This window comes from Myotis lucifugus, unplaced genomic scaffold, assembly GCF_000147115.1.
Source record: "Myotis lucifugus unplaced genomic scaffold, Myoluc2.0 scaffold_719, whole genome shotgun sequence".
NCBI lineage: Eukaryota > Metazoa > Chordata > Mammalia > Chiroptera > Vespertilionidae > Myotis > Myotis lucifugus.
The window spans coordinates 130,208-200,830 of record NW_005871767.1 but is presented as its reverse complement, the minus strand read 5'-3'; the positions used below and the strand labels follow the sequence as shown (position 1 = coordinate 200,830).

General features: G+C 47.6%; 2 protein-coding genes, 2 non-coding genes and 1 pseudogene across 14 annotated transcripts in view; 3 read left to right on the top strand and 2 right to left on the bottom strand.

Moving 5' to 3' along the window:
* SLC44A2 (solute carrier family 44 member 2) overlaps positions 1-2,014 on the top strand; it is a 28,754-nt gene extending 26,740 nt beyond the window's left edge. Inside the window, exons 22-23 of one of the 2 annotated variants that reach the window (XM_014447831.1) lie at positions 344-461; positions 721-2,014. In XM_014447831.1, the coding sequence (XP_014303317.1) occupies positions 344-461; positions 721-742 (140 nt within the window). In that variant the 3' untranslated portion in view covers positions 743-2,014. The remainder of the gene's footprint in view (positions 1-343; positions 462-720) is intronic. The other variant, XM_006105738.2, reaches the window with a different exon arrangement.
* Positions 2,015-17,760: 15,746 nt separating this feature from the next.
* On the top strand, positions 17,761-65,405 carry ILF3 (interleukin enhancer binding factor 3). Of its 10 annotated transcripts, none has more exons than XM_023746680.1 (21): positions 17,764-17,923; positions 35,058-35,154; positions 36,027-36,256; positions 36,417-36,594; positions 39,351-39,498; positions 40,864-40,955; positions 41,344-41,439; positions 42,087-42,198; positions 42,621-42,718; positions 43,291-43,402; positions 43,502-43,612; positions 43,944-44,143; positions 44,514-44,681; positions 45,132-45,257; positions 45,364-45,540; positions 45,636-45,789; positions 45,933-45,986; positions 49,320-49,679; positions 50,335-50,463; positions 50,851-51,035; positions 65,267-65,405. In XM_023746680.1, exons 2-20 carry the CDS (start codon positions 35,152-35,154, stop codon positions 50,985-50,987), a joined length of 2,685 nt encoding a protein of 894 aa, XP_023602448.1. In that variant the 5' UTR covers positions 17,764-17,923; positions 35,058-35,151; the 3' UTR covers positions 50,988-51,035; positions 65,267-65,405. The 10 variants fall into 10 exon arrangements, with proteins under 10 accessions (XP_023602450.1, XP_014303316.1, XP_023602452.1 ...); XM_023746679.1 differs by lacking the exon at positions 65,267-65,405 and adding an exon at positions 52,272-54,212; XM_014447827.2 differs by lacking the exon at positions 65,267-65,405 and having other exon boundaries at positions 50,851-51,521.
* On the bottom strand, positions 30,123-30,270 carry LOC111823840. The gene has a single exon (XR_002826953.1). It is a non-coding gene; the product is annotated as a small nucleolar RNA SNORA81 (small nucleolar RNA).
* Positions 55,601-55,724, bottom strand: LOC111823839. Its single transcript, XR_002826952.1, has one exon. It is a non-coding gene; the product is annotated as a small nucleolar RNA SNORA16B/SNORA16A family (small nucleolar RNA).
* LOC102433019 lies at positions 63,412-66,718 on the top strand (annotated as a pseudogene).
* Positions 66,719-70,623: the final 3,905 nt, after the last annotated feature.

Below are 70,623 nucleotides of genomic sequence, written 5' to 3'. Positions count from 1 at the left end.
CTTCCCGTGGGGCTACACGTTCACCTGCCACATGCCCCCAGCTTCCCAGGGGCTGGCTGTCCCTCACCCGGGCCCTGGCATGCCCTCTCAGCTTCCTCCCTGCGCACAGAGCTGCTGCAGCTGGAACGCCCTGCCCTGGGCCCTTGGTTTCCAAGTTTTCAGCTTTGTTTGGGGGGAATCTGTGGCTGCCACTAACTCTGGTCTCTCAATCTGTCTGTTTTTGTTTTCTCTTTTCTCTTCCTCTCTTCCATGCCTGCTGGCTTCCCTGTTCTTCCCTGCCTCCCTTTTTCCCTCCCCTTCCTGACCACCCCATTTCCCCTGCCGGTTCCTGGGGGGAGCCCAGGTGAGGACCTGGAAAGGAATGACGGCTCTCAGGAGCGACCCTACTTCATGTCGCCTGAGCTGAGAGACATCCTGTTGAAGGGGAGTGCGGAGGAGGGGAAGCAGGCAGAAGTCGAGGAGTAGGAGGAGTAGAGAAGGAGGGAGGCCAGCCTCCTGTTTCCTCCCTGTAGACGGGGGTGCATGCGGGGCTTCCTTGCCTGGGCGTGGGGGAACGTGTGCGTCCCATTCCCGAGCCCACTGTAGCCGCCCCTCTCCAGTCCCCGTGTGTCTTGCTTCCTAACCCTCTGAGGCTTCTGTGGCCCCTGCCCGCCCTGCCCCCCCGAGGCCCCTGCCTGTGAGCTCCCCTCATGCCACCTGCTCTGGGGTCTCTCTCTGCAGTGGAGGACCTAGAGAGGAATGATGGCTCGGCCGAGAGGCCTTACTTCATGTCTTCCAATCTCAAGAAGCTTTTGAACAAGACCAACAAGAAGCCGGCAGAATCCTAAAGGCCCCACCTTCCCCCCACCTCCCCGCAAGGTCTCACGCTGGGTGCTCCGGCAGCTGGGTCAGAACCCCCAGCCCCTGGGGCTGACCGGAAGTCCTGTCACTGCCACACACCCCCCATCATCCAATGGGGACCCGGAAGATTGGTGGCATCTCCTCCCTATGCCAAGGGGCAATCGGGCTTTTCGTGGCGGCCCCCCCAAGACTGCGCAACCGATCGCTCCAGCCCTCACTGGCCGGGGTGGGAAGGAGTCCCGTCAGGGCTCTTGATGTGTCTGGCCTGCGATGGGGCCCAGCCTCTGTGGGCTGCCTCCCGCTTCCTGTTCCCTCTCATGGCGGGACGGTGTTTGTGTCTGCGGGAGCCGTGGGCACCGTCAGCTCCAGCTCCTGAAGGCCCCCCGTCACACGCATCTGCTCAAGCCAGGACGGAGCCCCCTCTCCAGAGCTGAACAACTGGCACGCAGGCTGCCACGTGTGTTTCTTTACTATTTTTTTTAACCTGGCTATGCATTAAAGGGTCTATTAGTTTTTTTCTGTCTCGACAGCTGAAATGGGGCCGCTGAGGAGTGCCTTCTGTTATCTGGTATGGCTGCAGTGGGTGTGTATTTCGTGCCCAGGGGGTGTCTCCTGGCATGGGGGCAGCAGGGCACCCTGGTGGTTGATGGGAGATGAGGGAGTGAGACTATTCTGGGAGGCTGCTTGGAGCAGGAGGGAGGAGACCACTGATAGCTGCCTGATGGGAACCGGCTGGCCGGCTGGCTGGCTGGCGGGCGGGCGGGCGGAGCTGGGCTGAGTTTCTTCCCTTCCTCTGCCAGTGATGGACACAGCTTTCTTTGTAAGGAGAGAAAAGAAACTGAATCCACCCAAGGGACAATTTCAGGGGAAGGGGTGCAAGGCAAATGCTGCCTGCACGCCGGACCTCCCTGCCCAGTCACCTCATCTTGAGGATCCTTTTGCCAAATTGGTTGAACTCAGGACCTGGTTTCCTGGTTTCCTCTCTGCCATATCCTAAGGCCCCCAACTTCATGTCTTTGTTCATCAGCACAGTCCCAGGATCCCTGAGAGGGAGAGATTCCCGCCTGGGGTCTCCATGTCCTGCGCCTGTCGCCAGTCCTCCCTCCCTGTTCTGTCCACACATCCCTGCGTGTAACTGCATTCCAACCACTAATAAAGTGCCTATTGTAACAGAGCCCAAGCCTGGAGTGTTTGTGGGGGCCGCGGGAGGCTGGTAAGAAGAACCCCAGCTGGTATAGCCCTGGAATTCTCTGAGCTGGGGTGACTGTATCCAGGGGAAGGGGGCCAGGAAGCCCTGTCTGCTGGCCCCCGTCTCCGCCTGAATTCCACCGTGCAAGCAGCTCAGGTTTCTCCTGAACAAATGTCCCTTATTAGGTTCTGGTGCCTGGACTCCAGAAGGCGGCCACGGGCTATTCACCTCCCACCCCACCCCGCTCTCCACTTCCCGCCTCCCCCTCTTCGGTCACATGGCCTGGACATGTCCCGAGGCCTGCTTTGTCCCCTGGCCCAGGCACCTCAGGTGCCACCGTTTAGCTCATTTGGATCTGGAAAGTGGCACCCTGCCAGGCTGCCTGGAAGCTCGCTGCTGCCCCCTGCTGCCAGCTGTCACCATCACCTCCAAGCCAAGTGCCCCACCATGTTAACTGCCTTTCTTACTCCTACTAGTATGTGCCCTTGCCTGGAATTTTTTCTTAAGTAGCCACCATTTTTTATTTATTTATTTTTTTAGTACTTCCTATCTGCATATCATACCTTGCTTCATTGCTCTCCCACTAGTAAGTTTATTAAGGCAAAGAGGTTGCCTAGCCAGCAGGAACGGGGCCAGGGTTCCTTGACCCTAAAGCCCATACCCGCTAACCTGTACTAAGGTTCTCTGGGTTCCTTGTTTATCTCCAGCTTCAAGTATGTTTTTTCACTTTACCGCAGCTCCTGTTAGCCTCACCTCCAAAATATTTCCTAAACATGCCCACTTCTCCCCATATCTTCAGCCCTCAGCCCTCATTATCACTCCCCTGGACCATACAGTCCCTCGCGCTGGTCCCTAGCTCCTGCCATCATGTTCCCCCGACACGTGCAGAAGGGGACCTGTGAACAACTGAATGAGTTCACACCTCTGCTCAAGAACCATCCATGGCTCCCACCTTATTCAGAGTACAAGCCAAAGTTCTCACTGCAGCCCATAGGCCCTGCCCCATCACCTTCCCCTTGCTGGTTCATCCAGCTACTCTGGCCCCAGGGCTTGTGCCTCAAATGCTCTCCACCTGGTTTTTTGCATGATTAGCTCCTCATTCCTTCCACTTTCAGCTTAGGGATCACCTCCTCCAGGAAGCCTTCCCTGCTCCCCTAAAGTTGGCCTCTCTTGGTGACAACCACGTCAACCTGTTTTGCGGGAAGCCATCCACTGCCAATACTATCATGAGAGTGCACCAAGGAATGAGGAAGGCCGATGGACCTCGGGCATTAGCAGGGCTCATGCCAAGCACCATTGTTCTGTTGACTTAGTGGTGGCTCGAAGCAATTTCCTGACCTAACAACATCAAAGTAAATGTTTACTGGACCTTACTGGTCTTTACTGAGCTTTATTGACCTTAGAGACAGTCTGCCTGCTACCTGTTTGCTGTGCTTTACTGAGGACAAGATGTGTATCTAAAATTGAATAAATAGCGGACAAGGCCAGGTTTCGGTGTGCCTCTCCAAGAGAGAGGTCTCTGCCTGGCCCCCGTGCCTTCTACATTCATATTTCTTGTCTAATGTTTTCATTTGTGCGTCGGCCCCTCCTTCAGACCCTGAACCCTAGCCGTGAAGGTCGCGGCATTGTTTATTTTCTTCATGGCGCTGGTCACAATCTGCAATTATTTATTTGTGTTTTTACTTACTACATATCAACCTTCTTGCCCAGAATGTCAGCTCAAAGGGGACCCAGGTTGTGCCTCTTCTTCTTCTTTTTTTAAATGTTTTTATTGATTTCAGAGAGTAATGGAGAGGAAGAGAGAGAAACGTCAATGATGAGAGAGAATCATTGATCGGCTGCTTCCTGCACGTCCCCCACTGGGGATCAAGCCTGCAACCCAGGCATGTGCCCTGACCGGGAATCGAACCCAGGACCCTTCAGTCCCCAGGCTGACGCTCTATCCACTGAGCCAAACCGGCTAGGGCTCGTGCCTCTCCTTTACCACCTTATCCCAGGGCAGGATGGAGTGCCTGGTACACAGCAGGCACTCAGTATACAGGCATGCAACGACTGAATGAATGTAAAGAGCTTACTTAGCATAGCGCCTGCCCCAGGGGAAGGTGCACAGTATTAGTGACTGCTGTTAGCATTGAAGTTCCCTGTCTTTTGTGCATGCTCACAGCCCTCTGGCTGCTGTGTGCAGACTGTCTGATAGAAAACAGAGCACTGAGACCAATTAGGAGGCTACTGCACTAGTTCCGGCACACGCTGATAATGGGCTGGACGTAGGTAGTCTTGGTGAGGGTGATGAAAAGCGTGCCAGTTTTGGATGTCATTTGATGATGGAGCTGACCTGCTTGATCATAGGTGACATGTGAGAGGGAAAAAAGGAGTCAAAGAAACAAGAGTAAAGCAGAGCTGTTGGGGAGCAAGCTCAGGCAGAATCCTGCAGAGGGCACCCGTCGCCTGACCCTGCAGGGAGCTCTGGAGGATGTTATATTTTCGAGTTGTCCTACATTGGTAAGTCCTTGACTGAAGGTCACCCAAGGGGAACATTTAAGCTCCCAGGCACTTCTGATCCTCTGAATGTGTAGCAAACGGCCCAGAGCCCAGGGTAGTGCTCCCCCAGGGAAGTGCTCCCCCAGGGTAGTGCTCCAAGAGTTACAGGTGCAGGCCATCAGACAAAAGCACACAAAGCCCTGGCAATTATGCAGAGAAACAATAAGATCCAAAGGGATCCGGGCAGGACAGTGTTCTGTACAGGGAGGTTGATTTTGGACCCGCCGAATGTAACATTTCCAAGGGAAGTCGTCACACAAATGGATGGTTGGATGTGTGTGCCTGAACTTCAGGGGAGGGTTCCCAGGCTGGAGGCATGCAACCAGGAATGCTCAGTGTTTTGAAGGTCTTTCAAGTCAGCTGGCTTCCTGAGGTCACCTGGGAAGTGAGTGCAGACCAAGCATGTCAAACTCAAAGGCTAACACGGGCCAAATAAACAAGGTGTAAGTGTATGTGGGCCGCAAAAAAACAAAAGCTTCAGTTTTCCTAGAAACATAGGTTTATTTCGATAGAGACATGCTGAATACAAAGGGTTGAAATAAATGAGTAATCGTTAACATAAAATAATAGAACATTTTAATAAAAATTAATATTTTTGCTTGAACATTAACTTACCAGACACTGAATAACTGCACAAATTAATAAGCATAACGCAAATAAACCTATTTTTCTTGTTCTCCGAAAGTGAAATATTTCTGTCGTGCACACCAAACAAGTCAGTACAAGACAAATGATGTGGCAATCGGCTGCTAAAATATTCGCTGCTAGTTTTAGTATTCGCTGCATGTAAGGCGCGTAAGGGAAATGAATGCAACACGATTATAGTAATCAGTCATTAGCGAACATTGTAGTTTGTTATTAATAATTATGTATAACAGGATATTGTAAAACTTAAGGTCCAAAATTTTAATTAAAATGTTTCTTACGTTATATTGGCTGGGCCGCAAAAATATTCGTTGTGGGCCGCATGCAGCCCGCGGGCCGTGAGTTTGACGTGCTTGGTGTAGACAGAGGTGAAGTCTGAGCCCTGGGGAGAGAAGAAGAAAAAGTGGATGCAGGGGAGAACCAGAGAGGGGCCTCTGGGGCTAAGTGGAAGGTAGGGAATATGGGCACAAGTGCTCCTGGCTATGGTGGCAGAATAATATGCTCACAGGGACTGTTTTCTTGGGAAATAAGAAGCAAGGCCATCAGCTGAGTGTGGAGTGTAGGGAGGTGTTGGAAGTTGTGAGAAGAAAGTATGAGAAATCATCCAGTTGCATGGGAAAGCACCACATAAACGAGGACTGTTAGGGAGGTTTTGTGTGGGGTTTCTTCCCCCTCCCCCCCCCCAACTTTCAAGGTGAGAAGTGCAGGCAAAGAGTTGGATTTAGCTGGGATGACAGACGTGCAGACACTTGAAGGTGTGTGCAAGGAAGGGGTGCAGGACGGATCCGATCCTTTCACTGCCCCAAATCCTCCCACAGCTCTCAGTGCGCTCAGAGTGAAAGCCACTGTCCGCATGTGGGTCCACAGGGCTCTGCCAGGACTACCTGCTGTCTCCTGAATGCTTTCCTCCCCGCCTCCCTCACTTGCCCACTCCAGCCCCTGGATCCTCCTTGCTGCTGCTTCTATAAGCACAGTCCACCTCTGGGACTTTGCACTGCCCGTTTTCTCTGCCTGGAATGCTCTTCTCCCAGTAATCTGCTTGCCCTCCATCCCTCAGCTCCCCATAGGGATTTTCCTGTGCGCTGTCTGACTTAGAATTGCACCTACCCCAGCCCAGCACCCCGCCCACACTTATTTTTGTCCGTTGCTCTTGCCTCCAGGGGACATATGATGTACTTCGATTATTGTGTATTGCCTGCCCCCCCGCCCCCCCCCAGTCAGCTCCATGATGGTTTCTTCACTGTGTCGCCCGACAGCTGCCCTCCTGGATGGTCTGTGAGTTACCAACAGACTTTACTCAAGATCTTTTCCCCTTGGATTGGCCAGCATTCATTTCTGTGGTTTGCAACTCTGAGAGGTACAGACCCCGAGTGACCCAGGATGAGGCCAGCGGGAGGGGAATCCCTGCCCTTTCAGAAAGGAGGCGTGCAGGCACAGGTATGCCAACCAGTTACAGGCTGGCCGAACACCCAACGTGGCCCAGAAAACCAACTGACACAAAAAGGCCATGCTGTATGTTTCCAATCCTGTAACATTCTACAACAGGTAAAGCTAATCCTGGTGATGTAAGAAAGGGGCTGGGGATTGGCTAGGACGGGCAGGAAGGAACTTCCTGGGGTGGTGACAGTGTTCCTCATTTTGATTGGGGTGGTGTTTACACAGGTGTGTACTATGAAAATATATGCCAAGCTGTACACTTATGATTGCAGATATTACACCTTAATTTTTAAAAAGTGGATTAAGAGCTTTGGCTCAGTGGATAGAGCGTCCGCCTATGAAATGAAAGGTCCCAGGTCCCAGGTTCGATTCCGGTCCAGGCCACATGCCCAGGTTGTGGGCTCGATCGCCTGTGGGGGGCTTGCAGGAGGCAGCCCATCAATGATTCTTTCTCATCATTGATGTTTCTGTCTCTCTCTCTCCTTCTTCCTTCCTCTCTGAAATCAATAAAAATATATTTTTTAAAAAACACAAATGTATAATAATAAAAAAAGTGGATTAAGGGATGTGGGGAGTTCCCTTTGGCTCATCTATCTGTGAGGCTGGACTGACGTGGGCATAGTGGGGCACAGGTGTGGGGGAGACCCATGCATTCCCTCACCTGCTGTTGCGAGCGCTCTAAGCCAGACACTTCACATAGTAGATATACAGGCGTGAACAAGGACCTTGTTGCCTGGTCTCGTCAAGTTTACCATCTATCAAGGGAGACAGCAACTAAATATGTATCAGTGGTTCTCAACCTTCTGGCCCTTTAAATACAGTTCCTCATGTTGTGACCCAACCATAAAATTATTTTCGTTGCTACTTCATAACTGTAACGTTGCTACTGTTATGAATCGTAATGTAAATATCTGATATGCAGGATGGTCTTAGGCAACCCCTGTGAAAGGGTCGTTCGACCGCCAAAGGGCTCGCGACCCACAGGTTGAGAACCGCTGTATAGGTGATAATAAACACTTGGAAGAAAAATACAGCCGGGCAATTGGATAGTGCCCTTTAAGAAATGATGATCAGGGCAGGAGAGTTGAGAGCTGAGAGAAGGAGGGAGCTCTGTACATGGAGGGAAGAGTGCTTCAGACAGAGGAAACAGCCAGGGCAAAGGCCCTGAGGTGAGAGGGTGCTTGAATGAACATTTGGAGTGAGGTGTTAAAGGACACATCAAGCTGTGTACCATGGGCTTGCATCCTCCCAGGCCAGTGGCACCAGCAGAAGGAACTTCTAAGATGATCGGAGGCAAATTCTAGAGCTGCCTCTCCTTTGGCCCATTTCAGCAAAATGTCATCTCCAAGCAGTCACTGGCCCAGGGGAGCCATGGGCTTCTGAGGGGCCAGACCCAGGGCGAAGGCAGGGAGGCAGGACAACGTGGAGGAGAGGTTGCTCCCCAAAGGCAAGTCTCAGTCCTCAGAACGAGGAGGACCAGCAGGCAAAAGTCACAGATAGCTGCTCTGTGGGATGAAAGAGCAAGACCTAGGGCAGCAGTGAGAATCCTGGCAGGTGAAGATGACCATAAGGTGGTTTAGGGCCCACACATGGCCCAAAGCTAGCATCACTGTGTCTGACTGTATGTGTATTTTCCCCCCACAACTCTCAACATCCTGTAGCTCAAATGAGGTGGCCACAACTTAGTTTCACTTTCACTCCATTTTTTATTTTAATTTTAAAAATTGTTATAAAATACACATAAAAGCACCGTAACGATTTTTTCTTTTGTTGTTTTTTTTTCACCTTAACCATTTTTAAAAAATGATTTTATTCCAGAAATACCAATCAGAAAGGATATATGCATCCCTATGTTCATAGCAGCACAATTCACCATAGCTAAGATCTGGAAACAGCCTAAGTGCCCATCAGCAGATGAATGGATTAGAAAACTGTGGTACATCTACACGATGGAATATTATGCTGCTGTAAAAAAGAAGGAATTCTTACCATTTGCAACAGCATGGATGGAACTGGAGAGCATTATGCTAAGTGAAATAAGCCAGTCAATGAAAGAAAAATACCACATGATCTCACTCATTTATGGATAATAAAGACCATTATAAACTGATGAACAAAAATAGATAGAGGCAGAGCAGCATCGAACAGACTGTTAAACTGCAGCGGGAAGGCTGGGGAGGGTTAGGGGGCGGGAGGGGTGGGTAAGAGATCAACCGAAGGACTTGTATGCATGCATATAAGCATAACCAATGGATACAAGACACTGGTGGGTAGGGGAGGCCGGGGGAATGTCAAGGGGGGGGGGAAGGAGACATATGTAATACTCTTTATAATACTTTAAGCAATAAAACAAAATTAATTTTAAAAAAAGACGTTCATAGGTCGACGACACTCAACCACTAAGCCACACCAAGCAGGTGAAACCAATGACTTTTTAATAAAGGCCAATTAATCTAAAAAAATGATTTTATTGATTTCTTAGAGGGAGAGGGAGAGATAGAAACATCAATGATGAGAATCATTGATGGGCTGCCTACTGCCCGCCCCCTACTAGGGACCAAGCCCGAAAACAAGACCTGTGCCCTGACCAGGAATTGGACCATGACCTCCTGGTTCATGAGTCGAGGCTCAACCACTGAGCCACACTGGCTGGGCTCACCTTAACCGTTTTTTGAGTGTACAGTTCAGTGGCATTAAGTACATTCACACTGCTGTGCAATCATCACCACCATCCAGATCCAGGACTCTTTTAATCTCCCCCAACTAAAACTGTGTCCCGTTAAACAACAACTCGTTCCCCCTCCCCTGGCACCCTTCATTCTTTCTGTCTCTGTGAATTTGACTCCTCTAGGGACCTCCTATAAGTGTAATCATACAGTAGTTGTCCTTTTGTGACTGGCTTATTTCACTTAGCATGATGCCTTCAAGGCTCATCCATGTTGTAGCATGTATCAGAATTTCCTTCCTTTTAAAAAAAAATTTGAAATTTTTATCTATAAGGTTACAACTGTTTTTGAAATTAATCAGTGCACGAAGCAACAGTTTTTTTATTCACATTCACACTAATAACTACTATAAATGAGATATTCATAATTTCTCCAGTTTCGATCTAAACATTGCATTTGTAGTAACAAGATGCGGGTTCAGGCACAGATTTTCTAACTCACCGTATGGCCCCAGACAAGCGACCTTGGACCTCTGCCTTCACCCACCTCTCACAGGGATAGTACCTTCTTAAACCTACTTTATAGGCAAATAGGCATAGACTTTATATGAAAACATTTTGCTAAGGTTGCTAAACAGACAGAAGGTAAACTATGTAGCATTTTATCATGCGTTTTCTAACATTTGATTTGTTTTTTATAATTTAAACAAAATAAAGATTGCATCCTTTCAGACTACAAAATTCAGCAGTTATACAAGGTGAGTTAAAGTAGTAAAGGGTCATCCTCGTAAACCCATTCATCCATGCTCTCGGTTAATTAAGAAATAATAATTATAAAAATAGGTAACACTTTGTGAAAGTATTCCCATTTATTCTACCCTAGGAGGTCTCGCCCATGTCCATGGACTGTCTGGCATCCGGTACTTGAACAGTCATTTTGCCCACAGTCTTTGTCTAGCAGATTTGGCAGCCCAGTCGCGGTCTGCGTGTTGGTCCGCACCCAGCCCACGCGTGTCTTTCCCACGGGCGATGGCTTCCAATTTCTTCCAATTTCTCTACATGTGCTTTTCAACGATGAGGTGGCAGGCGGAGCAGCCCAGGCTCCCTCACGCACCCAAACCGTCCACATCTAGATTATTTGCACCGACTTTCCTTTGGTTGTTAACATGTCACCGTCACGGTTTGAAAACGTGGACTGAGCGCGCGGGGGCGACAGGCTCAGCGGCCGCCTCCCCGCACCTCTGCCCAGGCCCGGCTCCCGCGGAGGCCGCCGGCTGCACGCGGACCCCGGGGACAAGCAGCTCCCGCCGGCCGCGCGCCCCGGGCCGCGACCAGCGCGCAGAAGCCGGCGCCCCCCGCAGCGCCGCAGCCAGCGGGCCCCACCTGCCGGATGCGACGCGGGCCGGCGGCTCCCGAGGGCGGGCGGCAGCTGCGGGCGTCGCCGGGCCGGGCGGGCTGGAGCCGGAGAGGCAGCTCCAGCGCCCTATACAGTAAACCCGTCCGATTTCCTTCCTTTTTTAAAAATATATTTTATTGATTTTTTACAGAGAGGAAGCGAGAGGGATAGAGAGTTAGAAACATCGATCAGCTGCCTCCTGCACGCCCCCCACTGGGGATGTTCCCGCAACCCAGGTACATGCCCTTGGCCGGAATCTAACCTGGGACCCTCCAGTCCACAGGCCGACGCTCTAGCCACTGAGCCAAACCGGTCAGGGCCGATGTTAAGGCTAAATAATGCTCCACTGTATTCATTCATCCACTGGTGGACGCTTGGATTGCTTCCATTTTGGGCTATTGTGAGTAAGTGAGCAAGACTATGAACACGGGTGTGCAAATATCCCTGCTTTCCATTGCTAGACCATGTGGTAATTCTAGGTTTAATTTTTTGAGGAAACACAATCCTGTTTTCTAGCTCCATCTTTCGGCTCAGCTTTCTTCTGGGCTGGTTTCATTCCCTGCGAGTTCTTTCATTAAGTACACTCCCCATCCCTTAACCACACCTTGTATTTCCTTGGCTTCAACATCAGAGAAACCAAGGCTTCTTTTGCTCCAAAGTCTCATGACCTGGTGACCACTGGCTCCCGCTGGCCAATTTTGTCACTTACTACTAAACTAATTACTGTGGCTAGGTCATAGGCCTAGTTTTTTTTTTTAAATGTGTTTTGGGGTTTTTTAAAATAACTTTTTAGAGAGAGATAAAGGGAGAGGGAGAGATAAAAATATTGATGAGAGAGAAACATTGATTGGCAGCCTCCTGCACACTCCCTACTGGGGATCGAGCTTGCAACCCGGGCATCAAACCAGTGACCTCTTGATTCCTGGGTAGACGCTCAACCACTGAGCCACACCAGCTGGGCTCATGGGCCTAATTTTGGAGTCAGGCAGTAGGAATCTGAGATGGAACTACAGATTGAGCTAGGCAGAGGGGTGGTCCCCCATAGCACTGTGGTTAACCCATGTCCACCTTGAGATGGAGGGAAGGCAGCTCGCATGATTCAAAAAGCTTTCAAGGAGAGGAGTTTCTTGGGTATAATCAGGGGAGTTGGCAGGAGAAATCTGTGAAGATTGTAAGAAGTGAGCGAGCCCCCCAGTGCAGGGGTCCTGGTAGAACCCAAAACGTACTCGGGAGCCAGGCGTCAAGGTAAATAAATATCTTTACTTCTACATAGAAGGGTGCACAGCACATGGCCTGGAAGCACGGGCACACCCAGCAGGTGGTCTGCTCCGCTTTTTAATCCTGAGGCCCGTGACCTGTCCCTCACTCTTGATTGGAGCTCGTTCGCACAGTCTTTCCCGATTGGCTAATTCAAAGGGAGGGGCTGGCCTTTGCCATTTTAAGATTGCGCCCCCCAGGGGGGCTGCAAGTCATGCGGCCAGCATGGTGGCTGCCAAGTCACACAGTCCCAAATGGCAGCTGTCTAAACTGTTCTTTGACAGAAAAGATGACTTGTTTCTTCTCACAAGATGAGGAAGACAAGGGGATGATGTTCCTGAGGACAGTGAAGTCCTGAGGATGGCCTGACCAATGTGGCTCAGTGGTTGAGCTTTGACCTAGGAACCGGGAGGTCATGATTCTCAAGTATAGTAACCTCCATCTGGGTAAAAACTGCTGTTTAATATTTTAACCCGGCTATTCTGGCTTCTGTAAACACTTGCTTGCTTAAATAATAGGGAAAATAATAAGATACTCCCCATTCCAGAGAGGCCATAAACTATGCTCCAGACAGAGTTGTCAGTGCTGGCGCCAGGCCAGGCTTTGAGATACAGTCTCATGGCCCTGTCCCAGCATGCAGGCCTTCTTTCTCAGAAGGTCTGGAAGTCTCATTCCAAATTTGGAAAAGAGCTGAAAAACATATAAATTGAAAAGACTTCCACCATATTGGGCCCCAGAATTTGAGAAGCAAGAGTTCCTCTGGGCCTGCTAGCGCTAGCGAAAATGAACAGGACTCCAAATAAATTTGGCTTATTGATTAAGGCATCTTCTGATTTACAATATAACAATTCGATTCCCAGTCAAGGCAAAGCCCGGGTTGTGGGCTTGATCCCTAGTAGGGGGCATGCAGGAGGCAGCCAATCAATGATTCTCTTTCATCACTGATGTTTCTCTGTCTCCCTCTCTGAAATCAATAAAAATATATTTTAACGAAACGAAACAAAACCCTGAGGATGGCAGAACCTGTTTAGAGGAAGTGTAAGAGGATGCACAAGAGGATGGGGACAGGCCTTAATCTTCAGCCAACGAGGGGAGGGTGTATGGGGAGGACAGGGGTGTAGCCAGATGACAGGGGGTGTCAGTTAAGGCAAGGAAGTAAGAGGATGGCTGTGCATACAGAAATTGTTAACTATGTTGTAATGGAAAGGCAAAGGTAGGAGGCTGGGTTAGGGTGGAAATACAGGGATAAGAGAGGGAAGATGGCTTCTGGAGTCTCCATCTTGTATGGTAACCAAGAAGAGACCACAGACAAGGAGCATGACAGATGTAGCATGTCAGAGGTTGGGCTGAACACCTCTTGTGCAGCAGCTCCTGGTGGGTGGGGAAGGTGTGGGCCCTGATAAACTACACTTTTAAGGGCGTTTTAGTTTCCTCTACACTTTCACTGCAGCCCAGTGGATCTTCTCAATGAGAAACACCAGGTTGGCCCGGCCGCTATGGCTCAGTGGTTGAGCATCTACCCAGGAACCGAGAGATCATGGTTCCATTCCCGGTCAGGGCACATCCCCAGGTGGTGGGCTCGATCCCCAGAAGGAGGTATGCAGGAGGCAGCCAATCCATGATGTTTCTTTCACCAATGTTTCTATCTATCCCTCTCCCTGAAAACCAATAAAAACATTTTAAAAATTAAGGGCTCTATTAAAACAAAACACGACACAACACACACCATCAGGTTGAATGGGGCACAAATCTAGTAGGCAATAGTCACAATCATTAACTGTTTCTCCAGCATCCACTCCAGGCTGGCTGCTCCAGCAACCCTTTGAGGTTGAAAAACTGACCAAAGCTGTCCAGGAATCCTCCATAGAGGTGGTTGTTGGGAATCAGGATCCTACCTGCCCCTTACTTTGCTTGGGGCCCCTTTGATAGGGGCTGCCTTAGAGGAATAAGATCCTCAAAAGCAAGTTCTTTAAAAAATGTAACCTTGGGCCTCTCCCAAGAAAGGTCTACAGCAGTGATTTTCAACCTTTTTTAATCTCATGGCACACATAAATTAATTAATTACCAAAATTCTGCAGCATACCAAAAAATACATTTCTGCCCATCGAACAAAAAAAATAGGTATAATTTTGATTCATTCACTCTGGATGGCTATTGTGTTGGCTGTTACCGTTTTATTTTTTAGTGATTTGAGAGAGAAAAACATTGATTGGTTGCCTTCTGCATGAGCCCCGACCAGGATTGAATTCAAAGCCTGGGTACATGCCCTGACCAGGAATTGAACCCTCCACCCTTTGGTGTATGGAAAGATTCTCCAACCAACTGAGCCACACCAGTGGGGGGTGTGCAGGAGGCAGCCAATCGATGATTCTCTCTCATCATTGATGTTCCTATCTCTTTCTCCCTCCCCATCCTCTCTGAAATTAATAAAAAAAATTCTTGTGGCACACCAGATGAAAAATCACTGGTCTGCAGACTTGGAGTCAGAAAACTAGAAACCTTTCCTGTTCTACCACTTGGTAGCGCTGTTAGCTTAGCCAAATTGCCCTGCTTCTGAGCCAGTTTGTGTGGAGACATTGCTGATCTTTAACTTTAGAGGTAAAGCCCGTTAGTGTTAAAAGCCAGTTATTACCTTCATCACAACCTGGAAAATTCTAAACTTAATCATCTGAATACAGCTGCCATTACTTTTACCAAACTTTTCATTAATCTCAAGCTCTATTTGTTTATGAAAGATCTTCATCCCTGGCTGGGTAGCTCAGTTGGTTAGCTTGCAATTCAGAGCACATATAAGAATAAACCAATACATTTATAAATAAGTACAACAATAAATAGATGTTTCTCACCCTCTCTCTAAAATCAATTATAATTTTTTTTTTTAAGAAAGGTTTTCAAGTTGGGGGGAGGAAGTTGCAGAATGTCTATTATTTATGTGAAACAGAAACAGAGATACAATTAAGCATCGTTGGGAGTAAAATGCCTGTGTAGAGAAACACAAAATACTTTACAACAGCTGCTGAGGAGGAGGGTACCTGGGGGAGGAAGATAGACTTTTCCTCTCACATCCTCTTGCTCATTTGACATTTTATATCATGTGAATAGGTTATCAGTTCAAAATTCTGTGTTAATAAAAAGCAGTAAGGTCCTGCCCGTATGGCCCAGTGATTGAGCTTCAACCCATGAACCAAGAGGTCACCAATTCGATTCCTGGTCAGGGCACATGCCCAGGTTGCAGGGTTCCATCCCCAGTGGGGGTGGGGGTGTGTGCAGGAGGAAGCAGACTGATGATTCTCATCATTCGTGTTTCTATCTCTCTATCCTTCTCCCTCTAAAATCAATAAAAAGCCTGTTTTTTAAAAAATAGGTACAGCATGCACCCATTTCTGTAATCATATCTTTACAACTTTTAAAAAAACAACCCTCAGCTCTAGCTGGTTTTGCTCAGTGGATAGAGCATTGGCTTGCGGACTGAAGGGTCCCGGGTTTCCGGCTCCATCCCCAGTTGGGGGGGGGGGGCGCTCAGGAGGCAGCCAATCAATGATTCTCTCTCATCATTGATGTATCTCTCCTTTTTCCTTTCTGAAATTAATAATTTAAAAAAACACACAAAACAAACAAACAAAAAACCCTCAGCCAAGGATATGTTTTTTTTTTATTTCCTAAAATAATGTTACTTGGGTTCTGGCTAGGAAAGAATTCAGAGCCAGACCCAAACTATACGGGAACATTTGGTAAATCACATAGGTAGAATAAGTAATTCCTAGAAGAAATGGGCTTAAGAAACAAGTTATAGAGGTTAAAGGAAGGGCCCTTGGAGCTTGGGAGTGAGGAAGCTAATGGTAACATGCCTGGGGCAGGGAGGAGAGGGAAGGGAAAAGGAAAGGGAAAGGCACACATGCTCCCAGAGGGAGAGCGCCTGAGAATATGTTTTCTTCTTTTTTGTTAAATATTTTATTGGTTTTTTACAGAGAGGAAGAGAGAGAGATAGAGTTAGAAACATCGATCAGCTGCCTCCTGCACATCCCCCACTGGGGAAGTGCCCGAAACCCAGGTACATGCCCTTGACCGGAATTGAACCTGGGACCCTTCAGTCCGCAGGCCGACACTCTATCCACTGAGCCAAACCGGTTTCGGCGACAATATGTTTTCTTGCTTTCAAAGAGAGGAGGGGGGTGAGGGGGAGAAGCATGGATATGAGAGAGAAACTTTGATGGGTTGCCTCCCAAAGGCACCCCAATCATGGATTGAACTATAAACCTAGGTATGTGCCCTGACGGGAACCGAACCTGTTACCTTCTGGTGTATGGGAGGAAGTTTCAAGCAACTGAGTAACCAGGTCAGGGCCACCCGCCCTTCTGAATAATAGCTATAATCTGGGGCATTTGTCCTGCACTAAAATTCTCCAAGTGTTTTAAAAAAAAATTTTGTTTTTTTTATTGATGTCAGAGAGGGAGAGGGAAAGAGAGATAGAAACATCAATGATGAGAGAGAATCATTGATTGGCTGCCTCCTGCATGCCCCCCACTGGGGATCAAGCCCGAAACCTGGGCATATGCCCTGGCCAGGAATCAACCGGCGACCTCTTGGTTCCTGGGTCGACGCTCAACCGCTGAGCTACACCCGGCTGGGCTGCCAAGTGCTTTTTTATTATTACTATTTCGTAGAAAAGGAAACGGGGGATCGATCAGACCTTGGTTTTACCGGGGGCCTCAAACCTAGGGCAGGCACTGGACATTGCATCGTTTACAAATTAGCTGTGCCGTCCCTCCGTTTTTGCAAGGAACACCCGCTACTAGGCTATAAGTCTTGAATTTCTCATCTCTTTCAGGAAGAAACCCTTTTCAACAACTCCTTATTCTGGACCCAGCCTCGCCTAACAACCATGCCTGTCGAGCGCCAGCCTGACCCTTACACTGGAGGGGGCAGAGCTTAGTTTAGATACAGGTTGTACATCAGGGATCTTACACGGCGCTCGGGAGGATTACCCGACAGGCTTGTAAAGAAAAGGTAGCATGTCCTCGGTCCCCAGGATCTTTCTTTATAAGACCAAACTGGTGGCCCAGCGTCTGAGTCCCAGCACCGGTTCTCCCGTGAACCCTCAAGTCTTTTTTTCCGCAGTGCCTCAGTGTCTCCATCTGTGAAAGAGAGGCGGAATGACCCGACCAGCTCAGCTCCGCACTCCGGCGGCTCGGGACACTGCCGTCTCACACTCGCACCTCGGGTCTTCTCCGCTCCTTGCGGAGATGCGGGGAGGGGGTTGGAAGCTCGGCGGGCAGGCCGCCTTTCGAGGAAACGCCTCCTCCGCAGAGATCCAGCTATTATGAGGGCGATAACGGGCCAGATTCCCAGAGGCGTTTCCGCCAACGTACACATGGCGGCGGGCTTAAGATGGTGGCCGCGCATGAGCGTCAACTCCGAGCTTCAGTGAGGACCAGCCACTCGCCCTGAATTACGTGAAAAGGCGGCTCAAAACCGTCAATAAGAGAGCGCTGACGTCGTCACATGATGTAGGCCGACCAATACGACGCAGGGAAAGCGAACAGCCCTCATCACGTGGCCAAGGAGGAGTCCGAATTTGCCACTGTCACATGACCAAGCAAAGGCGTGGAAAAGGGAGGGGGACGTTCCGACGCCACGTGACGAGCTCGCAACGTCTACGCCCTCATCACGTGACCAGAACCCACCTCCTCTCTTTTCGTCCCTCTCACTCTCTTAAGCTGGGCCTGCGTCGAACGCAACGCGGCGGCGAGGGGGCGGGGCTCCGGGTGGTCACGTGGCTCCGCACCTCCCTGGCGCGCGCCCGCCCGCTCGCCCCCGGCTCCTCCTCCTCTTCTCGCCATTGCAGTTGGACTCAGCAGCCCGGTGCGCACCGCGTGGCTTTTGCGGGGGAGATCCCGGCGGGTTGCGGCAGGCGGTCGGCGGCGGTTGCGGTCGGGGAAGGGACGCTGACAAGGTAAGCTCCAATGTGGCGGCGGTCAGGCCCGCTCCCGCCTCTGCCCCTCCCCCCCCGCCCGTCCTCCCACTCAGCGCGGGCCCGGCTGGAGAGTCGCGGTGACAAGGCCAGAGGCGCCCCTTGCTCCCCGCCTCCGCCGGGTCCCGTGTCCCGGCGCCTGGCTCATTCTGCCCTCGCCAGCCGTGCTCCCGCGTTTGGCCGTTACTCTCCCCCATTGTGCCGAGGAAACAAAATGGCGACGTCGGCGGCGAGGGCCCCGTGCGCGCGCACCCGTCCTCCCCCCTCGCGGCCCCTCGTTTGGCGGCAGCGCCTCGCGTGGGGGGTGCGCGCGCACCGGGCTCCTGGCCTCAGCCTCCCCCGGCCCGGGCTTTTGTCTGTTGCGGCGCTCCGCGTGCGCGCACGTGCTGGAAACACACACCCCCCCTCCGGCCCAGAGCATCCGGGTCCGTGGGGCAGGAGCGCCTCTCTCACCCTCATCCTCATCCCCTCCTCTCCTCCTCTTTGTCCCACTCCCGCCTCGGATTCCAGGAGGGTCCTAGGCTCCAGAGGCGGGAAACGTGGTCTTTGTCCTCACATGGCGCGGAGAGGTGGACCCCCACCACGGAACCTCTTCCATGTGCGGATTACAGAGGAGGTCTTTGTGGGATCCAAATCCCTGGCCACCCAGGCCTCCCACAGATCAGCATCCACACTTGGGGAAGGCTTTAAGATTTCCATTTCTTTAGTCCAGGTGTTTCATTGATGTTGAAATTTTTTTTTCAGATTGTTTAGGGCTTGCATCCTCCCCCAAAATGGTGATCTGGTGCGATGTTTGGGTGCACTGTAATCTGCAAGCTTGGGACCCAAACATGAGTGCTAAAAACTGTTTTCTATCTTATTTCTTCAAGTAGTAAAATGACTTGAGATTCTTAAGGTTGTTCTTGATGTTCTGCACGGGTTAATGCTCTGCCTGGATGAATTATTTGGAGTGTACTGTGATCAGCATAGTTTCCACTAGCTCAATGCCTAAACGTGGGGAGAGTAAGCCATCTCTTCTAAGTAATTTCAAATTTGATTGAAAGTTGCTTGGGGTTCTGGTTAGGGAACGTGATGGATCAGCAAGGAATCAAAAATTTCTGTGATAAGCCTCCCTTTTCTGGATTCAGGTATTTCAGATTGTGAACTTGTATTTCTGATGCTTGGTATTCTTCGGTCTTTACAGTGAGTGATCCAGGGGGAAATACAAGGTGCTGTCCGAAGTTAGAGCTCAAATGTAGGACTTTAAGCTCTCCTCAGGTGTCTGTGATGGGAAGTCTCCACGGATTACTCACAGTGCTGCCACTCTGCTTTGTATGGGATGCTTTGTGTGGGGTCATGTGGGATGTAGTGACAGCAGCCACTCATGCTGTGAATGAAGTGTGGGAACCAGAGGCTCATTCACAGCTGGAAAAGGGGGCGGGGGGGGGGGGGAGGATCTAGGGCACTGAGAGGTGCTGTTATGTAGTCCTGGGGTCTTTGCCCCCGAGCTGTAATTCTTGTCCCTGTGGTTTGCAAATGGAATCTGTGCAGGCCCTAGTGTTGTCTGTAGCTTATTGGAGGCTGGCAATTACTGCCAGGCTTGGCCTTGCCAGCACTGGACATTTGATTTATCAGAGTCTTCCCTACCCTAGGAGCTTGGGCAAGCCTTCGAATCGTCTTCTTTCTGGAGTGGAATGGTGCCTAATTGTTGGCAGTTTTGTTTTTCTTTATTTGAACTCGTTTAGTGCCTATAGGCAAAAATTTGTTTAGTTACTTCTAGTATACGTGATAATTTTATTCCTTGGAGTGAGGAATCTCTAATTTCTAAAAAAAAAAAAAATGTTTGCTATTAAAAAATCCACATTGGCAAGAGCAGCTGCTAATATTCTGATGACACATGTATGGTGCTTGTTTTTGTGCTCCCCTGGTTAAGTTCTTCAGGTAGGCACAGGTGGAGTCCATGATGAGGAAAGTCTTCTGTGAGTCTATAAGTCACTTCTCTTTGGGTAAACAGTATCTTGTCTGTCATTTTTTAAATGTTTTTATTGATTTCAGAGAGGAAGGAGAAGGGAGGGAGAGATGGGAACATCAATGATGAGAAGAATCATTGATCGGCTACCTCCTGCACGCCCCACACTGGGGATTGAGCCCACAACCCAGGCATGTGTCCTGACTAGGAATCGTACCGGTGACCTCCTGGTTCATAGGTTGACGCTCAACCACTGAGCCATGCCGGCGGACTCTTGTCTGTCTTTAGGCTTCAGCAAGATGTAGGGATTGGAAATGTTCTCACTTCTGAAAAACGCTTTAGATGTTTTCTTTAGGCTGGACATGTGCCTCTTAACCTCTCTCACCACCTTCCCAATTCTTTCTGATTTTACCTTTTACAGGTCAGAGGTTAGAGAGGAAGGAAGGGAGGAGGGGAAACAGAGAGAAGAACATTGATGTGAGAGAGACACATTGATTGGTTGCCTCCTGCACATGCCCTAACCAATCAAGATCAAGCCTGGAACGAGGTACCTGCCCTTGACCAGAATGGCATCTGCAACCTTTCAGTCCTCAAACCGATGCTCTAACCACTGAGCAGCTGGCAAGGGCTGTGCAGTGTTTTTAAAAAAGATTTTTTAATTGTTTTTGAGAGAGAGAGAGAAGCATCAGTGTGTGAGTAAAACATCCATTGGCTGCCTCCTGCACAACCACAACTAGGAATTGAGCCCGAAACCTTTCAGTGAATGGTAGGATGCCCAACCAACTGAGCCACTCCAGCCAGGGCAACCTGGTACAGTTTTGAAAGATGTGTAAATGTCACCATCTGGTATTAGCATATATGGCCCAAAAAGTGGTGACATTTTATTTCTATTTTTTTTATTGATTTCAGAGAGAAAGGGAGAGGGAGAGATGGAAACACCAGTGATGAGAGAGAATCATTGATTGGCTGCCTCCTGCACGCCCCACATTGGGGATTGAGCCCACAACCTGGGCATGTGCCCTGACTGAGAATCAAACCTATGACCTCCTGGTTCATAGGTTGACACTCAACCACTGAGCAGTGCCGGCCAGGCAAGTGGTGACATTTGAAATCACTAGAAGCCCAGTGCATGAAATTCGTGAACTTGGGTGGGTGGGGGGGTCCCTCAGCCTGGCCTGCGCCCTCTCACAATCTGGGATCCCTCGCTCCTTATGCTCAGCTTGCTGCTCCTTAGCGGCAGGCTACTTACCGCTCGGCTTACTGCTCCTTAGCCCTGCATCGGAGGTGGGAGAGATTCCCGCCACCTCTGCTGTGCTCGCCAGCCATGAGCCTGGCTTCTGGCTGAGCGGCTGCTCCCCCTAGTGGTCAGTGCGCATCATAACGATCGGTCGTTCTGTTGTAACAGCAGCTTAGGCTTTTATTATATAGATAAATGCTTTAAACTTTCTCAGAAATTAAGATTTTTCTAGGCTTTCTGAATTGGGTGTTTTTTATTTTAGCAGAGTCCTGGGAAAGGAAGATCTTATTTTTGTTTCCAGGGGAAGGGTTTGGAATTTGAGACAGATGGTGGATTGATAGGAGTCTACACACAGGTTGTCAGTGAAGTGTGTCTGGGTCCTGAAGGGATGAGGCTGACTTCAGTTTTCTGCTGCAGCATTTGACAATTTCACCTGAAACAACTAGCTTTCCTCTCTGCTTTGTTAGGGTAAGTTGGCGCTGCCTCTTCGAAGTGTTAGCTGTGTGGGCAGGTATTTGTTAGGGAGCCTTGTCAGTGTACTGATTTTTCAAACTTGCTTCTCACCATATTTATGCTCTGTTAAACCCCTGTGAGGTTTTCCCAAGACAGCACTTTGTATAGGAAGTTCAGACATTTTTTATTGGTTGCTTCCCAAACTCATCCCATAGAACCTGAAACGTAGGTATGTGCCCTGATTGGGAATCAAACCCAACCTTTTGATGTATAGGACCTCACTCCAATCTACTGAGCCACCTGGCCGTTGCCAGACATATTTTCAATACCTGCTTTTTTTCAAATGTTTTAAGAAAGCAGTGTCCAGTTGAAATTTTTTCCTCTTCTCATTGAAAATGTAGCCACCAGTTTTAACAGGAAAATGAGTTTACTATGGGCCTTTTTTTTTTTTTTTAATTTGTGGGAGCCATATACTATCACCAATGATCGTTTAGTCCAGTGATTCCCAAAGTGGGCGCTACCGCCCCCCGGTGGGCGCTGCAGCGATCCAGGGGGGCGGTGATGGCCACAGGTGCATTTGGGGGCGATGAGTTACTGCTATTAAAATTTAAAAAAAATTAATTTCCAGGGGCTGAGTAATATTTTTTCTGGGAAGGGGGCGGTAGGCCAAATAAGTTTGGGAACCACTGGTTTAGTCAAAAGTTGAATATATTCCCTGGCCGATCTGGCTCAGTTGATTGGAGCTTCTGGTGCACTGAAGGGTCTTTAGTTCAATTCCTGCTCAGTGCATATACCCAAGTTTCAGATTCGATCACCAATTGGGGTGCCTACTGGAGGCAACTGATCCATGTTTCTCTGTTGTTCATCTCCTTCTCTCTCTCCCTCCACCCCTCTTCCTCTCCCTCTAAAATCAGTAAAAATATATTCTCACCCAGCTGGTGTGGCTCAGTGATTGAGTGTCAACCCATGAACCAGGAGGACAGGGTTCGATTCCAGAGCAGGGCACATGCCTGGGTTGCAGGCTCAATCCCCCATGGGAAGCGTGCAAGAGGCAGTCTCTCTTATCATTGGTGTTTCTATCTATCTCTCTCTTCCTTTCTGAAATCAATAAAACATATATTTTTAAAAAACAACACAAATACATCCTCATGGGAGGATTTAAAAAAAAAGTTAACCTGCATCCTTTTATTAGAATATGTAAATTGGCTCCATCTTATTTTTTTTATTTTTTTAAATATATATTTTATTGATTTTTTACAGAGAGGAAGAGAGACAGAGAGCTAGAAACATCGATGAGAGAAACATCGATCAGCTGCCTCCTGCACACCCCCCACCGGGAATGTGCCCGCAACCCAGGTACATGCCCTTGACCAGCATCGAACCTGGGACCCTTCAGTCCGCAAGCCGACACTCTATCCACTGAGCCAAACCGGTTTCGGCACTCCATCTTATTTTTATATTTCTAGGTGATTAGTGAAAAGTGGTGCTATTGGCAGTTTGAGATCCATGATAGTTTTTTTTAAGTATGTTTTTATTGACTTTAGAGAGAGAGGAAGGAAGAGAGAGAGAGAAAGAAAGATTAACCGGTTGATACCTGTATGCACCCCAACTGGGCACGGAGCCAGCGATCTTTTGGTGCACAGGGTGACACTCAGCCAGCTTAGCCACACTGGCCAGGTTGGTCCATGATGATTTTTATTGAACATTCCAAACAGCCTTCCTTTTACTTATTCATTTTACTTGAGAGAGAGAGACTGTTATCCCCTAATTTATGCATTCATTGGCTGATTCCTGTATGTGCCCTGACCAGGGATTGAACCCGCAACGTAAGTGTATTGGGATGACACTTGACCCAACAGAGCTATCCAGCCAGGAGAGAGTTCCTCCTTTTTAAAATTGTTCCTGCTTTTTAAAATTTTTTATGTTTAAATTTTATTTATTTACTGTTAATTCTCACCCGAGGACATTTTTCTATTGATTTCCAGAGAGAGTGGAAGGGAGAGACAGAGACAGAGTGAGAAACATAGATGTGACAGAGACACATCCATTGGTTGCCTCCCACATGTGTCCCAACCAGGGCCAGGGATCAAGCCTGCAACCGAGGTATGTGTCCTTGACTGGAATTAAACCTGGGACCCTTCAGTCCACAGGCAATGCTCTATCCACTAAGCCAAACCAGCCAGGGCTTTTTAAAAGACTTTTAAATTGATTTTTAGCGGCGGGGAGGTGGGGGGGGGGGGCGAACATTGATGTGAGTGTGAAACATAGATCAGCTGTCTCCTGCACACTCCTACCAGGGGTCAAGCCAGAATGAAACTGGCAACCTTTCGGTGCATGGGATGACACCGAACCAACTGAGCCACACCATCAGGGCCAGCCTTATTTTCAGTAGGACTGTGGTTCAGACTCAGGGATGAGGTCTTATTGGAATAATCTTCCAGGCTACTTGTTTTTCTACTGCTTGCCTTTCAACTAACCTGAGAAGAGTATGCGTGTGTTTAAAAAATGAAACTTTGCAAGTTAGCTTCTCAATAGTACATGTAGTGATTTGCAGGTTGACAGTCCCTTGCATTCATAAATTACTAGTAAAATGTAAAAAAAAAAGTTTAAGTGTCAGCAATCTATATATATAATCTATCCTATATAATAAAGATGTAATATGCAAATGGTCATTACGCCGTGAAGCATAACAACCGACGTGTAACTGGATCACGGATCAGCAGGAGGGTGGGGCAGCGAGCTACAGGAGGGGGCAGGGCAGCAAGCTATGAGGGGAGGGGTGGGGGGCAGGGGGAGCTACAGGAGGGCGGTGTAGTGGGCAGAGAACTACTGGAGGGTGGCAGTGAGCTACTGGAGCACAAATTCATGCTCAGGGCTAGTCCTATATAATAAAAGGATAATATGCAAATTGACCCTAACAGCAGTATGACGGAATCACTGTTCACTATGACACACACTGACCACCAGGGGGCAGATGCTCAATGCAGGAGCTGCTCCCTGGTGGTCAGTGCGCTCCCACAGGGGGAGCTCTGCTCAGCCACAGGCCAGGCTGACGGCTGCCAGTACAGCGGTGGTGGTGGGAGCCTCTCCCACCTCCTCAGCAGCGCTAAGGATGTCCGACTGCAGCTAGGCCTGCTCCCCACAGGCAAGTGGACATCCCCCGAGGCTCCCGGGATGCCAGAGGGTCGTCTGACTGCCAGCTTAGGCCCAATCCCCCGGGGAGCAGGCCTAAGCCAGCAGGTGGTCATCCCCCGAGGGTACCAGACTGTGAGAGGGCACAGGCCGGGCTGAGGGACCTCCCGAGTGCACAAATTTTTGTGCACTGGGCCTCTAGTATATATATAAAAGGCTAATATGCTAAGTGTCCCTCCCTCCCTCTGTCCTACTGGTTGCTATGACATGCACTGACCACCAGGGGGCAGATGCTCAACGCAGGAGCTGCAGTGACTTGGCAGCAGTTCTCAGGTGACGCACCCCGAAACCAGAGAGGAGGGAGCCCGATTCCTCACTGGGTCGTACAATTCCATCTTTGGACATGGGTTATGTTATTGCTGGGGGCACTGTCGGCCCCGAGTCTGGTTTACTGCACACTTATGTTTGCGTTCCACACCCTGTACCACAGCAACTTTGCAGAGTGCCCTCTTGCACTCCGGGGCCCCTTGGGGGATGTCAGACTGCCAGTTTCAGTCCAATCCCTGCAGGCCTGGCTGAGGGACCCCACTCACTCCACAGACACCTTTTGAGCCACAGCGCCACCCCAGGTGCGGTCGGACAGGGAGGGACTGCAGGAGGTTGGCTGCAGGGCGTGTCCAGCCCATCTCCCTCAGTCCTGCCCTGCCAGACACCTCCTAATTAATTTTCTTTCAGTGTGCACGAGGACACTTGTATGACAATGATTGACCCAGTCCCATGGCTCTTAGTAGCACCTAATAAATATTTGTCCTATGGATGACCTGTGCAGAATGCTTGCAGAAGGGGAAAATAGTTGCCCAGTAAACAGGGAGAATTATGGGCTGCCCAGTGAGAGCTCACCAGTGACCACAGCTTCACAGAGCAGATGTGTGAACTGACAGGAGTGTAGAAAAGGTGAACTGAGTCAATTTTGGTGAAGTTACTTGAGTTTGTTTTTCACTTTAAATATGTTTATTGATTTCAGAGAGAGGAAGGGAGAAAGATATAGAAACATCAATGATGAGAGAGAAAATCATCGATGGGCTGCCTCCTGCACTCCCCCTACTGGGGATAGAGCCTGCAACCCAGGCATGTGCCCTGACCTCCTGATTTATGGGTCAACAGTCAACCATTGAGCCACACCGCTGGACTCGAGTTTGTTTATTTATTTATTTATTTTTAAAGATAACTGATTTTAATATATTTTATTGATTTTCCACAGAGAGGAAGGGAGAGGGATAGAGAGTTAGAAACATCGATGAGAAACACCGATCAGCTGCCTCCAGCACACCCCCCACTGGGGATGTGCCCACAACCAAGGTACATGCCCCCAACCGGAATCGAACCTGGGACCTTTCAATCCGCAGGCCAACGCTCCATCCACTGAGCCAAACCGGCCAGGGCGAGTTTGTTTTTTAAAGTGTGACGCTTCAGCTCTGAAAAACACTTAGGCAGTTTTTCATAAAATTGGCAGGCAACTACCATATAATCCAGCAATTTGACTCTTGTGCATTTATCCCAAAGAAATGAACATATATGTTCACACAAAAATGAATACACAAATGTTCTTAGCTTTATTTGTGACTAGTAGCCCTGTGTATGAATCCATGCACCAGTAGCTCTCTGTGGGGCCTGGCTGCTCCGCGCCCGCTGCCCAGAGGCGCTCTGCGGCCCAGAGGCCCATCTGCGGCTGGGCGCCGAACACTTGCCTCATTGCCACAGTGATGAGGGACTGGGGGACTCCAGTGGGGCTGAGAGTACTGGGTGCCACAATCTTGTGGCTATGGGTGCCACCATCTTTGTGATGGAGTGATGATTAATTTGCATATTCCTTTTATTAGATAGGATAGCCAAGAACTGGATACCCCACAGATGTTCTTCAGCTGCTAAATGGTTAAACAAACAAAGGTCTGTCCATACCAAGGAATACTACTTAGCAATAAAAAAGAGCCAACTATTGATACATACACAACTTGCATGAATCTTGAGGCAGTTGTGCTGCATGAAACAAGCCAATCCTGAATGTTTACATCTCTACAATTTTGTTTATATAAAACATTCTTGGAATGCCAAAATTACAGAAAAGTTAAATGAATTAGTTGTTAGGGTTTAGGCATGGGGGCAATTGGAAGGTGAATGTGACTGTACAGGGCAACAGGAGGGATCCTTGTGACAGCAACAGTCTGTATCTGTTTCAGTATGAGTATCGTGGTTATATTGTACTATATAGTTTGCAAAATGTTACAACTGGGGGAAACTGGATACAGAGTACACTTAATCTCTTTTTACAATTTCAGGTGAAGTTACAATTTTCTGAAAAGTTTTCATTAAAAATGAATGTACCCCCTTGCCTACTAAAATAATTGACATATGAGTGTTAATGTCCTTTGTGAAGCAGTCTTTTTAAAATTTTTCTTCTTTTACTTAAATGTGTTTTTACTGATTTCAGAGAGAGAGAGAGAGAAACATAAACATCAGTGATGGGAGAGAATCATTGATTGGCTGCCTCCTGCATGTGTCCCTGCCGCCCCTTCATCCCTACCCCCAAATCGAGCCAACCTGGGCATGTGCCTTGACCTCTTGCTTCATGGGTGGATGCTCAACCACTGAGCCACACCACCAGGCAGGCGTTTTTTTTTTTTCCTTAGTGGGAAAAAAACTTTTGGGAGAAGAAATTAAAATGTATGTTACATTTTTTAAAAATCCTCTACAGCTTCCCCATGGGATAGGTGGGCAAGTTGCACCCCCCCCCAGGTGTGGGAGATTTCCAAAGCTGTTTTCTTCTCTCTCTTTGCTGCCTGGAATGTGTTGGAAAGAGGGTTTGATAATTCTCACTTGGTGTCATGTTAAACTTTCTGCTGTGATTTTACATTTCTCTTGGTTCATCCAAGAATAGTTGAAATTACTCCCATAATACATTGTATTTGTGGCTTTATAGTTGAAAAGGAATTTTCCCATATTGTCACCTTTAATTCCTACTCTTTGCAACTTTGAGGCAAGTGATTTTTCTGGAGGTCCTACAGCTGCCAGGTTGGAGAACTGAGGTGGATACAAACATGGGGTTTCTGTTTCTAAGACCTGTGGGCTCTTCAGTGTCAGAGGGCCTGGGGTCCTGCTTCTCTCAGACCAGTTGGAATTTCTAGAAATATTAAGACTGGAAGGGAGGGGGAGAGACAGAAAGAGAGAAACATCCATGTGAGAGAGATACATCAATTGGCTGCCTCCCGCACATGCCCTGACCAGAGCTGGGGATCCAGCCTGCAACTGAGGTACATGCCCTTAACCGGAATCCAACCCAAGACCCTTCATTCCATGGGCCGATGCTCTATCCACTGATCCAAATTGACTAGGGCGGGCCAACTTTTTATTTTTCCTAGAAAAATGCCTTTTAACCAGTTACCATACACCATCTCCATCTTTTCATAAGAAAAAAGATATTTTAGCACTGAAAATACAGAAAGTAAGTTAAGCTTAAAGGATGGCCCTTTACATTGAAAATCTTTATTCCTAACTTTCTACCTTTCTATGAACCAATAAAAACACTGTTGCAGACAGAACTTGGCCGATTGCACTAGACTTCAGACTGTTGTTAGACTTAATTTCTTGGAGTGGTGTCCATGCCACATTTTTTGTTTATTTATTTTAAATATGTGTTTATTGATTTCTTCGAGAAAGAGGAAGGGAGATAAAAACATCAATGATGAGAGAGAATCATTGATCAGCCGCCTCTTGCATGCTCCCTACTGGGAATCGTGCCTGAAACCCAGGCATGTGCCCTGACCAGGAATTGAACCATGACCTCCTGGTTCATAGGTTGATGCTCAACCACTGAGCTACAATGGTCAGGCCATGGCCACATTTTAGATTGGTATCTTTTGGATTGCTTTGTTTAAATTATTTATTGGGGTGACGTTGGTTAATAAAATTATAGCTTTCAGGTGTAACAGTTATATAACACATCACCTATATATTGTATTGTGTGTTCACCACCCCAAGTAAAATTATTTTCCGTGTCCTTGATGTGATATTAAACGTTTTAAGGAGTTACTAAAGGACAGCACTTCTGTATTATTTAACTTGACACTCCGGGATAGGATAGCTCCAGAGGTTAGGAAACCAGGAGCTTGCTTGGGTCCTTGTACATTTCAGAATCTAATTCAGTCTCTAGGACCAGCATCTAATTCAGGGCAATTCCCCAGAGTCCTTAGGATACCTGCTAGGTTTTGTGAAATACCGTGGAGGTGGGGTTGTGGGTCCACTCTGGAAGAATGATGGGGCCATACCTGTTAGGCTGTTCCCACCACACCTGCTTATTATACAAACATTTGTTGATCTTCCCTGGCCAGTGTGCTCAGTGGTTAGAGCATCATCTCACACACCTAAGGATGGTAGGTTTGATTCCTGGTTGGGGGCAGGGTTGCCTGGGTTGCAGGTTCCATCCCCAGCCCTGCTCTGGGCTTGTGCTGGAGGCAACCAACTGATGTGTGTCTCTCAAATCCATGTCTTTCCCTCCCCCCACCTTCCACTCTCTAGATATAGATGGAAAAGATATCCTCAGGTAAGGATTAACAACAAAAACATTTGTTGAATCACACATGCTAACTTGGGCATGTTTCTTTTCCAATAGCAAATGCCATGAACATCATATTCTAATTAGTGAGAGGTCAGAAAGATGATCATCACATTGTCAGCATGATTTGTGGTTTAAACTTCTGTAACTGCATGCCATAGGTGGTCTGGTTTCAAAAACAAAAGAAAGAAACCTGATTCTATTGTGTTAAAACATCCCAAACTACACAGAGGTCAGGCTTAAAATCCTGATGCTTGCTCTAGCTGGTGTGGCTCAGCTGGTTGGAGCATCGTCCCATACACCAAAAGGTGGTTGGTTCAGTTCCTGATCAGGGCACATACCCAGGTTTCAGGTTCCATCCCCGATTGGGGTGCATGCAGAAGCAACCCAATGTCTGTCTCCCTCTCCCTCTCCCCCCGCTCCTTCCCTCTTTCTCTTAAAAAAATCCTGATTCTTTACTCCACTCTTCCTTCCTTTGGTTTCTTTTTCAGAGAGGCTGGGCTGGTAACAATTAGGTGTCACTTGTGCCTAGGTTTGAATCATAAATGAGGTTGCAGGAACGGCTTTGTGCAGCCTTTCACAGCTTTTGTTTAAAGTTAGATTGGTAGGGGTCTACGATTTTTTTTAAAGGTTTCTGCTCATCCAGAAGACCCCTGTGTCCATTAATGAGATGGATTCCCTGGTATTCAAGACCAGAGCATCTGGCTTCTGAGAGGCTAGGTTGGGTGACAGATCTGGGTTCACACTGAGACAAGCAACGCCAGTTCTTTTTTTTTATACATTTTATTGATTTTTTTTTTTGACATGTTGCACCAAATTTTAAGACAAAGGACACTGGACATTAAGAAAGAGGTCCACCCCAGTCTTTATCATCTAGTGCAGTTACTTTTCTTCTTGTGTGTACTCTGCTAGCATTTTATTGGTTTTTTACAGAGAGGAAGAGAGAGGGATAGAGAGTTAGAAACATCGATCAGCTGCCTCCTGCACACCTACTGGGGATGTGCCCGCAACCAAGGTACATGCCCTTGACCGGAATTGAACCTGAGACCTTTCAGTCCGCAGGTCAGTGTTCTATCCACTGAGCCAAACCAGTCAGGGCAAGGCCAGTTCTTTTTTCCCCCTGCAAAGGAGTGTTGACTCCAGTTTTTAAATGTTTGTTTTAGTTCAGGTAATTAGTACTTTTACTTGCTTTGTCCATGTGAATCACTTTGTCCACCTGAATCAGGAGGCATCACCACCAAGACCTGGTCTAAAGGAGGAGGGCCAGGGATGAAGGGACTGCAGATGGGCCAAACTTGGTGGTCAGAGCCAGCCATAGCCCAGTGAATCCCCTCAGAGGAGGATCAAATGACACAGCCTGTTGAAGCAGAGGCACACCCAGGTTCTTGAGTTTTAAACGGTGAGGTGAATACAGCAGAGGGGTGCATTTGGGGGTAGGTGTCGAGTGGCACTTTCCGTGGACTTATATTTTGACACAATGAATATCTTGTTCCCCAGTGGGAAAAGGGGAGTTTTAGGCTGCTTACCTCAGTTCGTCACCTGACATTGTTAGTAGTTTTTAGAGTATGGAGTTGGAATGTAGGCATATCTGGTGGTGGCCAATCATTATTACTTAATTTTGTATTGGTTTTGAGAGAGAATCATCGATGTGAGAGAAACATAGATCAGCTATCTCCTGCATGCCCCTGACCAGGAATTGAATTAGCAACCTTTTTCTGCACAGGACAGTGCCCATCCAACTGAGCCACACCAGCCAAGGCTATTACTAATTTTTTAAGTTATCATTATGGATTTTTATAAATGCAGTGTGCTTAATGAATTTTAGTTATGTATTTGAAAATTCTTATTATGAAAAATTTAAACATACACAAAAGGTGACAGTTTTACGGTGAATGCCTACCTCTATATGCACCCTAGATTCTGCCATTGATATTTGACTGTTTCGCATATCTGTCCATCAATCTGTTCTGTTCATCCTTCAGCCTACTTTATTTTTATGGTGCACTTCAAAGTAAGCAGAAAGTTGAACTCTTCCCTTGTAATACATTTTTTAAAATATATTTTTATTTATTTCAGAGAGGAAGGGAGAGGGAAAGGGATAGAAACGTCAATGATGAGAGAGAATCGTTGATTGGCTGCCTCCTGCACACCCCACACGGGATTGAGCCTGCAACCCAGGCATGTGCCCTTGACTAGAATTGAACCTGAGACCCTTCAGTCCGCAGGCTGATACTTTATCCACTGAACCAAACCAGCCAGGGCTTCCCTTGTAATATTAACCAGAGTCCAGTATTTATGTACAGTCCTTTTTTTTCTTTTGAAGTAATGCACAGGTCTTTTTTGTATATATTTTTATTGATTTCAGAGAGGAAGGGAGAGAGAGACATCAGTGATGAGAGAGAATCATTGATCAGCTGCCTCCTACGCCTCACACGGGATTTGAGCCCGCAACCCAGGCATGTGCCCTGACCAGGAATCGAACCCTGACCTCCTGGTTCATAGTTTGATGCTAAACCGCTGAGCCACACCAGCCGGGCCACAGGTCTTGAATATACCATTGAGTGAACTCTAACCACTGCATACACTCAACCCCTACCAAGATGTAGATCATGACCAACACACCCAGAAAGTGCCCTTGGGCCCCTTTCCAGGTGTTCCTTGAAACCAGAAGCAACAGCTGTTCGGAATTTTTTCTCATTTATTAGTATTACCTGTTCTAGAACTTCATATAGGAAACTATTTATTTATTGATACTCAGTTGCCCCAAATGTAGCCAGTCGGAGCCCTTACAAGTCGGCTTCTTGTTCTTTGGACAAGACTGCATCAGTCTCTTGAGCAGTTTCTGACACTGCAGCTTGACCCAGGCCCACCCAGGTACAGTTCCTGTATCAGGTGCTGAATCAGCCACTTCTCCCAGGGGCTCCTTTTAAGTAGGTTTTAGACAATATCAATCCTACAAAAGCCCTGGATAAAAAGGTCAGCCATCTGGAACCTTGGTTAGAAACTTTATTTTTTGAAAACTATTATTTTTAAAGTCTCTACATTTGGTATTTGTGTTGGAGGAGGGATGTGAGATGAGTAGATGGTATAGGTAAACGGTGAAGTATTTGCTCCTGAGCCTCATCAGGTTTAGAGGGAGGGAGTTTGTCCTTCAGGGTTTGCTAGCTGGCCAAGTCCAAGTGAACGGGACTTCCAGGCCGTGTCCAACACTGTCCCAGCAGCTAGCCTGTGGCCTGGCATGGAGAAGGTGCACACTAAATACGTGTTGAACAAATATGCTTTTAAACACCAGCCTTCTTTATCAGATTGATGAAGTTACAGCACAGATATGGCTAGGAGTGGTGGTTTTTTTAACACTGGTCCTCACCATTAAGCTATGATTTCTGTTTCTTGGTAGTTTAGAATTAGTTTTCTGAGCTTTGGTTTGATTTTTAGATTACCTGCCATGGCTGCACTTTTGTAAGACTGCTTATGCATTTAACAAAAAGGAAATTTTTAAACATGCACAAATGAATTCCAATATACCCATCCCCTAGCGTCAACAGTTATCAACATTTTGCAATCTTCTTTTATCCTCTGCCTCATTGGAGTATTTAAGAGCAAATATCAGGCATATACTTTCAACCATAAAATTTTCTCAATGTGTATCTAATAGGTAAAAACATTCTTTTCAAACACAACCACAATATCATTTGTCTCTAACTGAATAGTGATAATTCATTATTACTACAGAATGCATTTTTGCATGCATGTCACTAGCGCTAGGCTTCCACAGCAGCGTGGTGGTGTAGATGCAGCTTCACGCTTTCCTTGGGTTGACATACTCACTTCACAATTCTCCTGCAGAGAGAGAGGGGTTGCTTCCTTTTTGCAGGCATAGAAGGAAGCTCCAGAGAAATCTCAAGACCACACAGGTAGTGGCTGGGCAAGCAGGGTTCAGGCTCACGTCTGTGCAGAAGCTCCCACTTGGTAGTGACCTAGTGGCTCATCAAGGGCCCACGCACAGCCAGAAGCTGAGTCCAGGGAGTGGTCATTCACTCCCCATTCCTACTTGTGCCTTACCATGAAGCCTGTGAACCCCACCTGGTATTTGCTGCAGGGGCATTTGGCCTCCTTAGATTTTCAAGTTATTTGGAACCTTAAAATTTTTTTCTTTAGCCCTAGCTGGTTTGGCTCAGTGGATAGAGCGTCAGCCCTGGGACTAAAGGGTCCTGGGTTCAGTTCTAGGCAAGGGCACGTACCTCGGTTGCAGGCTCAATCCCGGCCCTGGTTGGGCCATGTGCAGGAGGCAATCAACCAATCAATGTGTCTCTCTCATATCAATATTTCTCTCTCTGTCTCTCCCTCTCCCTTCTACTCTAATGAAAAAATATCCTCAGGTGAGGATTAACAAAATGAAACAAAAAAACCTACAAATAAATTGAATTAAAAGTGATTTAAAACATTTTTTTCTTTAAATAGTATAAAGTTTGGATTGTATCCTCCCATTTTATTTTATTTTTTAAAAAATATATATTTTATTGATTTTTTACAGAGAGGAAGGGAGAGAGATAGAGTTAGAAACATCCATGAGAGAGAAACATCGATCAGCTGCCTCCTGCACATCTCCCACTGGGGATGTGCCCGCAACCCAGGTATATGCCCTTGACCGGAATCGAACCCGGGACCTTTCAGTCCGCAGGCCGACGCTCTATCCACTGAGCCAAACCGGTTTTGGCTGTATCCTCCCTTTTTAAAAAAATTTATTTTAGAAAGAGAGAGACAGAGGAAATAAGAGAGGGAGAGGGAGAAACAGCAGTCAGTTGCCTTCCATACCTGCAACCTAGGTGTGTGTGCTGACCAGGAATTGAACTTGAAACCCTTGGGTGCACTGGATGACGCTCCATCCAACTGAGCCACAATAGCCAAGGCGTGGAACCTTTACATTTTCAGTTCTGTTACTAGGTAACCCTAAAACATTGTGGGAATTCTTGTTTTGGCCAATCATGTTGACATTTATCCTAAAAGTGAGTGCCTTTCCAGGATGAGCCTGCTGCCCTGGCTAGTGACTGGCTTAGATTGACAGAGCTAGCTGTTAGGTGGTTGTATGCAATGGGTATATTTATCTGTTCCATGTTGTGCTGACGGGTTTTTTGTTGTTGTTTACTCATTTGGGAGATTTCTGTGTGGACCAGAATGTTCACACAGAGTGGGGGTTGAGTAGGTTGTAGTCAGAATTATAATTATAGCTGTGTTTGTCTTGAAGACTTCTGTTGTGCGTTTCAGTTGTCTCAGCCTCTCCAAGGATGAACCCACAGGTGTGTCTTTGTGGTGCAGTGGTCACATCTACCTGGTATTTCAGAAGGTTCTTGCCTTTCCAGTTTATAGGATCCTTTTAGAGCCCTGTCTCTTGCTTCTTCCATTTCTTCATTACCCTTAAGGACCAGAATCCATCTTTTCCTTTATATTTGTAAAAATTGGCATACTTTATATAAGAAATGATGAAAGAAGATAGAAGAAGTAAAAATCATCTGAGTGTGGGCCTGAAGTGAGATTTTGCTTCTAGAAGCCAGCTCTTTTCATTTTTAGGGAACTTTATAATTAATTAGTTATTTGTACCTTGGCTTAGCAGTGATTACTTGAAAATAAAGATGTGTCCTGCTGTGTTAATGGGGCTTCTTAATGAGTCAGCGCTGCTGTCCTCTAAAATTCATTCATCTATGAAATTTGAAACTAAAAAGATTTTCTGATTTTATAGATAGCTGAAGTATTGATAACACCAAGGAAATCTGTCACAATTTGAAAATATAAGCAAAATTTGATTTCCAGACACTACAGAAAAAGAAGTAAAAATGGTAAGAAACTTTTTCTTTAATCATAGGTACTATTTCTTCATACATGTACAGATGTTTGTAGTATTGCCTCAATATATTTGATTCTATTTTTCATTTAACTTGAATTCTACTACATAGTGTAACAATTCAAATAATATAGAAATATAAGTGACCCCTTCCCCTACTGCCTAGAGAAAGAACCACTGTTATGTCTAGTTGTCCTTTTCTGAGTGTTCATATACAGGGATGGGCAAAAATGGGTTTACAGTTGTATGTGAAACACAGTTTATTCTTGTACTGTTATTTATTAATTATTGTATTATTAATTTGTATTACATCTATAAACCTACTTTTGTCCTCCCCTGTACACTAATTCCTCACCATCCACGGCTTGGCTTTGCTTACCCCTTGTCAACCGCAGGCTAAATATTATGGAAAATTCCAGAAATAAGCAATTCAGATTCACCTCACTTCATCAAGTAGGCATTTTGTCATCATCACCTCACAAGAAGACAAGGAACGATAGTACAGTACAGTGAGATATTTTCAGAGAGAGAGAGAGAAATACCACATTTACATAACCTTTATTGCAGTATATTGTTAAATTATATTATTTGTTGTTAATCTCTTACTGTGCCAAATTTATAAATTACACTTTATCATAGGTATGTATGCATAGGGAAAAAACAGTATATATAGGGTTTGGTACTATCCGTAGTTTCAGACATCACTGGGGGTCTTGGAATGTATCCTCCGTGGAGAAGGGGGGGGGGGGGCTACTGTGGTCTTATTTTCACACAAAAAGCATAGTTATGAGTTATGCAGCCTGAAAGGTAAGTGGTGGGTTGCTTGATCTCTTCACATTGGTTTTAACTGAATTTTCACATTTTCAGCGTCCATTGCGAATTTTTGTGAATGATGATCGCCACGTGATGGCAAAGCATTCTTCTGTTTATCCAACCCAAGAGGAACTGGAGGCAGTCCAGAACATGGTGTCCCACACAGAGCGGGCGCTCAAAGCTGTGTCTGATTGGATTGATGAGCAGGAGAAAGGCAGCAGTGAACATGCCGAGTCTGAGAACTTGGACGCGCCCCCAGAGGATGAGAGCAAAGAAGGGGCCGGGTAAGTTTGAGGTTTTGTTGTGGTTTTTTGTTTGTTTTTCTTCTTTCTAGGGAGACTGACTAGTTTAGAGTTGAGCATTTCCTTTCTGAAGAAACTCCAGCCTTTCTGGGTTCTGGCCAGTCTGAATCCCTCACATAGCATGCGTTGATCTGTCCTTCAGGGAGCAAAAGACGGAGCATATGACCAGAACCCTGCGGGGTGTAATGCGTGTTGGCCTTGTGGCAAAGGGCCTCCTGCTCAAGGGGGACTTGGACCTGGAGCTGGTGCTGCTATGCAAGGAGAAACCCACAACTGCCCTCCTGGACAAGGTGGCTGACAACCTGGCCATCCAGCTCACTGTGAGTGTGACCACCTCCACTGGGTGGGGCAGAGGAAGAGATGCCCAACTGTGACATGTGCCAAAAGACATACTCTACACCCATCCTTATACCTGCTGTGCTCACACCTCAATAGGGAAAGGACAGGGTGCTGCAGAGCCACTTAGGATCTGAGGACAACGGCTGGGTGACTGCAGTGGTGCCCAGACACTGGCTTCGAGGAAGGACCCAGTACCTACCATATACTAGGCTGCACTGTTCTAGGGCCTCAGTAGGCTTGAATTTCACATCCAGACTCCATTGGATGGCTGGGTGGGAGGATGGATGAATAGATAGTATAATTAACTCTTTCCCTCTGATCTAAACTTTGACATCATCGAAACCTTTTTAAAAATCAGATCCTATTTTTTCCCTTAATCCTCGCCTCAGGGCATGTTTTTGATTTTTAGAGAGAGAGGAAAAGGGAGACAAACACCAGTTGGTTGCCTCCCGCATGTGTCCCTACAGGGGATGGAACCCACACCTTACAAATGACTAGGAAACAAACCCACAATCATTTGGTATAGAAGGTAACACTCCAACCAACCGAGCCACCCTGCCAGGGCCAGGCATACATTTTACATGTATCATTTCATCTTCACAATGCTCCTTGTAGATAGGGCTTTATCCAACAAGGTGTTTGGGAAGAGTAACAGACACCGGCACCCCTAGCTTCAGAACCTCCACACATCACTGCAACCGGCTGCCTCCTGGATTTAATGACAGGATTAGCAAAAACAAAAGAAGTAAAACTCATTCCTTAGAAATACCATTCACTTTTTTTTAAAATTCTTACGATATGCTTATTGATTGGGGGGGGGGGGCGCATTGATGTGAGAGGGAACATCAGTTGGTTGCATTCTGTCCCTTGTGACTGACAATTTGGGATTCAGGACAAAGGGCAGAATTGAAATGTGAAGCTAATGCACTACAATAGGTCATTCTGAGGTGCTATTTAAGATGAAACCCTAGCTTTTCTGTTTTAATAGTAAGTAATTTTAAGTTAATTTTATCCTTGTCTATTAAAAGCATATTAATTGAAGAAAATTAAGCTGATGAAAATGTTTCTGAAGGAAGGACTTTTTTTTTTTCTTACTGATTTTTTAGAGGGTGGGGGGAGAGAGAGACATCAGTGTGAAAGGGAAACATTGATGTGAACCAGCATTACCTTCAGTGCATGGGATGATGCTCAACCAACTGAGCAGAAGGACAACTTTTTTTATATATAAAGAGTGGGTTTTAGAGAAAGATGCAAATAAACTACATTTTTATCTATTTAGATTGGTGGGTTGTGGCTTTTTTGTTTTGTTTTTGTTTTGTTTTGTTTAAAACAACACAGATATATTATCTTTCAGTTCTGGAGGTCAGAAGTCCTGTGTAGGTCTCTGTGGGCCAAAATCAGGCTGTAGAGGAGAAACTATCCTGTTCATTCAGGTTGTTGACATAATTCAGTTCCTTGTAGTGGTAGGACTAAGTTTCTTGCCTTCTTGCTGGTTGTGTTAGCCGAGGGTCATTCCCAGCACCTATAGGCCACTGCTGTATTCCATTACTGAGGCTTCCCTCATCTTCAAAGCCAGAAACCTTGGATGGAATCACTTTCATACTTCAAGTCTGCTCCTCCTCCTGTCTCATCTCTGGATGAATGGGTTTTTTGTTGTTGTTTGTTTTGTTTTTGACCGGCAAATTTGCACGCACACACACCCAGGAGACATATGGTAGTTTCTGGGGACAGTTTTGGTTGTCACAGTGTGAAGAGTAGAGTGCTACTGGCATCTATTGGGTAGAGGGTGGCGGTATGCTGCTCATCACCCTACAATGCACAAGACAGACCCACTCTCAGAATGATCCGGCCTGAAGGCCAGTACTGCGGAGGAGCAAAACCCCCAGTTTAGATTTTTGGAAGTACAGTTGTCTTCCCTACATTTGAAACTTACTTTGTTTCCCTTTAAAAAATAATAAAAGCTTGACTTTCCTTCATCAAGGCATGTAAACTGGTATTAAAAAAACAGAGTCAGACCATTGTGACCATCCTTATAGAGACATGCATTTGCAGTGAGTACGTGCTTTAATATGCACCACACGACAAACTATTTTACTGCACATCGTTTTCACTCCACACATTGGTGGCTGCTCATCCCGGTGTGGAAATAGTTCCTAGATGCTCACTTTGTGCTGCGCGCTGAGCTTTCCATCCAGAGTCCAGTTTAAGCCTCCTGCAGCCTTGTGGCGTAGGTCATGTCATTAAGTCCATTTTACAAATTAGAAGCCACAATGTTTTGGGAGTTTTTTAAGACTTATTGATATTTTTAGAGAGAGAGAAACATCAATGTGCCCTGACCCAGGAATCAACTCAGCAACCTTTCAGTGCACAGGACAACGCCCAACCAACAGAACCACACCTGCCAGGGCTAGAAATAGGAGTCATAATGAGATTAAGTGATTTGTCTAAAGTCACGCAACTAGCAAATGACAAAAGGAGGATTCACGCTCTCAGGCCCTAAACTCTTGCATGTTGCATTATGAAGCTTCCTGTGAAAAATGACATCTTTGTCTATGAAGTACTGGAAAATAGCCATAGACCTTGCCAATTAGAGGGAGGTCCTGACCCCCTAGATGAAGGGCCTGCTGTCCATCACACCCCAAGACATTGGCCTGTTTTCTGCAACAACCAGTGGGGCTAACTAGAAGTGTGGATTCCCTTGAGAAAGTATTTTGAAAATTGCATTTTCTTTTTTTAGGCTGTTACAGAAGATAAGTACGAAATACTCCAATCTGTCGATGATGCTGCGATAGTGATAAAAAATACAAAAGAGCCTCCATTGTCCCTGACTATCCACCTGACATCCCCCGTTGTCAGAGAAGAAATGGAGAAAGTATTAGCTGGAGGTAGGGAGGCTGAGAAGGCCAGCAGGACTTTGGAAACTTGGTGTTCCCTCACTACTCAAATGTGCTATTCAGTTTTAGGCTTCGTTGATAAAAGGATACTGGTGTAGCTTTGCCCACTTTTACTCTGAGATCACATCTCCTGTTTTGGTACTGGGGAGTTTGATCAAACAGTTGCACTAAAAGTGAGTAGCACTTTTCAGAGGATTGCACCATTTTGGTTTGTCTTAATCCTTGAATGCTGTCATCAGTGTTACAGTTGGCTTTTCTATTGAGCCATTCTCTTCTGTGGCCTTGAAAAAGTATGTCCAGGGTGATGTTACAGTTTTTTTAAATTATGGGAGACAACCATATGGCTTCTGCGTAAACATCATGATGGAGTTGTACTAGCAGCTTGTGGTGCAGCAGAACTGAGGGCTTCTTCATTTGTCTTCCTTCCATTGGCTGCTTTGATCAGCTCAGTAATTGAAATGCAAAGAGCTGATACAAAGTTAAACAGTTGTGTGATTTTTCAAAAAACAAAAGTTCAGACACTAATAATGCTTTCACAACTCAGAGTCCTCCCAGGGCTTCCCTCTTGTGTGAATTTTTTTATCACAAACATCACACCACAAATTAAGGGAACAGGCCTTATCCAAATCCCTGATACGCACACGGTAGAACTACAAACACCAGCTTTGCTGCAGCATGGGCTCACACTTAGCACCCTTGTTGCTGTTCTTTGATTACCTTTGGTTCTGATACCTGAATCCAACTACCAAAGCCCTTTTAGTTTATCAGTTTAGGGAAGCTGGACCTTTGACCAACAGGACTCTCTCTGTCAAGGGCTGGGGCTAGGGCAGTCCTGCCTGGTGGGTGGAGGTGGTCCCCTTTGCGGCAGATGCCTTGGGATGGCTGTTGTGGGAAGCAGAGAGGGAGTTCATTTCGACTCCCCCCCACCACTGTTTTGTTTTTGTTTTTTTGTAGGGTTTTTTTGTGTGTGTGGTTTTTTTTCCTCTATTGGAAATTTTAATACAGCTAATTTATTGGGAGATGCCGGGGAGAAAGCATGGTAACAGTCTATTAGAAGATAGGATCCACCTATCTATTCCCTCCCCTATGGGATTATTCCTTGTAGAGTAACTTCCCACTTGTATTTTCGTGGTTTTTTTTGTTTTTGTTTTTTTTTGGAGGGGCCTCCAATTTTTGCAATTTCCTCTCTGGGCAGAGTTGACACACTCAGGCTTCTCCTTCCCTGGTCCAGGGTAGAGATGACTTGAGATTCTGGGAACCTCCACTGCTCTTTAGGAAGCTGCCACATCCCCTTTCCACCTGACAGAAACCCCTTGGTCAAACTGTGCCTTGTCTTCTTATTCCATCCATGAATAGAAACGCTATCAGTCAACGACCCCCCGGACGTCCTGGACAGGCAGAAATGCCTTGCTGCCTTGGCGTCCCTCCGACACGCCAAGTGGTTCCAGGTTTGCATTTTGTTCTTCTATTTGTCTTTTGGTAGAGAATTCCTAAGTTTTAACGTGGCTAACTTGCACTGTAAAGTTTCAGTAATGTTGACCAGTGCCGTGCAGAGTTTAGCACCTGCAGGCATGCAGTTGCTAATGCAGCACGCATAAACCAATTGCCAGTCCCCCAAGGAGGCTTGTGACTGAGTAGGTGGGTTGCTGCTGCTTTGTGCCAAGAGTAACATTATTATCGTCCACACAGTGGCATCACTGCCAACCACACACTTGATGGTTGTGAATGTTCATCCTTTACCCTGGACAAAGTAGCACCCTGAGACTTGTGTTGTTCATGTTTGCCTTGTGTTCCGGTAGGTGCCTTGTGTAAAGAGCCTGTGCTTTGTTCCTCTAGGCCAGAGCCAATGGGCTGAAGTCTTGTGTTATTGTCATCCGGGTCCTGAGGGACCTGTGCACCCGAGTGCCCACCTGGGGTCCTCTAAGAGGATGGGTAAGGCACCTTCTAGCTATGGCCACCTGGGGATTGTGTACCAGGGACCTTCTTCCATAGCCCAGGAATATCTTCTGGTATCTGGGCTAGAGTGGCCCTTTGGGGTGTGGCTGATGTGTCCCCATCCTAGCTGCTTGTTTAGCAACTGCTGTATGCCACATCCTGGGTGGAAGGTGAAAGTGAGACCAGGACCCCCATCACTGTTGAGGAGGTACACAGCTTAGCCTACGGAGGGTGCTAGCACATACTGTGACATGCTCGGCTTCATGATGAAGCCTTTGTGGCTACTCTTGGCCAGCAGTCAGCAAATAGGCCTACAGGCCAATTCTGGCCAGCTGCCTGTTTTACAGCACATACTTAAGGATGTTTTTGTAATTTTAAATATAAGTACCTACAAAATAACTTTAACTTGGCCTCCTGGCCAATGTGGCTGAAAAGATTGAATGTCTGGCCCTTTAAGGAAAAGTTGGCTGAGCCCTGATCTACGTGTCCTATCTTTGGCTTAGCCCTGACTTGTGAACTTGAATGGCTGTGACTTTCCATGCTAGCCCCTCCTCACATATACACAGTGACAGCTCCTCAGCATTGGCCAACCACCCCCACCCCCCACCCCTGGACATGGGCTAACTATCCCTCTTGCCTTTCAGCCCCTTGAGCTTCTCTGTGAAAAGTCCATCGGCACAGCCAACAGACCCATGGGTGCTGGCGAGGCCCTGCGGAGAGTGCTGGAGTGCCTGGCGTCGGGCATCGTGATGCCAGGTTGGGGCCTTGTGCTTTGCAAGTTACAGGAAAAGGACAGGGATCAAGGCCCTGAGGCCACTTCCTGGCGGGTCCCCTGACCGGGTTAGGGCAGCAGCAGCTCCATGTCCCCATAGGGCTAAAGCATGTGACTACCCTCTTGCACCATCATATCCAGCCCTGTGCCGGCTCCGCAGCTGTGACTCAGGGCGGATCCGGGGCACTGGTGACCCACTCCCATGTGAGCTCCTTGCTCTGAGACACATGTGGATTATTTCTCTCATGGGCTGGATGCTGAGTGGGTCACCGAGCTCAGCGTGTTTTCCAGAGCTGGGTGTGGATGGGGCGCGGGGGGTAACGCATCTGGTTCCCTCAGCCAGTACAACTCTTCCGAGACACTAAAGGATAATCCTCTGCATATCTTCCTTGTTTCCTGCCTTCAGATGGTTCTGGCATTTATGACCCTTGTGAAAAAGAAGCCACTGATGCTATTGGGCATCTAGACAGACAGCAACGGGAAGATATCACACAGAGTGCGCAGGTATAGTCATCGCCATTGCCACCGTGAGCCCTTACCCAGTCTGTAATCACTGGCTTCTAGTTCCATTACTGGGTATTCTCAGGGTCGCCACTGGACAGTAGGCTCAGGTTGGGACTGAAGGCGAAGGGATTGTGCCTGATACAGGGCGCCCCAATCTGGGCTGCTTCTTTCCCCTGGTGCCACGCGTGGTTGTAGCCTGCTCCTCCGCCTGCTCGGGTGTTGTTTTCAGACACCGAGTTCAGTGGGGAGATGTATTTGCTGTTTAGATTTTTCCAGGGGTCCTTCCCTTGCAGGCCCACCACGTGGCTCCGTGTGGCAACCAGTCCCCAGATTGGGGTCTCCTGTATTCCTCTTGAGGCGGGTGGTCACAGGCTGGCCTTCCCCCACAGCAAGGCTGGGTCCTGGAAGTCAGGCCCTCCCCTGGCTGTTGGGGGACCCCTTGCTATTTTAGGGGAGACCATTAGCAACCCCTCAGCTCCTGCCCCTTCCAGAAGGCATTAGCAAGCGTACACACCTTGGCCAGGCACACAGGGCGGCTGAGTCAGGTTCCTGTTCCTCTTCCCCTTTTCCAGCATGCTCTGCGACTTGCTGCATTTGGACAGCTGCATAAAGTCCTGGGTATGGACCCTCTGCCTTCTAAGATGCCCAAGAAACCAAAGAATGAAAACCCAGTGGACTACACGGGTAAGTCTGCCAAGGGTTCCAAGTTGGGCAGCGGCCTTGTGAGCCCCTCACAGAGCACCAGACTAGTCTCTTAACTACTTCTGTCCTGATCTCTTTCAGTTCAAATCCCCCCCAGTACCACCTACGCCATTACGCCAATGAAACGCCCAATGGAGGAGGATGGAGAGGAAAAGTCTCCCAGCAAAAAGAAGAAGAAGATTCAGAAGAAAGGTACCGGCATTTGTTCCTAGGCCTTTTTTATCCTCCATCTGTCTCCATTTAAGGTTAATCACAAAGTAGGGAGACACCTGAATTTTTTCAGACATATATAAGATGTCTTTAAAATGGTTAAGTATATCATATGGGTACAGAAGACAAGTGGGGAGGGGGTGTGCCCCTACTGGTGACCTCAGCAGTGGCGTGTACGTGGGAACAGCATAGACAAGGCCTTGCAGCTGCCCAATCCGTCATATCCCGTTACAAAAGCCCATATCAGAAGTGATCCCCTCCCCGGTTCAGAACTGACTGATGTTCCAGAGTGATGTTGGTGGTCTTTCTCTAGAGGAGAAGGCAGAGCCTCCCCAGGCTATGAATGCCCTGATGAGGCTGAACCAGCTGAAGCCCGGGCTGCAGTATAAACTGGTTTCCCAGGCGGGGCCGGTCCATGCCCCCATCTTCACCATGTCTGTGGAAGTAGATGGCAGCTCATTCGAGGCCTCCGGACCATCCAAAAAGACTGCCAAGCTGCATGTGGCTGTTAAGGTACGGTAGCTGGTGGCATTATCCAACGTATGCTTTTCCTTTAGACAGCAAAAGCACTTTGTTCATCTAGGATTTTTTCATACCTGTCGTCTCCTATTTAAGTTCTAGCTGCAAACACTATGAGGCTTAGGGAGGGTATACAAACAATGAAATGGTTAGGTTTTTTAATGTTCGTCAAATCACATGTGGCAAGAATGCCTTTGTCAGCATGGCTGACAGGCGGAAGGTGTCCACACATGGTTGGGCATGTGGGGAGCTAAAGGAAGCAACACCCTGCAAATTGCTGGGTACCACCCTCGGAGCTTCTGATTTATAGTGTCCCAGTGCTGAGCCCCATCCCTCACGGGGGCCTTGCGGATCTCCCTCCCAGGTGTTACAGGATATGGGCTTGCCTACCGGTGCTGAAGGCAGAGACTCCAGTAAGGGGGAGGACTCGGCTGAGGAAACTGAGGCCAAGCCAGCTGTCATGGCTCCTCCACCTGTGGTAGAAGCCGCTTCGACCCCCACTGCTGCCTTTACTGCGGATCCCACTACCGAGGTGAGCCCATGGTGGGCGCTGGATAGCACAACAGGGTAGTGCAGGCAGCCTTGTGTCCTGTGAACCTGGATGGTTGCTGGTCCTCCTCATTTTCTCGCAAAGGAGTCACCTTCCAGTCTGGGAACCTATAGGGGGAACTGGATGTGAGCCTTTGAGCTACTACCCAGAAGGCTTTGCTGATGTTGACCTAGCACTCAGGGATGTCCTGGGGTGACCCTCAGTCAATGATAGGCCATTTCCCAGAAGAAGAGGGTGCAGGTGGAGGTCATCTTATTGCTGGGAGGCTCACAGGTGATTTTCAGAGGCGAGGGTGGTGTGGGACAGCAGGATACATGGAGTGGAGGGCTGTGATGCAGTAGTGGCTATACAGCACGTGTTGGACAGCCCTTGGCTGAGTGTGTTGGGTTTGTGTGTGTGTTTTTTTCCTTTTTCCCTGAGAACATAAAACAGCAGGGGCCGATTCTGACCAAGCATGGCAAGAACCCCGTCATGGAACTTAATGAGAAGAGGCGTGGCCTCAAGTATGAGCTCATCTCAGAGACTGGTGGCAGCCATGACAAGCGCTTTGTGATGGAGGTGAGTGATCCTGGAGCAGTTCCTGTGGAGGCCTGGAATCTTTGGAGAGTCCCCTTGCCCCATTGGGAGGTTTTCGATCACCCCTGACACATGTCTGTTCTTTCAGGTCGAGGTAGATGGACAGAAGTTTCAAGGTGCTGGCTCAAATAAAAAGGTGGCAAAAGCACATGCTGCCCTTGCTGCGCTAGAAAAGCTATTCCCTGATGCCCCTCTCTCCCTGGAAGCCAATAAGAAGAAGAGAGCACCTGTGCCTGTCAGAGGTGGACTGAAATTTGCTGCTAAGGTAACTGGCTGCCCCTGAATCTCTTAAGCTTGGCATGGATTCTTCTGTGATCTGAAAATGAGGCGAATGTAACTTGTCTGTTCTTTCCTGTCCAGCCACATAACCCTGGTTTTGGCATGGGAGGCCCCATGCACAACGAAGTGCCCCCACCCCCAAACCTTCGAGGGCGGGGAAGAGGAGGGAGCATCCGTGGTCGGGGTAGAGGAAGAGGATTTGGTGGCGCCAACCATGGAAACTACATGAATGCTGGTGAGGAACCTTGTCCCATACCCATGGGCCTGTCTTGCTCTCTCGGGTGTGTGGGCCCTCTAGGGTTGAGCTGAGATGCTGGGAGAGGCAGATGCAGAGGAGACCTGCCTCCAGCCCTGATAACGCTGTCGGTTCCTTTCTAGGCGCTGGGTATGGCAGCTATGGGTATGGAGGCAACTCGGCAACAGCTGGCTACAGTAAGTGTGTATTTCTCTTGGTCTGAGTTTGGGAAGAAGCTGCAGTGTAGCTCCCATGCCTGAGTTAGGTCAGGGTGGCCCACACCCATCCTTGGTGATTAGATCAGGTGGTCCTCAAGGCCCCCACCCTCCCCATCCTGCAAAAGTGTGATTTACTCTGTAAATGTTAACACACACACTGTATGACTTGAAAGTACCTTAAAAGTAAAAAATTTTAAATTTCTCTGCTTTAAGCCATGTGAACGAAGCACCAATCTGTGAATATACTTTTCCTGACAATGCACAGCTCTTGTCTTGAGAAGGAGCCTTCATTGGGGGGTTACAGGAGCAGAGAAATCTAAAACATGAATTTCAAATGTGGCGCTCTGTGCCATTTTTCAAAAGAATTCTAATTTTTTTTCTCTGCTCTGTCTCCCCCTTTTGTAGGTGACTTTTTCACAGACTGCTACGGCTATCATGATTTTGGGTCTTCCTAGAGCATCTAAAAGTATTGCACACAAAATCAACTTTTTACTCCAATTTTCTCGAACTCCAAAACCTAAAGTGTCCGTGCTGTGCCCCTGTGCTTCACTGGGTTTCTCAACCGTGGCTTGTCACCGCAGCTTGTCTGAAACTCTTAGCCTGCAGAATTTAAGACAATGGCAGTTTTTATCGTGATTTGCCTTTGAACTTGGTCATATTGAAGTTAACAATAAGTGGAAAACAATTTTCAGAGAATGCATTTTTTGTGCAGAATTGCACAGAATTCTAGAGCCAGCGTTGGTCAGCATCAAGGCAAAAGCCCACCTTTGCTTTTTATGGAAAGCATTACTTTATTTAAGAGACAGATAATGATGCATTTTAATCTACCTTTGTCTTAATTTACAGCAGGTTTTGTATGAATTTTTAACCTTTTAACAAATTCCCAAATCTGGTTGATGCCTTTGATAGTGCTGAAAACTATTTCACCACATCTGAATCCAGAGCAACCGACTTTTTTTTCTTTTCTTTCTTTCTTTCTTTTTTTTTTATAAGCATGTAAAACAATGGGAACATTGGGGAATTGTATATTGTGCAAAGTTAACCTTTCCTGCCTCTTGTAAATGCTCTGGTGGGTGATGGGGGATGCGACATTCTGTGGCTGGTTTAGCTAGAGGTGAACTCTCAAAGGTATCAAAACTGTGCTTCCATCATTTAGTGCAAGAAATAGACAGGCTTAAGGGATCAATAATGCAGAATTTTGCAAGTCCTGATTACAGTTGCAAATGAATGGAATTCTAGAATTTTCTTAAATGGAGTTTTTAAAAATAATCAAGCGGAAAGAGCCTAATATGTAGCTCAATTCTCCGGTGAAAATTTTACCTCAGTAGGGCCTGCACTGCTGGGCGCACAGCTGCGACAAGCCCTGGAAGCTTCCACCCTTTTTACCTTAACGTACAGGCTTGAGGTTGTGGCTTCTCCCTGTGTGGAGAGGCACACAGAGGCGGTTGGGCTCTTTACTCAGGCCCCCATTTCCTGGTGGGAGTCCCTGGAAACAAATCTGGTTTATCTCTGGTCAGCAGTTCTTTTTTGCAGCAAAGCCTGCCTCTGTGTTGACTTGCAAGATTTTGCGTTTATTCAGGCAAAAACTGGTCAAAACGGTTACTGCATAATTTGTTCCCAGAGGTTTGAAACATTCAGTGAAACTTTTTAAAACTTTGCATGATGTATTTTTTTTTAGAAAGTTATTGTTTGAGAATAATGTCTTTTTATACCAGGAAATAGTTATCCTGAATGACGTTGAAAACTTCCCCTCCTTTTTTTTTTTTTTTTTAATCAATACATGTTAAAGTAACAAGCCCTAACTACTTGGCGTCTTCATTCATTCCTGTGCTTGTGGAGGGGTGAGGAGGCAGGCACTCAGTGTAGGCCGAGGGTCAGCTGATGTGGCAGAGTTCTAAGAGGGGACTTGAAGAGGACCTCCTGTCCTGGCCTCCTTGTGTTTGCTCTCTTGCATTGTGGGACACATCCTTGTCCTTGGCTTTGTGATGGGGGTGTTGGTATAGGGTGGAGACTGCCCGCCTGAAGAAAATAAACCCATAGCAGAGATCAGTTCTATCCAAATTACTGTTCAAACAACCCAAGGCACACCACTGTGGGGTGCACATCTTCAGTGGGTGGAAGGCTGGTGAGGACTCCCAAATTCACCCAAAAGACGAGGGACCCTTACATGGAATGGGACAGGTTGCGTGGCAGCGTCCCCTCCCTCTCCTACCTACACTGGGCATAGCCAACCTGACCAAGCACCAGCCTCAACCATCTGTGGACAGAGGCAGAACTAACCAGCAAAGGCACACCCAGGCCTACCTGCTCTAGGAACCCAGGAGCTCCACTGCCCCTGCGGGAGCACTGGACACTGCCCAGCCAGATGGACAGCAACCCACAGGACCCATCTTCTCCCTGTTCCCCGCACCTTAGCTGACCCATCTCCCACAGGTCCACTTGAGTGTCTTTTGGGAGCCATATCTTGACAAACAGTGTTCTGGGGGGTCCTTGCCTAATGACCAGAAGTGGGGGAGCTCTCTGTGACATTCTCCGCCCTTGAGCCTGAGAATGTGGCGGCTTGCTGCACGCTTGTCAATCCTGCTGCTCAGTCCTGCCTGAGCCCAGCAGCTGTGCTGGGAACAATGAGGTGCCCTCTGGGGGACCACTTGGATCTTCTGATCCCAGCCTTAGTCTTCTTTCCCCTGGAGGCTGTGGAATTGCTCCTAAGGCATGTGTTTGCATAAGTCCCATCAGGAAGGAGTCCCAGGACATTTGGCTTAAGTGTCCATTCCTGGTTCTTCTGGAACTAGGTCAGAGCAGTTGGTCTTCTAAGAATGACACCAATGTCAGGGACCTCGTTAAAGAGCATTTCCTTGGGTCACCCAAGCCTGTGACTGCCAAGCCTCTTCCCAGCACAGCAGGGGAGGGCTGGTTGCTTCTCTGGGCTTTGCTTTTCCTGTCATCGTTGGGGACATCTGGGTAGCAATCAGCTAGTTGTGAATGTCATCCTGCACTTGGAGCCCATCTCATTGTAACGTTGACATCCGCTGCAAAAGCTGCTCTCAGCGTGCTGCCGTGCCGCTGCTTGGCAAAGATCCATTGTCATCAGCTAATGGGTGAGTGGAGCTGAAGGCTGGGCCAGCCCAGACCAGGCTGCTTTAGGGACTGGAGCTGCTGCTCCTTGCTCTCCTGCCTCTCACTCTGCCCCCACCTGAGCAGCAGGCTCCTGGGTCAGCCTTCAGGACCCACAGCTTTGACCTTCCCTCCCTACCCCTCTGTTCCCACTCCATTTACCTGAGCCTCCACCTGACTGGATGCCTTCCTGTTTAGGTCAGTTCTACAGCAATGGAGGGCATTCTGGGAATGCTGGCAGTGGCGGCGGCGGGGGCGGTGGTGGCTCCTCCGGCTACGGCTCCTACTACCAAGGTGACAACTACAGCTCCCCAGTGCCCCCGAAACATGCCGGGAAGAAACAGCCACACGGGGGCCAGCAGAAACCCTCCTACGGCTCAGGCTACCAGCCCCACCCAGGCCAGCAGCAGTCCTACAACCAGAGCCAGTACAGCAACTATGGCCCCCCACAGGGCAAGCAGAAAGGCTATAGTCACGGCCAAGGCAACTACTACTCCAACTCCTACAGCTCCCCCGGGGGCGGGGGCGGCTCCGACTACAGCTACGAGAGCAAATTCAGTGAGTTGGCATCCAGTCCCCCAAAAGCTCAACACTGTCCCACCTCTGGCGGGGGGCTGGAAGGAAGTTGGAGGCATTGGCCTCAGGGTGGGCATTGGGACAAACTTGGAGGCAGAGGCTCCAGGCTAGGCCCCTGAGGCTGTGGGTTGAGACTGGGGCACAGAGGGCGGAGTCTGAGTCTGGGCCAGCCACTTCGAGGTGACCTGTGGAGCATCCAGCCCCGATAAGAGCGTGAGTTACTCTGTGCTCCATCTCTCCCTCCGCCTCATGTACAGAACCGGTGGGCTGCACTGTGTCAGTGGCCCCACTGGGGAAGGGTAGGAGTACCGTGGTTTGTGATGGGACACCCAGTAGCAGGGGCCGGGACTTGGGCCAGCTCTGCAATTACTGAACCGCTGGGAAACTTAGGTTGGAGGAGCAGGTGGGAAAGTGGGATGGAACTTGGCTTCAGAATGTGGTGATCAGGACAATCCCGGGCATGGTGACCTTGTGGGATTCTGGCCAGCCCCAAGCAGTTCGTGGTGAGACTAACCTGTGCCAAATCTAAGCAGTCAAGACAGGGAAATTTGCAAGGGTCCAGGGTCTTGGCCAAAGGCCTGCCACGTCCAGGGCTGCAGCACAAGGCCCTTTAACCACACTGTCTTCTCTTTCCCAGACTACAGTGGTAGCGGAGGCCGAAGCGGCGGGAACAGCTACGGCTCAGGCGGGTCGTCGTACAACCCAGGGTCACATGGGGGCTACGGAGGAGGTTCTGGGGGCGGCTCCTCGTACCAAGGCAAACAAGGTGGGCCTGGCGCAGCAGGTGGCATAGCATGGGGAGGCGGGTCCTCACAGAGGCAGAGGCTGTGAGGATAGGTGTGGCCTGGCTTGGGCAGATAGCCTGGGCAGGGCCACAGTGACAGCTGCCTTTTGGCTTCTGTGTGGGGCAGGAACAGAAAGCAGGAGACGGGGCATATGGGGCCCTATGCGAGCACCAACGTAGGCGTGCCTTTAGTTTCTTGGCTTTTAGAACCAGAGGTCCAGGAATTATCGTACCCTAAATTTTGGCACCTCCATGAAGAAATGCTGGCAATACGACAGCCACACAAGAGCCTGGAGCTTAGCCCCAGTTAGAGCTTCCACTGCTGACACCTTTGTGACTGGGCTGATCCCCACCCCCTCTTTCCCTCAGGAGGCTACTCATCACAATCGAACTACAACTCCCCGGGGTCCAGCCAGAATTACTGCGGCCCTCCCAGCTCGTACCAGTCATCACAGGGAGGCTACGGCAGGAACGCAGACCACAGCATGAACTACCAGTACAGATAAAGCCCTGAGGGTGAAGATTTGTACCTTCTGCACTTACCCCTCCTCGTTGTAAGATTCAGTTTTATGCATCACAGTTAACATGTCTGCGGCCCCTCTGGGTCCTCTTGCCCTACCCTGTCCACGTTGCTGTGTTGTGAGGTGCAGCTGGTCACTTTGTGACCCGTTCTGTGACCCATATTTAGCCGTGTTTGGGACTCCACATCTTCAGTGGTTTGTTAGTTGCCATTACAACTTTGTCCGAGTAGAGTTTTCTGAGTTCTTACAGTTCAGTATCCCTCTGTCTATTTACAATTGGTGTTAGTGTTAACTCAGTTTGTCTTGAAATAGTTACAGAAGGGATACCTCATCTGTTAATGCTTTTGTGAAGTGAGTTAAACGAGCTTTCTGTATTTTAATGCTTTAGTGTTTCAGTTTTATAAGTGAAGATTTTATTTTAAAAAACAGTGGGAAAGAGTGGGGTTTTTGTATGTCTGGATCATTCAGGCAGTACATTTGAATTCAACTGAATGTAGACAAATAAAAAAAGAAAAAAAACTGCGCCGTCGTAGGCCTGGGTGTCTGACCCTCCAGGAGTGCAATGGACAGGTTTAGGTTCCTCCACTCTGTTTCCAGCACTGGAAAGTGGAGCACGTGTGGCAGGATGGTCCCTGTTCACCAGAGAGGGTATAGTGGCTACTCCAGGCTTATGCCATCTTGACTGAGTTGGTCAGGGCCAGCCACCAGTTAGCTGGAGTCTTGTAGCCCCTATGTCCTAGCGAACTCCACAGCCCCGAGTGTCTGCATAGCAGCCTAGCGGCCCATGCTCCCACAGCTGAGCATGCTTTGTTTTATGCTCCATGAATTCTGGATGTAGTGTAAGTGCAATTTGAAGTCACCATGGATTAAGTTTGGTACATAGAACCTAATTTGAAAAAGCCTGGTTGAAATTTGACTGAGGCACCCCCAGATGGAACCATCTATGTTGGGGTGGCGCTCTGTGGCACCCCTACCGAGAAATTCACAGCGCGCACAGGTGGGCTTCTTTGCAGTGGGTTTCTCTGGAGCACTGTTCTCAATCGCAGGCAGTTTTGTAGTGCTTGGGAGACATTGTCACATAGTGGTTAGAAGCCAATGCTGCAGAACAGTCTACACTTACACATCAGTGTGGAGGTGGAGGAACCCTCCCCCGAGCAGCCCTTCTCACCTCTGGGGGTGGCCTGTCTGGGAAGAGCCCTGTGGGCAGACAGGGCCTGGACTGCCCTCTGCAGGGACCCCTGTCGACTTGCTGCCTCTTCACCCTCTCAGACCCTGGCACTGTTCACAGCCTAAGCTCTTTGTCCTCCCATGCTTGTTAACCATGGCTACTGGGAGAAGTGCAACCCATTCTTGATGCAGGATCACTCAGCCGAGGCAGAAACTCCAGTGTGCCTTCAAAGGATGAAGACTTGCTTTCTTGGAGAGGTGATAAAAGGTATTCTGCACTAAAAAAGAAAACATTGGAAAATGTTTGCCCTCTGCTGCAGCAGAGGAGGTCCTAGATACCAAGTGATCCAGGTCGGGGAGAGGGGCCCTGTGAAATCCATTCAAGAGGTGGCCAACAGTGTGAACATTTTGGTCAGCCTGAGGTGCCTAAAGTATGTGTACAAGAGGCTTGAGGGTGGATATCCACCCCAGCTCCTCTCCCAGACGTGTGCAGGGGCTGGGAAAAGACCCATGTGACATCATTGGGACCTTGTGTTTGTGATGACAGGATACAGGCTTTGAACAGAGTCTACATCACTCAGAAATCCTAAGGGAGGAACCCCTTGGCCCCAACTGCCAAATGCCTTCGAACTCTGGACCTTTCTTGTCAACACAGGTCTCCTCACATCAGTTTCCCAGAGACCACTACCATATTCCAATGTATGAATATGAGTCTATGTCTCAGATCTTCCTCTTTGTTACAAAGACACAAATCATTGGAATTAGGGCCCACTCTAGTCCAGGATGATGATATTTCAAGATCCTTATATCTACAGAGACCCTGTAACTACAGTCAGTCACATTCACAGGCATCAATGGTTAGGATGTGGACATATCTTTTGGGAGACACTTTTCAGCCCACAATAGGGTTGGATGAAGGTTTCACTCACTGGGCTGCTGGCACAACCCTGGGAGCTTCAGCTACAGCCAGGATCACCATGGTCAGGTCTGGACAACACTGAGCCAGCAGCAGCATTGCAACAGTGGTGGGTATCTGTCCTGAGGGGACAGCTCATGAGTCTAGATCCCTTGGCACCTTAGTGCTACTTGGGGACCTCATTGGTGCTGATAGCCCGGTGATGCCTGAGGCCAACTGCAATATCCCAGCCCTCAGGACCTGCTATTCCAGGAGGCTGGGCTCAGGAAGATGTGAACCCACCTTGAGCGTGAAGGCCTTGCTGGGGCATCACCCACTCAAAGCTGACCAAGGCCTTCCCAGGCCTGTTACCCTCCAAGCCCAGGAAGCCAGCCTAGAGAAGGCCCTCACTGAGCTGCTGCTCCAACTCATCAGCCAGGGCCATAGTGGGCAACAGAGCTGGCCTATGGGGGAGATGCTTTGACCCATATATTGCTGGAGGACAGTGTCATCTTTCAGTCACCAGCAAAGATCACCAGGAACATGAGCAGGAAGGACCAGCTACCCACATGCTTACTCAGCGAGTTGGTCAGACGGTGCTTGGTGAATAGGCTGGGGGGTGTCAGTGCTCTGGGACTGGACACAACACTCCAGAGGGCTCAGGAAAGGAGACCAAACCACTGGTGGGACAGATAGACACGGGCATGGTGGGCCAATGTGTTTTCAGGGGGGGCGGGGAGGCAGGCCCTTTCCAGAATTTTGGACTGATGGCACGGGGGTTAGTGGGGATTGGTGACTTGGGACCAAAGGGGACCTCTGAGTAGTAATAGGATACAGATCCAGGATTCTACCTCTCTAGATTGGCAGTCACTGGGCCTCATGTCCCTCTGGGCTAGGTTCCAGTCTGACCTGGAAGTTACCACCTAGCTGCCCAACTACCCTGGCAGAGCATTCGTCTCCCTTAGCCTGTTGACCATTCTTGTGTGGTCAGCAGGGCCTGCTCTGCCCCTGAGGCCTGGCCCTGTACAGCTGGGCTGTCAGCTGAGATTCAGTCTGTGTGCTCTTTGCTGCAAGCCTTTTTGGCCCAGATGCTTATTCTAACCCATTCCAGAATAAATGGAAACTTCCTGTGTTCATTGTTTGATTCACTCAGCATGTGTTTATGAGATGTTGGTTTATGTATCACTCCTGCACTGGGTACTGGAACTTTGGTAGCAGAGTTGGTCCCTGCCCTCATGGTGCTTCTAGGCACCAAGAGGACCCTGTTCCATATGGGCAGGAAGGGTCAGGGAAGGCTTTTGTGTTTCAAGTGAGACAGGATGCTTGAACTGAGATCAGGGGTGTGTTGGGGAGGGAAAGAGAAAGCTATGCCATGCAGAGGCAACAAAATTTCAGTTGGAGCCGAACTCAGGTGGGTGAAGCTTTTTGATTGCAAAAAGATAGAAATGTTGCTAGGTTAGGGAGGGGCACCCAGTGCAAAGCCTTGACAGCCAGCCAGAGGAATTCTAACCTTTATCCTGACAATAATTGAGAGCTATGGAAGGATTCTGAACTGGGAAGACCCCAGGTTAAGTCAAGCTTCAGAGCAGTCCTTTTGACTTGGGCAGAGAATAGGTGTGTGGGAGAGGTGAGAATGAGGGCAACAGACCAGGAATGAGGCTCGAGTTCTGGAACATCCAAGCTGTGAGGTTCAGGGGGACTTAGTTGGCAGAGTCCACTGGACTTGGTAAAGGAAGAGCTCACAGACCCAAGATAGGTTAAAACAATGTCCCAGACCAGCAGAATGGCCTGGCAAGGGGCATTGCCTTGCCTCAGGATATAGGGAAGGGAGGAGCCCAGGCTCCCAGTTCTTCCCCTCACTGTGGGGGGAGGGGGACATAAGCAGGAATGGCGAGGACGTGGCCACGAGGTCATTACCCAAAGGTCCCAAGTCCTGTTCCTGGTCTTCCCATTGTCTCCCAAGAAGCCGACACCTAAACTGAGCCTCTTGGCAGCTGGGCTTGGGGAGGGGGCAGGGAAAAATATCAGTTGTGCCCCCGACCCCCAGATGGATAAACCTGGGACCCCTATTTCAACGTTAGAGGTATCTGAAAAGCCCACTTCAGAGTTCAGGGATTCCCCGTTCCGTGTCCAGAAATCCAACTCCTGCACTTATGTGTCCTGGGACATCAAAGTACCAGCTTCTTAAGGCCAACCACCTAGTACCCAATTTGAGGGACTCCTCGGGGAAGATATTGGGGGAACTGAGCGCCCCTATAATCCTGATTATGCATCTGTGATGATGCGTGGGCCTCCTCTTGGGCGCAAAAACCGGCCATAGCCCCACTTCTGCAAACACACGCCTAGACCCGCCTGGTACACACCACCCGCCTCTTCCATGCCCAATCAACAGCCCCAGTCCCAATAGAAGCCTTTCACAGGCCCTGCCCAGTGACGCCCCCTCTGTGTCATCACAAGCAATTTTAATAGGACCTTTTCTAGGCCCCGCCCTGCCACTTTCCCATAGGGTGCTCACAGTGCGCCGCCTCTTTTTTTGAACTGTTTTCCTGAAATGTTGCAGATCAGTTATGGACAGAACAGCGACCAAGGAAAACTCCCTCTGTACTCCTTTTGACCGCAGTAGCTATATGGACGCAGCTGCAGCTTCCAAAAGGGCCATGAGCGCAGCTTCTAATAGGGCGCCTTCGTGCGCTCCACCCCGATCTAGGCCGCTTCCCTGGTCTCCAAGCAACGTGCAGGCGCTGTCCAGCGTGCTGAAGTCTCCTTCCCAGCACTTCCTCAAGGGGAGACCTCAGGGCGCCCCTAGCCCTCCCCACTAAATGGCACAGAAACCTCGATGCCACTGAACCTCGGTTACACCCCACTTCCACACCCTACTTTACCTCTTGGTGATAGAAAGAGATCGCCTCGCTCCACATCCCACCCTTCTAGCTCAGATGAAAGCCAAAGTTCTCAAAGCAAACTAGAGGACTTGGGGGACCTCTCTTTTGACCTCCAGCTCCTCATCTTCTGCTCCTTCCCTCATTCCCTCCAGCCACACTGACCTACCCCATGCGCCACAAACAATCCAGGCACATTCCCACCTCGGGGGCTTTGCTCATTATTTCCACTGCATGAATGCTCTTAGTTCCCATCATGGCTCCTTTCTCGTGTCTTTCAGGCCGTAACTCAAATGTCACCGTTTCAGTGAGTCTGATCCTGACCATTCTAGTTTTTATTTTAAGAAAAATTTTTAAAATATATTTTATTGATTTTTTACAGAGAGGAAGGGAGAGGGATAGAGAGTTAGAAACATCAATGAGAGAGAAACATCAATCAGCTTCCTCCTGCACACTCCCTACTGGGGATGTGCCTGCAACCAAGGTACATGCCTTGACCGGAATCAAACCTGGAATGCTTCAGTCCGCAGGCTGACGCTCTATCCACTGAGCCAAACCAGTTAGGGCTTAAGAAATTTTTAAAATTATTTTTTATTGCCTAGCTGGTTTGCTGAGTGGTTGGAGCATCGGCCTGCGAACTGAAGGGTCCCAGATTTGATTCTGGTTAAGGGTACTTGCCTGGATTGTAGGCTTGATCCCCAGTAGGGGGCAGGCAGGAAGCAACCAATCAGTGATTCTCATCGTTGATGTTTCTATTTCTCCCTCTCCCTCTCTGAAATCAATAAATATATATATTTTAAAAATTTTTTTATTGATTTCAGAGAGGGAGGGAGGGAGAGATAGAAACATCAATGATGAGAGCGAATCATTGATTGGCTGCCTCCTGCACACCCCCCACTGGGGATTGAGCCCCAAACTCAGGCATGTGCCCTGACCGGGAATTGGTTCATGGGTCAATGTTCAACCACTGAGCCATGCTGGTCAGGCCAACCCTATTTAAATTCACCTTCCAACTCCTCTCCTTCCCTGCTCTCTATTCTTCAGCACTCCTCACCACATAAGACAGGATATGCATTAATAATTTTTTTGCTTGTCCCTTCTGGGCATGGATAATCCTATCTAATAAAGAGGGAATATGCTAATTGACCCTCACACCATTGTAAAGATGGCACCCACAGCCAGTAAGGAGGAAATATGCTAATTGACTGCCCCACCCTCAAAGATGGCAGCGCCCACAGCCAATAGGGAGGGAATATGCTAATTGACTGCCACGTTCTCAAAGATGACGGCGCCCAGTCCCCTCAGCTCCACAGAGGCAGCAGGCAGCCACGCACATGCCTCCGGAGTCCCCCAGTCCCCTCAGCCCTTAGCCACCCAGGGCCGCCCGAGGCTCAGGTAACCAGGGCCGCCCGAGGCTTGTGCTGCCAGCAGTGGCAGCATATTTCCGAACCATGACTTCCTGGTTCATAGGTCGATGCTCAACCATTGAGCAATACCAGCTGGGTCAGAGCACGAATTTTTGTCTGCTTGTTCACTGCTATGCTGCCAGCAGTGAGAACAGTGTCTGACACAGAGTGGGTGCTCCATAATATTTATTGCATATATATTCGTGCACATATTTGGGCATTTACTGTGTGCCAAGCCCTACTTACTTCATAATGACCCCTCTGCCCCTCCTCCTTTCTTAAACCTCATCCAAGGATATTTTCCCATTGATTTTTAGAGAGAGTGGAAGGGAGGGGGAAAGACAGAAAGAGAGAATCATCAATGAGAGAGACACATCAATTGGTCACCTCTCACACGTTCCCCAACCAGGGCTAAGGGTCAAGCCTGCAACCAAGGTACATGGACCGTGACTGGAATCGAAACCAAGACCCTTCAATCTGCAAAGCAACACTCTATCTACTGAGCAAAACTGGCCAGGGCTCTGTCCCCATTTAAAGATTAAGAAACAAACTCAGAGAATGGCAATCACCAGACTAAAGTCCCCTGACTTCTAAGTGTCAGACCCTGAATCCTCCCTCTCAGGTTTTCCTGGCTGTATCCTTTCCACCCTTCTCTGTCCTACAATTCCTAATACTGCCTTCTCCTACAGAAAAAGAAGTTGTATAAGAGGTTGACTTCACAGGGCTCACACAGGACTCGATTTCAATTCCTGTTCCTTAATTATTGGCCATGTGACCATGAGCAAGCCAGTAAATTACTCTGCCTCATTTTCTTCATTCATAAAATGGGTATGAAAGTAATACCCACCTCATTGTACTCAGAAGGTCAAAAGATGCAATGACAGGGTAGAGCGTAGCAGACACCTGGCACACACAAACACCTACTTCATTAGTGTTGGCTGTTAATCATCATTGTATTATTATTATTTGTATGAACTAAAACTAACTTGAAAATTAGTAAAATGAGACCAACAAAGCTATAGGAAGACAGGATTTCAAGAAGGTAGGAGTGGCCCTGGCCAGTGTAGCTCAGTTGGTTGGGCTTTTTCCCGTGCACAAAAGGTTGCCAGTTTGATTCCTGGTCAGGGTGTATGCTGGGTTTCAGGCTCCATCCCTGGTAGGGGGTGTGCAGGAGGCAGCTATCTCACATCAAGGCTTCTCTCATTCCCTCCCTTTCTAAAAATCAAGTTTAAAATATTTTTTTAAAAAGGTGGGAATGAAGAATAGATTCCAAACCTCACTGGGAACCCAAACCTCACTGAGAATAAGGGAAATGCACATTAAGAATTACATGAAGCCCTAACTGGTTTGGCTTAGTGGATAGAGCATCGGCCTGCGAACTGAAAAGGGTCCCAGGTTCGATTCCGGTCAAGGGCATGTACCTTGGTTGTGGGCACATCCCCAGTAGGAGGTGTGCAGGAGGCAGCTGATCGATGTTTCTCTCTCATCGATGTTTCTAACTTGCTATCCCTCTCCCTTCCTCTCTGTAAAAAATCAATAAAATATATTTTTTAAAAAAAGAATTACATGAAGCCATGGCTGGTGTTGTTAAGTGATTAGAGCACCCACCCGCAGACCAAAGTGTCTTGGGTTCAACTCCTGGTTCAACTCCATCCCCCTTCTCCCTCCAACCAGGAAGTCATGGTTCGGAAATATGCTGCCACTGCTGGCAGCACAAGCCTCGGGCGGACCTGGTTACCTGAGCCTCGGGCGGCCCTGGGTGGCTAAGGGCTGAGGGGACTGGGGGACTCCGGAGGCATGTGCGTGGCTGCCTGCTGCCTCTGTGGAGCTGAGGGGACTGGGCGCCGCCATCTTTGAGAACGTGGCAGTCAATTAGCATATTCCCTCCTTATTGGCTGTGGGCGCTGCCATCTTTGAGGGTGGGGCAGTCAATTAGCATATTCCCTCCTCAAGGGCACATACCTGGGTAGTAGTGTGCTCCCCATCCCTGTGTGGTGTGTGTGGGCCAGGGGCCACCAGTCAATGTCTCTCACTCTCTCTCCTTCCTTCTCCCTCTATCCCTCCCTTCCACTCTATGCAAAGCAATGGAACAAATATCCTCAGGAGAGGATTAACAACAACAACAAATGACATGGAGTTACCACAGTTCTGTCAAGAAAGCAGTTGAAATTGTGTTGGAGAGGCTGTGGGGAAATAAGCACATCCATCCACTACAGGCTGGTGCAGGTGCAAATGTCAGAACCTGATAGAGGACATTTGATGGGATTTTATAACATTACTAATGGCCCAGTGCATGGATTCGTGCACATTGAAAGGGAATTAGAAGAAATATTTTAATATTGCTATTCGTCCTTTCTCTATAATAGAAGTGTCAACCAAATTCACGATCGACAATGACAGATTGAAACATGCATGCAATTGGCACCAGCAAGAGCTTTATATGTATCATGCACGCAAGAATCAACTTAGCCTTTTACATATATAGAATAAACTTAATTAGACCTGCTTTCTGATGTAGCTAAACTTTTTCCAGCCCAGTGAAGCACTCCAACTTCTTTTTCAGGTAATTGTCAGCAACACAGCAGTAAATTTCAACACAAAGCAGATTATTAAACTGCAACAGTGTTTGACTATATTCTGTGCAGTGAGAAAACCTGAAGTCATTTTCAAGTTCCACCATTTCTTCTTTTCAGTTGGGTCAAGTTTCTAAGCTTTCTAAATCTCCGTTTTCTGGCTAATGAAAAGAAAATAGGATTCCACTGATTCTCCTATCTCCGTGGTCAGCAAACTGCGGCTCGCGAGCCACATGCGGTTCTTTGGCCCCTTGAGTGTGGCTCTTCCTAAGCCTTAGGAGTACCCTACTTAAGTTATAACAATGTACTTACCTATATAGTTTAAGTTTAAAAAATCTGGCTCTCAAAAGAAATTTCAATCGTTGTACTGTTGATATTTGGCTCTGTTGACTAATGAGTTTGCTGACCACTGTCCTATCTAGCTACTCCAGGATTTCTCTGAGGATTAAATGAGATGATGTTAGCCTGCAAAGGTGATTACAAAAGTGTGATTGGAACCATACTGGTTTATGTGTCACCCCTTTTATTATGTATCCTATATAATAAAAGCTGCAGCAAAACTAAAAGGGGGAATTGTAGCTGGTCAAGTGGAATGAAGTTAACTAGAAGAGGACATTCTGCCAGGAAAAGGCGGGAGCCTGCAAGCGGGCCACATCAGAACAAAGTCTTGCAAGCAAGACTTATTGTTCAGGGGCAGAACTTTCCTTGAGGTGATAAATAGTCCATGAGGGCATGGAAAGTACAAGGGAGGGTACACAGCTGCTGGTTGAGCGGGTCTTTGAACAATACTGGAAATTAATAGTTTAATGTATAACTTAGCTCAGATGATCTCATAAGCATGCCTGTTAATCATTGTTACTTGCTGTACTCCATTGTTCTTTGCTGTACTCCCCAAATAAAAGCCATGTGAGCTTTGGGGGCTTTGCTACTTGCCTGACTAGCGGTAGCCCTCTGCTTCTCTAAACTTAATCCTGCACGCCAAGCTCATCTCAGTGTCACCGTTCACAAAGAACATCAACAGAAGAGGCGCGGGAAAACACTTCACAGACATTTGTTTAACGTGTGAAATGTTTCCACCTGGCTATAAAACAAGTCATGTTCCTGTGCTGAAGAAACTACAAGACTAGTCATGGCTAGGGAGAGAAAGCCTGGCGTTGCTATGTGACGTCATTACCTGGCACCCACAGTGACTGTTTCAGGGCTAGGCTGGGCTGTGGGTCGCATTTTGTGCCACGGAGTCTTGGCAGCATTGGCTGCATTTTGGTGGGCTGTCGCTCTGGGGTGGTTTGGGGGGCCTTTGTCCCACTTGGGGGAAGCCAAGTGTTGCTTTGTGGGTGCCAGTTCTAAGGTGCCCTTTCTCTGTGCGCATAACAGCAGCTCCTGTGTTGAGTATCTGCCCCTTGGTGGTCAGTGCACGTCATAGCGACAGGTCGAACAGTCGGACACTTAGCATATTAGCCTTTTATATATAGAGATAATCTTTGACCCAGTCATTGAGCTGATGGAAATTTTTCCTAAAAATGTAATTGCTGCCCTAGCTGGTTTGGCTCAGTGGATAGAGTGTCGGATGGGGACTAAAAGGTCCTGGGTTCAATTACGGCCAAGGGCACATGCCTGGGTTGTGGGCTCAATCCCCAGTAGGGGGTGTTCAGGAGGCAACCAATCAATGATATTCTCTCATCATTGATATTTGTATCTCTCTCTCCCTCTTCCTCTCTGAAATCAATAAAAAAATATATTAAAAAAAGATTTTTTTAATATATTTTTTTATTGATTTTTTACAGAGAGGAAGAGAGAGGAATAAAGAGTTAGAAACATCAATGAGAGAGAAACATCGATCAGCTGCCTCCTGCACACCCCCTACTGGGGATGTGCCCACAACCAAGGTACATGCCCTTGACCAGAATCGAACCTGGGACCCTTGAGTCTGCAGGCCGACGCTCTAAAAAAAGAAAACACAAAGATCCCTTTTTTAAAAAAAATGTAATTGCTGCCTAGCTAGTTTGGCTCAGTGGATAGAGTGTCAGCCTGTGGACTGAAGCACCCAGGTTCAATTCCAGTCAAGGGCACATGCCCAGGTTTCAGGATCATCAGTGATTCTCATCATTGATGTTTCTATCTCTCTCCCTTCCTCTCTGAAATAAATTTAAAATATCCTATATAATAAAAGCTGAATATGCAAATTGTCCCCTCAACCGTGATTTCAACCGCTCACTATGACATGCGCTGACCACCAGGGAGTAGCCCCAAACATGGCTGGCATTGGAGACTTGCTACGACCTCTCTCTGGCTACCTGGAAGTGGGGGTGATGGGGACGGAGTTACAATGAGAATGCGGGGTGTCCCCAGAGCTCGCTCTCACTCCCCCTGCTACCCTCCCCTGGGACGCCAGGGCTCATGAGCCCACCCCGCACCCACGCGGCCTCTTCCAGGTGAGCCAGGCCACAGCCCCTGGGACAGCAGGGGCCCGTTGGTTGGGGTCCCCGTGGGTTCGCCCAGGAGCTGGTCTGCAAGACAGGCCTGGATAGAGTGCACTGCCGCTTCTGTGCAGCACCACTGGGCAGCCAAGAGGCCCACGCTGCCCCCCTGGCTCACAGCATCCAGCCATGCTCAGCGCATCTTCACGTGGAGACTCGAGCGCCATGACTCAGGCGGAGGGGGGTGCACAGGGCCCAGAGGTCAGCTGGGACCTGTCCTTCCACGCCAGACACTCGTGCTTCAATTGCCAGCCAGGCCTAGGGACCTGGGCCTGGTGGTCAGCGCATGTCATAGTGAGCGGTCGAACTCCCGAGGGAACAATTTGCAAATTAGCCTTTTATTATATAGGATAATATTTGACCCAGTCATTGAGCTGATGGAAATTCCTCCTAAAGATATAATTGCTGCCGTGGCCGGTTTGGCTCAGTGGATAGAGCGTTGGCCTGAGGACTGGAGGATCCTGGGTTCGATTCCGGTCAAGGGCATGTACCTTGGTTGCGGGCACATCCCCAGTGGGGGGTGTGCAGGAGGCAGCTGATCGATGTTTCTCTCTCATCGATGTTTCTAACTCTCTGTCTCTCTCCCTTCCTCTCTGTAAAAAATCAATAAAATATATTTTTAAAAAAAGATATAATTGCTGCCCTAGCCGGTTTGGCTCAGTGGATAGAGTGTCAGCCTGTGGACTGAAGGACCCCAGGTTCAATTCCGGTCAAGAGCATATGCCCAGGTTTCGGGCTCATCAATGGTTCTCTCATCATTGATGTTTCTATCTCTCTCTCCCTCTCCCTTCCTCTCTGAAATAAATAAAAATATATTTAAATATATATATATATATTTGCTGTCATGTGAAACTACTTAAATACAAGATTATTTATTGCAGCCTAGTTTATAGAAGCGAAAGATTACCCATAACTCGAGAATCAACAGGAGACCCCTTAAGTGAGTGATGGTCTATCCGTCCTTTGGGATATGAGGCAACTGTTAAGAGCAAGGAGACTGTGTACTGACAGGATGGTCTCCAAAGTACAGACCAAAAGCAAGGTGCAACCTACCAGTGTAATTAGCAAGCCTTTTGTGTAAAAAAGAGGTAAGTAGTCAGCTTCCTATTTGCTTCTATTTGCATGAAGAAATGCTGGAAAGACAGGAATGTAATAAAACATGTTACTAGGAAAGGCTGAGATGGAAAGTGGGTGGGTGCGGAATGAGGTGGGAGGGAGTTTGCCTTTTACACTTTCTGGATGTTTAATACATTTGAAACTTTGAAATATTACACATGAAGAAAAGTGCCTAAAACATAAAAGTGCAGTTCAATGAAGACTCTAGTAGTTACAACCTCCAAAGACTCTATTGTATTTTTGTGGAAGAGATATATGTGTGTGTGTATATACACAAAACACTAAACTAAAAATGAAGTGCTCACCTCTGGCCAGTGTAGCTCAGTTGGGTGGGCGTTGTCCCTTGCACCTAAAGGTTGCTGAATCAATTCCTGGTCAGGGAACATGCCCTGGTTGCGGGCTCAATCCCTGGTAGGGGGTTTGCAGGAGGCAACCCATGGGTATTCCACTCTTACATCGATGTTTCTCTTTCTGTCTCCTTCTCCCTTCCTCTCTCTCTAAAAATTAATTTCTTATGTGCTCAGCAACTTGGCCAGGTTGAATTCTGCTGCCAAATCACCTAAACTGAGTAATGAAAGGTGTTGGTAAATGGCAACAACATCTGAAAAGATGTTCAAGCCCTAGCTGGTTTGTCTCAGTGGTTAGAGCGTCTGCCTGCGGAACAAAAGGTCCCGGGTTCGATTCCAGTCAAGAGCACATGCCCGGATTGTGGGCTCGATCCCCAGTAGGGGCTGTGCAGGAGACAGCCAATCAATGATTCTCTCTCATCATTGATGTTTCTATCTCTCTCCCTCTCCCTTCCTCTCTGAAATCAATAAAAATATATTAAAAAATAAATAATAAAATAAAATAAAAATGAAAAGATGTTCAATCTCAGTAGGAATCATGGAAATGCAAATCAAAACCCCAATGAGATGCCATTTCACACAAACCTGATTGTCAAAATGTAAGAGTTTCTGGCTCTGGCCTGGTAGCTAAGTTGGTTAGAGCATCGTCCCCTATACGCCGAGGTTGCACATATAAGAATCAACCATGAATGGATAAAGAAGAGGGACAACAAATTCATGTTTCTCTCTCTAAGAAAATCCATAATTTTTTTTAAGTTCTGAAAATACAAGAGTCTGAAAGCACGTGACACAAGGGAGCTCCTACACTGCTTGTGTGGGTGTCAGTTGGTGTAATTGCTTGAAAATAAGTGGTCCTGCCTTGTAATGTTGACTCTCCAAGCATTCTAGGGTCCCGGAATTCTGTTCCTAGAATTTTTGCAGCAGTATAGGAGATGTGTACACAAATGCTCACAGCAACACTGTTTACAATGATAAAGACAAACAAACTAAAAAAAAACAAACATTGAAAAGTCCACAAGTCTATTGACTGGAGAATGAATAAGTACACTTTAGTATATTTATACCAATACATACGGTACATTGATTTGCAGAAGAAACGAATGAACCACAACAACATAAAACATGAATGTATCTTAAAAACACAATTGTACAGAACATAAAGCAAGTCACAGGGACTAGGTGTGGTATAATATAATTTTATTAGTGTAATAAATGTTGGGGGACAACCAGAAGTTTCTCCCATAGCTCCTTTTTGCTACTGAATTTTAAAAAAACTATTATGAAACTTATATTGGAGTAAGTCATAGGTTTTGAAATGTTTGGACAAATCCACGAATTCGTGCACTGGGCCGCTAGTATATACATATTTAACCATGTGGTAATATGTTATCTCTTTTTAAATAGGGCGCTGTGTGCAGGCTGCTGGCTGCTTGCTCTGTGGCAGAGGCTGCTCATCTCAGGCACCAAGAATGGCTACAACAGCGGGAGCATGTTGCTCCCTTCACCCTCGAATACTGAGTCTTCTTCAAAAATGAAAACAGACACTATATCTCTCCATTTCATGATAGTCTAATTTATGCAGATAAGGATGTGTTCCACACAGTAGTTGAAGTACCTCGCTGGTCTAACACAAAAATGGAGATTGCTACAAAAGACCCTTCAAACCCAATTAAACAAGATGTGAAAAAGGGGAAACTGTTATTTTGCAGATCTGTCCCCTTGTAAAGGATATATCTGGAACTCTGGTGCCATCCTTCAGACTCGGCAAGACCCAGGACACAGGGACAAACACACTGGCTGTAATGGTAGCCATGACCCAACTGACGCCTGTGGAACGGGAAGCAAGGTGTGTGCAAGCGGGGAAGTGATCAGGGTGAAAGGTCTGAGCATATTGGCTGTGATCAATGAACGGGAAACTGATGGGAGAGTGATTGCCATTAATGTGGATGGTCCTGATGCAGCAAATTATAATGATGTTAAAGATGTCCAGGGGCTGAAACCTGGCTACCCAGAAGCTACTGTGGACTGGTTTCAAAGGTATAAGATTCCTGATGAAAATCAGAGGACGTTTTCTTTCCAGGCAGAACTTAAAGATAAGAACTTTAGCCCTAACCGGTTTGGCTCAGTGGATAGAGCGTTGGCCTGCAGACTTAAAGGTCCCAGGTTCGATTCCGGTCAAGGGCATGTACCTTGGTTGCGGGCACATCCCCAGTGGGGGTTGTGCAGGATGCAGCTGATCGATGTTTCTAACTCTCTATCCCTCTCCCTTCCTCTCTGTAAAAAATCAATAAAATGTATTTTTTAAAAAAAGATAAGAACTTTGCAACTGATATTATTAAAAGCACTCATGGCCATTGGAGAGAATAAGTGACAAAGAAAATGGAATGAAAAAGGAATTAGCTGCATGCATACCAGTGTCTGAGAGTCCCTTCACCTGTCATCCTGATGCTGCCAAAGCCATTGTGAATGCTTTATGCTTTACCTCCGCCCTGTGGCCATGTGAATCTGCCTGCAGAACACCAAACAGATGTAGATCAGTGGTTCCATAACCAGAAAAACTAAGGAAATTTCTTTGGAATACAAGCTGATATGCAAAAGTAGTGGTTTTCAAAACTTTAACTTTATGGAACTAATCTAATTAACAAAGCAAATTCTGCTGTGACCAATCCAATATATTTAGTGTGATATCCATATAAAAGCATGTTCAGTCCTGGCCATTAGAGCATTGGCCTGAGCACCGAAGTGTCTCGGGTTTATTCCCAAAGGCATACACCTGGGTTGCAGATTTGATCACAGGCCCTGGTCGAGCTTGTACAGGAGGCAACCAATCAATTTGTCTCTCGTACATCGATGTTTCTCTCTCTCTCTCCCCCCCCCTTCTTCCCTCCCTCCAACTCTCTCTAAAAAATCAACAGAAAAAATATCCTTGGGTGAAGATTAACAACAACAAAGCATTTTTCTTTCTTAAAAAAATATTTTATTGATTTTTTACAGAGAGGAAGAAGAGGAATAGAGAGAAACATTGATCAGCTGCCTCCCACACACCCCCTACCCCTACTGGGATGTGCCCGCAACCAAGGTACATGCCTTTGACCAGAATCAAACCCGGGACCCTTCAGTCCACAGGCCCACGCTCTATCCACTGAGCCAAACCAGTCAGGGCCAAAGCACTTTTCTTATCTCAACTAAGATAACTTTTAACACATGTTTAAATACCAAGGCAGTTATTGGAATTGGGAAGTCATTTGTGAATAAATGTGCAAGATATTGGATGTATATGTTTACTATGTGTTAGTAAATAAAATTATTTTGCTGCCCAGTCAGCGTGGCTCAGTGGTTAAGTGTCGACCTATGAACCCAGAGGTCAGGGCACATGCCTGGGTTGCGGTCTTGATCCCCAGTGTGGAGCGTGCAGGAGGCAGCCAATCAATGATTCTCTCTCGTCATTGATGTTTCTCTCTCTCTCTCTGAAATCAATAAAACTCTACTTTAAAAAATTATTTTGCTAAAAAAAACTTTAAATATATCTATTTATTTAAAATTTAATAATAAGTAAAGCTTATTAAACTCCTGTGTGTGTTGTGTGTTTAATTTTGACTTTTAGAGAGAGAGAAAGGGAGAGGGATAGCAAGAAACATCGATGAGAAAGAGGAACATCATCAATCGGCTGCCTTCTGCAGTCCCCTACTGGGGATTGAGCCCAGAACTCGGATCTGTGCCCTGACCCGGAATTGAACCAGAGACTCTTGGTTTGTGCGTCGACACTCAACCACTGAGCTATACTGGCTAAACTCCTGTTTTCAAATTTTTCTTTGTTTTTGACTTTTTTGTTAGTGTACATGTTTTTATTCATTAATATATATATTTTACTGAAGTAAGATATATAAAATGTAAATGTCATCTTCTAATCTTTTTTCATATAACTGAGAGATTTCTCTCCCCTCCATTTTTATTGAAATACTAACGCCCTGGTGCACGGATTCTTGCACATTGAAAGGAAATTAATTAGAAGGTGGCCAGTGGGTAGGACTGGGCGAGACAGGCCGGACAAGCCCTGAAGCCTACCTCTTGGCGGTCCCTCCCTCGCTGGCCACATCTTGAGCGTCACTGGGGCTCGAAGGTCGTCTGCAGAGTGAGTGGGGTCCCTCTGGTAGGTGTGGTCCCTCGGCCTGGCCTGTGGTGATTTCGCCGAAACAGGCTCTTCGACATTCCCCGAGATGTCCTGGATTGCGAGAGGGTAGTTCTCGGGTGATGACCCCCGGAATTGGGCTCCCTCCTCTCTGGTTCTGGGTATGTCACCTGAGAACCGCAGCTGTGAAGTCACCGCAGCTCCGGAGCTCCTGCATTGAACATCTGCCCCCTGGTGGTCAGTGCACATCATAGCTACCGGTCGGATGGTTGGTTGGACAGTCACTTGGGCTTTTATATATGTAGATAATTGACAGGTAACACTGAATTAGTTTTAGGTGTGCAACATAATGATTTGATATGTGCATACACTGCAAATGTATTTTGTATTTTCAGTGGGAAATAACATCAAAAAGTATTAACAGGCACCCTGGCTGGGTGGCTCAGTTGTCCCACGCACCAGAGGTTTTCGGGTTGGATTCCTGGTCAGGGTATATACCTAAGTTGTGGGTTCAATACCAGATGGGAGCAAGCACGGGAAGCAACTGATAGATGTTTCTCTTCTCTCTCATCTCTCTCTCCTCCTTCTCTCTAAAATTCAATATACATATCCTCAGGTGACGATTAAAATAAATAAAGTCTCTGGAAATAGTCCTAAGGCCATCCAGCCAATAAGAAAACATCTATTCAAGAAAATCTATGAGAAAATTTGGTTAGAACAGTGAGTATCTGTGGTATTTGATATCTTCTACCTCCCTTCTCCCAGTTCAGTGAGATGGAAATCCACTCCAGACTGGTGCAATAGGGTCTGCTCCCCCAGCAATCGGAGGGCTATCTTTTCCGGAGGGGCAGCAAGCCAGTGTTTCTCATCATGCGCCCAGCTACGTATGAGGCTAAGTTGCAGGTAAGTGCAGCACTTCAAAGAGAGAACAGAATTTTCCAAAATTATGGAAAGACTCCAGTAATTAGATACAAGAATTTTAGGGAATCCAAGACAGGCTAAATTAAAAGAAATCCACAATTAGACATATCCTGTGAAATTGCAAACTGGCAAAAAAAAATTTAAAAAAAGAAATGACTTTTTAAAGAAACTAGAAAAACAAAAACAGATAACAAGAAATAGCACTCAGATTGAGATTTTACTTTTTTAAAATATATTTTTATTGATTTCAGAGAGGGAGAGGGAGAGATAGACACATAAATGATGAGAGAAAATAATTGATTGGCTTCCTCCTGCACACCTCCTACTAGGGATCAAACCCAGGACCCTGCAGTCCACAGGCTGAAGCTCTATCCACTGAGCCAAACCAGCTCGGGTGAGATTTTACTTCTCTCTCTCTCTCTCTCTCTCTCTCTCTCTCTCTATATATATATATATATATATATATATATATCTCCTATCTAATAATAGGCAAACATGGTAATTGACTGTACCTTCGCTATGCCTCCTATTGGCTAATCAGCGCGATATGCAAATTAACTGCCAACAAATATGGCGGCTAATTTGCATACTGCAGGCAGGGCGGGACAGCGCAGCCGCCAGCGCGAGCCACCATCCTGGGCCGCAGGCCGGCCCCAGAAGCCCAGAAGCTGCCCAGAAGCTGGTGATTGGGGGGATAAGGGGGCAAGCCAGGGATTGGTGTGAACTACAGAGGAAACACCTTTTCTGACCGCTCATTGGTTAAACTCCCTGTATGCCACTGGTAATATTCTTAGTAACTTGGGTAATAAGAATCCAAAAAGGTGATCTAGGGTTTTTCACCACACTCCTGGCGAAAAAAACAAAGGTCTGCTGCTGGAGAACTAAGAAATGTCATATCCTGCCCTAGCCGGTTTGGCTCAGTGGATAATGCCTTGGCCTGCCAATGGCAGGGTCTGAGTTCAATTCTGACCAAGGGCATGTACCTAGGTTGCAGGCTCCTCCCTGGCCGGGGCCCAGGTCAGGGCTCATACAGGAGGCAACCAATCAAAGTGTTCCTCTCATTTTGATGTTTCTCTCTGTCTTTCCCTTTCTCTTCCACATTCTCTAAAAATCAATGGAAACATATCCTCAGGTGAGGATAAAAAAAATAATAAAGAAATTATTATTATATGAAAGACACATCTTGAAAATGCCTAAAGAAAGTTGTCATTTTTTCATGGTGAAGGGACTGGAGTCCGTGTTGATGAAAAAACCTTGCTGGCTGCGGTGACTGGCAGTGGCTGCAGCAGCGGGCTGATGGGGCTAGTGCCTTCCCCTGATCAGCCCGGTCACCTCCCACAAAGGGAGGCCAGACTGCGGCTTAGGCCCTATCCCCAAAGGGAGCAGGGAGCGGGCCCAAGCCATCACTAGGACATCCCCTGAGGGCTCCCAGTATGTGAGAGGGGGCAGGCTGGGCTGAGGGACACCCCCCCAGTGCACGAATTTCGTGCACTGGGCCCCTAATATATATATATATATATAAATAATTAATTTCAGAGAGGAAGGGAGATGGAGAGAAGGATAGGAACATCAATGATGAGAGTGAATCACTGATCGGCTGCCTCCTGCACGCCCCATACTGGGGATCGAGCCCGCAACCTGACTGGGAATCAAACCATGACCTCCAAGTTCATAGGTCAATGTTCAACCACTGAGCCACGAAAGCCGGGCA

Coding starts and splice junctions, on each gene's coding strand:
- ILF3 (XM_023746680.1), top strand. Junction 36,595..39,350: donor ACCTGGCCATCCAGCTCACT/GTGAGTGTGACC, acceptor TTCTTTTTTTAG/GCTGTTACAGAAGATAAGTA. Junction 45,790..45,932: donor TGGAAACTACATGAATGCTG/GTGAGGAACCTT, acceptor GTTCCTTTCTAG/GCGCTGGGTATGGCAGCTAT.